Raw genomic sequence first — 72,089 nt, forward strand, 5'->3', positions numbered from 1 at the left:
ATACTCAGACTCCTTTATCCCTGCAATTAAAGATGCTAAAGGTGCCCACCTTAAGTCTACCCCCGACATAGCGAAGGGCTTTAGCACCTTCTATATGGAGCTTTATAACCTCCCACCCCCCTCCGGTCAGTCAATTAACCCTCTTACAGAAACCACGGAAAAATTTCTCTCCTCCCTACAACTCCCTAATGTCACCCCGGCTCAATCCGCTCATCTGGTAGCCCCAATCACAGATTCTGAAGCTTTGAAAGTTCTTGCCTCTATCCCCTCAGGGAAGAGCCCAGGACCTGACGGCTTCTCCATCACCTATTATAAAACCTTTCAAGATATTCTAGTCCCCCACTTCCGCTCCATGTGTAACCATCTTCTTAACGGAGGCCAACTCCCTCCCCAATCGCTCTCGGCCCATATTACCATAATTCATAAAGAAAACAAGAATCCCCTAAATTGTGGCAGTTACCGTCCAATATCCATCCTTAACACGGTTGTAAAATGGTGGGCTAAGATCTTAGCTCAGCGGATCCAACGGATTCTCCCCGACATCATCCATAGGGAGCAGGTTGGGTTTGTCTCTGGCAGACAGGGGAACGAAAACACTGTCCGCCTTCTTCATCTTAGGAATTGGGCAGGGAGCACATCCACTCCGCTAGCTTTGCTCAGCACCGACGCGGAGAAAGCCTTCAACAGAGTTAGCTGGCATTATATGTCTGCGGCCCTGTCGAAATTTGGCTTCCCGGACCAATTTATCTCGGCTATTTTCTCATTGTACTAGTCCCCCTCTGCCAGAGTCAAGGTCAACGGCACTCTTTCACCCGCTTTTGCCATAACTAATAGCACAAGGCAAGGTTGCCCACTATCCCCGTCCCTCTTTGTCATAGTAATGGAGACCCTATTATGTAAGATCAGACAAGATCCAGATATCGAAGGCATCAAGATGGCCTCTCATACCCATCTCACCGCAGCATTTGCGGATGATCTGCTCATTATGACCACTAACCCTTTGATTTCATTTCCACGGCTCCATTTACTATTCAAAGAGTTTGGATGGGTCTCTAACTTCAAGATCAATTACAGCAAGTCTCTTGCTTTAAATGTATCTTGCAAATCCTCTGTAGTCAGGGACCTCAAGCGCACCACCTCTTTTACTTGGGCTTCCCATGATATAACGTTTTTGGGGATCCGCATTTCAGCCTACCAGGATGACTTATTTGGACTTAACTATGTCCCCCCTACTCAAAGAGATTAGAACGCACCTGCAGTCCCTTAAACTCCCATTTATCTCCTGGATAGGTAGAAAGAACTACCTCAAAGCCTTTATAGTACCCAAACTCCTGTATTTATTGCAAACATTACCGATCTGGCTACCTCGCTCCTATTTCGTAGAGATACGAGGTATGTTCTCATTATTTCTGTGGGAGGGCAAATCCCCTAGAATAGCATACTCCATATTGACGAGAGAAAGAAGATTTGGGAGCTTTGGTTTGCCAGATATACATACCTACTACACAGCTTCGCTCTTGAGTAGATGCCTTTCTCTCCTTTCGCGTCATCCCCCGAATCTATGCGTACAATTAGAATGTGCCATGCTCACCTATAAAGAAGAACTTATCCTTTGGGGAATCCGCTCATGCTAACCTAACCTCTCGTATAACTCCCCCATTTGGAAAGGCATGTTAGTTGAATGGGCCAAACTATATAAATCCCGAGACCTGAAGTTCCCGAGCCCTTACCTCCCCCTACATCTACTTCTCCAACTGGGGACTTGGCATGGGACAAGATCCACACTCTACCCAGAGTTAAGGCTCTCTCCTTTCTTTCTTCGTGGGCGTTTAGCCGGGATATCAAGGTTCTTCTACCTCCCATCATTACCGAATTGCTCACTGGGATGGCTAAAAGGCTTTGTGTCTCAGAGACACCGAAAAAAAACCTCTCGACGCTGTACAGAGAATGGCTCTCTTCTGCTCCTCCAGCACTGCATTTTATGTCTGGGAAAAGGAGCTCTCAATCCAGTTCTCCGAGCCAGAGAAAGCATTTATTTTATCTCACTCTCATGGTTTTAATCGATGCATTAAAATTCAGGAGAATTCATTTAAACTTCTTACGCGCTGGTACAAAACACCAGAATTCTTGCACAAACTCAACCCTGATTTTCCAGAGCAGTACTGGAGGTGTGGAACAGAGGTTGGAACTCTGTCGCATCTCTGGTGGTCTTGCAGCAAAATACGCCCCTTCTGGTCCCAAATAGAGACCACAATCAATAAGATTTGCTCTTCTAACGTCCTTCTAGATGCAAAAATGGTCCTCCTTTGGTGTCCTAATGACTCCTTTACCCCATCCAAGACTGACCTCCCAACCATGCTTCTTACTGCTGCCCGGTTGTTGATACCCCTTCTTTGGAAGAACGACTCCCCTCCTTCAATGTTGATGTGGACCGAGAAAACAGATCAGTTGTTCAGATTTGAAGAACTGGCCCATTGGGAAACACACACACGCTCCAAGTTCCTTAAATTGTGGCGTCCTTGGGAAAAGTTTTATAACTTTTAAGAGATGTGGAAGTCTCCCCCTCCCTCCCCCCCACACCCTCCCCCCCTCTTCCCACCCATGTTTGTCCTTTCATTCACAATTTAATGTCTAATTAATGTGTATACTCATGACCTCGATCATATTATTATGGTTTGCAAGAATGTATGTATTTGTTTCATTAGTGCCATTTGCATTATGCCAACTGCCTTTGATCTGACCAATTACATTCTCAATAAAAATAATTTTGGTTAAGAATATAACTACTATAATACTGCTCCTATGTACAAGGATATAACTACTATAATGCTGATCCTATGTACAAGAATATATCTACTATAATACTGCTCCTATGTACAAGAATATAACTACTATAATACTGCTCCTCTGTACAAGAATATAACTACTCTAATACTGATCCTATGTACAAGAATATAACTATTATAATACTGCTCCTATGTACAAGAATATAACTACTATAATACTGCTCCTATGTACAAGAATATAACTGCTATAATACTGCCTCCTATGTACAAGAATATAGCTACTATAATACTGCTCCTATGTACAAGAATATAACTACTATAATACTGCTCCTATGTACAAGGATATAACTACTATAATGCTGATCCTATGCACAAGAATATATCTACTATAATACTGCTCCTATGTACAAGAATATAACTACTATAATACTGCCTCCTATGTACAAGGATATAACTACTATAATACTGCCCCTATGTACAAGAATATAACTACTATAATACTGCTCCTATGTACAAAAATATAACTACTATAATACTGCTCCTATGTACAAGAATATAACTACTATAATACTGCTCCTATGTACAAGAATATGACTACTATAATAGTTCTCCTATGTACAAGAATATAACTACTATAATACTGCTCCTATGTACAAGAATATAACTACTATAATACTGCTCCTATGTACAAGAATATAACTACTATAATACTGCTCCTATGTACAAGAATATAACTACTATAATAGTTCTCCTATGTACAAGAATATAACTTCTATAATACTGCTCCTATGTACAAGAATATAACTACTATAATACTGCTCATATGTACAAGAATATAACTACTATTATACTGCTCCTATGTACAAGAATATAACTACTATAATACTGCTCCTATGTACAAGAATATAACTACTATAATACTGCTCCTATGTACAAGAATATAACTACTATAATACTGCTCCTATGTACAAGAATATAACTACTATAATACTGCTCCTATGTACAAGAATATAACTACTATAATACTGCTCCTATGTACAAGAATATAACTACTATTATACTGCTCCTATGTACAAGAATATAACTGCTATAATACTGCTCCTATGTGCAGGAATATAACTACTATAATACTGCTCCTATGTACAAAAATATAACTACTATAATACTGCTCCTATGTACAAGAATATAACTACTATAATACTGCTCATATGTACAAGAATATAACTACTATAATACTGCTCCTATGTGCAGGAATATAACTACTATAATACTGCTCCTATGTACAAAAATATAACTACTATAATACTGCTCCTATGTACAAGAATATAACTACTATAATACTGCTCATATGTACAAGATCTTGAGTACTTTAATACTCCCCCTGACATGTTAATCTGTTATCTAATATTTCTGCTTTAGTTTTCGCTCTGACATTCAGTATGTTGATAATTGGCTCTGAGGCCAGTTAAGCTGTAAATATAATGGTTGAAGCAATCAGTCTTCGATGTCCTTGGCATACAGCACAGGAGACGTTGAATACTTCTTTAATAAGGACTTGTGAAATCCTCATTACGTCCCGGAATCAAGGCACATTCTTATAGATTACAATAATAGCTACAGGAGACGAAATCAGATACATGTTAAGTAGTGAGAATGGAGGATTAAACAGTTTGATCCCTTGGCAATGAGAGTGTAAAGACTTTAAAGCACAAGGTATTTCTAATTTTATGGTTCTCGGGGATGAAGATTAAAATAACTGGATCATGAAGAAATGGAGAGTGATATATGGCGATAGTATACCTTTTATGTTTGTGATATAAAATGCAGGAACAAGAATATAAATTACAGAAAATAAACCTCTAGGTAGTAAGAAATTAGATGGGACAATATTTTTCCACCCATCGTGATATTACCCCGCTATAAGGCAGAAAGTGCTGTAAAACATTACGTCATGTGTCATTCCAGAAGACATAAACCCCCCATATCAAAGTCTATGTACGACCACAACATATTATATTCCACCTTTACAGCTCCGCAACGAGATTTGACAATTTAAATCTGCGTAAAATATGAAGCAACTTTGTAACTACTTTGCTTTACCTATTCTGTGCTGATTGGCAGCTGTACAGTATTGTGTCTCAAGTCACATCCAGAGCTGCATTCAACATTCTGCAAGTAGTCCTTAGATACGAGCAGTGGTTTACATTCGAGCAGTGGTTTACATTTACTCAGATAAGGGTTGCTTTTGACTATTTGGTCTCAGAATAGGTCATCAGTAGAGATGAGCCAAGTTCTTAAATCTTTGATTCGACTTCTTCGTCGAATTTCACAAAGAAATTAGCTTCACAATCTAAAGGCAGGGAGCGTGAGTTACAGCAGAGGGGCGTCATTATGGAGCACCAGGGGCGTTGCTGGAGCGGTGCTTGAACCATATAAGACCGCCACCTAGTGCTTGAATACGTCATTTGCATATTTTTTTAAGTTTATTTTTCTCCACCACCGGACCGATAGCAGAAAGAAAGGCATTGTTTTTGTCAGCGTCATCAACCCTACCAGGCTATATGCTCTGGGTGACAGAGCCTCTTTAAGTTACACTACTTAGTCACCCCAATTTAAGAATCAAGGCCAAATAGAATTATCAATAAAACAAGGGGGACATCCCTATAACAGTAAAAATAGACAGCTTATTCACCCCATCTTGAGAATCAAGGCCTAATGGGATTGCTTATCTATTTAACAAGGTGGGCACCCCAATAACAGTTAAATACCACAGCTTATTCACCCCATTTTGAGAATTAAGGTGTAATAGATCTACGTACCTATTAACCAAAGGGGGCACCCCAATAACAGTTAAATTACGCTATTTATTCATCCCAATTTGAGAATTACGGCGTAATATTTCTACATCCCTATTAACCAAAGGGGACACCCCACTAACAGTTAAATTACACTATTTATTCATTCCAATTTGAGAATTACGGCGTAATAGATCTACGTACCTATTAACCAAAGGGGACACCCCAATAACAGTTAAATTACACTATTTATTCATCCCAATTTGAGAATCAAGGTATAATAGAATTCCGTCTCTAATAAACAAGGTGGACACTGTTCAGTTGGATAGCTCTGTGCAGGACTGATACAAACTGAGCTGTCTCCTATGGATCCTTTCAGCTTGTGATTACACAGCCTGCACTGTCCCTGCAATCTCCCTATGCTCTCCCTACAGTGTGTAAAAACTCTCCTTATGATCTACCTACACTTTTCCTATACTGTCCCTGCAGTCTCCCTTTTCAAGATTCTGCAATTAAAGCTTTGTTAAACACTGTTCCTAGCACTTGTCACGTCTCTCTCCCTTTGCTCAGTTCACTGTAAAATGGCTAAGACCGGGCGGGATTATGATTCTTATAGGGCTGTGACATAACAGAGGCTGGCTAGCTGCTAATTGGCTGGCTGCATTGCATTATGGGTAATCTCTTGTTCCTGAAGCTTCTTAATTTAATTTTGTAACACGTCACCACCATTTTAGGAAAAAAACTATTCGTTACCACAAAGTGCCAGGAAATTGGCATTTATTTAAAATTTTATTTTTCTTAAACTCGATTTCCATTTTGGATGCTTCGATTTGCTCAACAATACTGATGACCCATGCAGTCAGATGATAGGTCATCAGTTACAGTCAGATAACTAAGCTAAGTTCCATCCTTGCATTCCCACATTGGTTATGAACTGTCTTGGCGTTCTTCCTCCAAACATAGCGCCCGGGCTGCATCTCTCTGATGTCATGCCTTGTAGGACAGAAACAAGTACAAGAAAAAAAAAACTTTGCATAATAAAGCATGTCCTATGGCAACCATACAGGCTGCCAACTCTTTTTCCGCAACTCCTGAGGAAGTGGCACCTCAACCACTTTACAATGCATGCCTTATTAAGGGAGTATTCTCTCATAGACTGCAGTCCATGTGGTCCAATTGAGGGACTCCATATACTGTACATCTTGAAAAAAGCAAATGTACCACAGACAAAGAGCCTTGTGTACAGCCGTCAAGAGGGCTGGCCAATGAGCAAATTGTATCTCTCCATGTCATACTGGTCAGGAGAAGGGTATAAGAGTGACACTTTTGCTGTGTCACTCTTATACCCTTCTCCTGACCAGTATGACATGGAGAGATATAATTAGCTCATTGGCCAGCCCTCTTGACGGCTGTACACAAGGCTCTTTGTCTGTGGTACATTTGCTTTTTTCAAGATGTACGGTATATGGAGTCAAGAGGGCTGGCCAATGAGCTAATTATATCTCTCCATGTCATACTGGTCAGGAGAAGGGTATGAGAGTGACACTTTTGCTGTGTTAAACAATTTCATGAATGACTGCCCAATGTAGGAGGTTGGCATCTTCTGTAATCCTCAAGAGGGATGGGACTCAGTTTCACAGAAAAGAAGTCTTCGAAAACGGGCAACAGAATTGAATGGTTCACACCAGGTAGGAGAAAATTGAAAAAGCATTCCTGCTAGAATTCCAGGTCCATACCTGGCAATGGGCAAACATTTTGAAATGAGTTCCAAAAATGTATCGAAGGCCTAAATTTCAAAGTTCTTACTAAAGCTTGTTAGCCAAAATTTTGTTCACTTCAAGTCCCAAACAAACATTGAACTTGTCAGCATGAACTTACTTCAAGTGTGGTAAAAACAAAGTCTTCTTCGAAAATATTCCAACCCTGCAAAGCTGGGACAAGCTTTGGTTTCAGGATGCCTGGAGTGAACATTTCTGGCATACCCTTGTGTTTCTCACTTCAACTGGGAGCCCAACTTTCCGGCCACCTCGCCAAACGTTTGTTTGGACATCAGCGTCTAATCTGCCAACAGAGAACAATAAAGTGGATGTATTGCGGTTACTAAACTTGGCTCACGAGTGCTGCAGGATTTGGCAGTCACATAATGTCGCGTGCTGACTTTTTTGCTGAGCTGCCTAAATATTTGTTAAACTTAAAATAAAATAACTGTTTTCATAGAAACAAAATTAAAAGGCAATGTTATTCTTAGCTGATCAACTGGTTGACATTAATTTTTTGTGCAGTTACAAATATGTACACTATCAGTAATCTATGGAACAGAAGAAAACTAGGACATATGAACAAAAAAAAAAAAAACAGTGGACACCAAGAACTCAAGAACATTTTCACTGGTAATTTGGTCTATAGCTCTATAATTTTGAAAAGTGAAGAACTCCTTTAATTTTAGAATTAATTAATGTATTTAAGATGATCAGAAGTGTAGCTGGTAGGTTTCAATGGGGGGGGGGGGGGGGGGGGGGCAGCAGCCCTGCATCCATTTGCAAGGTGGCATTCTTCAACTATATCAGCATCAACTCCATCACTCCCATTTTTGCATGTTGCAGGCCACTTTAGGCATCCAGCCTACAGAATGTCAGGATGATGCACAGAAGGTCGATATCCCGGAGCAGGAGCTGTGATTATGTCCTTGTGTTGCGCAACCTGTATCCTGACCCTAGCTATGCAGGGGAGAAAATGCTTTGCCACACTAAACGGAGTGAGGTGTGTTTAAGTTTTATTTTATTTTTTTCTGGGATGCAGAGGTGGTATTTATTCAAGTGTTGGACACACGGATTATTGTTTCGTATTAAGGGGGCATTAACATTTTTTAAGGAGCATTATTACTTTTTAAAGGGGCATTCAGGGGTTTTATTTATTTTTAAGGGGGCATTTAGGTGGACATTATTATTTTTTAGAGGAACTCAGGGGCCATTATTACTTTTTACGGAGAAAAAGGGGCATACAGAGTGCCGCTTAATTAGCATTTAGATGACAAACACGGGACAATGTTACTTGTTAAGGGGCATACATGGGAAATTTTTACTTTCTAGGATAGGGATTTTGTACAGCTTGGTAAAAAGCATTGGGGAAAGTGAGAAGACAGTAATGTCTCTGTTGCAAACTCTGTAGACATAAATTGTGGCTGTAAGAAGTTGTCATGGTGGTCCGGCACAGATAGAAAAGACATAACTTGTTTTTATTCAGTAACAGTATAGTGGTAATATTCATTCACTATGTAATGGTGATGGTGTGGCCTTGTATAGTGGTACTATTGTTAATATTGTTTTTTGCATAGTGTCTTTTGTTCTGTAATAGTATGGTGGTATTTGCAGTGGTCATGTTGTGACCTGCATTCCCTGGACTTTGTGTGGCTGTCATGGCCCATAAACAGGTAGGAACTAGTGTTAGGGACCACTCAAATGAGACGACCTTGACGCGGTGAGTTGCTTATTACGCTTTGGCCAAAATGTACACCAATGCCTCATCCAGCATGGAGGCAGGGCAGAGTGCTGGATGTAGTGTGCGATCACATTTGCATTTTCCATGTTGTGGTGTTACCGAGGTTGGAGGCACAATCAGGCCTTAGATGTGTGTGCCACCCCCTGTGCCTAGCCCATAGTTGCTCCTCTAAAGAAGATGAATCTAGGCTAATTTAGTAAGTTGAGACATATTTACATTTCTAAAGCAGATCTTATTAAGCAAACAGGAAAGGGGAAATTTTTCAGTATATAAAGACCTGTCCTTAAACCCATCTCGCTTTCATTTATTCCCCCGTCAGTTCTAGTTTCTATGTTTACTCAGCTCCTGGTGAAATACATTTTTCTGCTCAGTACTTATTATATTTTTGACATTTTTTATTATTCAGCTGGGGACAATTTTATTTTTTTTCTCTGAAGATTGAATATAATATAAACTGGTTTTTAACATGGCTTTCCAGTTATTTCCTCAAAATGCCCTGTTGGTGCTTCAGGGTGCACTGTTAAATCATTATGGGGTACAATTATTCACCTTTTAAGAACCTGGGCAATTTTGAAAAAACATTTTTCTTTTGTCGTTTTTGTCTTTTGTTTTCCACATTCGGAGGACCATAACTTTTTACATTTTCTTGCCAATTTAGTCATATTTTCTTTTTTTAACAAGATGAGTTGTCATTTTCTGTTGCACCATCTTAAGGTAAATTATATTTTTTATGGCTTTTTGCGGGTTGAGGGAATAAAAAATAAAACAGTTTCTGGCATTCATTTTTATGTTGTTTACTGTTTAATAGAAATAACATTTTAACTTTATTCAATGTACTGTTATAATTTGGAAAAATAAAGAACCTGTTTTTCTTTTTTAAATTTTAATACATAACTTTTTTTGGTAGGTGGCAGCAAATGAGTGTTTTTTATTCCATTCAACATGTGTTATAAAAAATGATAATGTCTTTTCATGCATCATTGCAATTATAACAATACTAAATACACATACGGTAGCTTCTCTGGGACCCAATAAGTTCATGCCGGGCTAGAAAAAAACACATTACTGGGGTCCCAGAAAGCGAAAGGTCATTCATAACACTCCATAATGTTTAAGAGTACATTTTTCAAAGCTCTTGTGGTTATTTAAGAGCCCACAACCTTGATAAGGTGTCTGTCCACCAAAATCAGTTTACAAATAAGCATACCACCATATAGGGTAGGTGCCCAGAAACATAACCATACCTCTCATGTGACAATCTGGCACTCTAATCCCAAAAAATGCTTCTTATTATTTTTATATCAGGTTTTCGGTGCACTGTGGAAAGGGGCTCTCTGGTCAGTGCACATGGCTTTCCCTGCGTCATTGGTACAAGCTCTGAAATCTAAGGGATTGTCAATCAAGCAAGAGGGGGAGGTCTGGGAGGTATCAAAGGAGGAACAATTGTTCACAAAATGGAGTGTCCCTACCCATGATTTACTAATGCATTTCTCAGGATTACAGGACCAGATATTTACAAGAAAGGTATGGTTATATTTTGGGGCACCTACCCTATAGGGTGGTATTGAGGTTTAGTAATGTCAAGAAAAGTACCCAGTGGGATACATAAAATTTACGGGTGCAACATCAAAATTAGGTCCTATTATGGTGCTTTCCATCTTGGACAGAAAGTCCTGATGTTTGTTTCACCCTACATGCCACTTCTATGACCATGCCAGCAATTTCCCACCCTGTTTAGTATCTGGGCTGTCCTCCTTTCTCCAAGGGACCCATAGCATCCTCGTAGTAAGCACAGTCTTGTGGGTGGCATTATGTTGATGCCAAGTCATTGCAGCTTAATCTGTACAGTTTTAATCAAGAAGAACTATTTTCCTGAGTGTTACTGACTCAATGTAATTGCTGCCTCAGTCTAGTTAGCAGAAAGATATTAGGCACCTGCTGATGCCAAGCTGAAATGAGTCTTCATGGCTGAGTGGATTTTGTCAACTACGATCTGATGAGCCCTTTGGACCCATTTTTTTTTATAGTGTCTGAATATGTTTTAATATGCACATTGGCAATTGTTGGGTTGAATGAAACATAATATGAAAACGTTTGTGCGTGCAATGAGAAATATGCAATAAATTATAGGGCAGGTTCACTGAAATGAACTTACAATGAAAATGATTCAGTAATGGAACAAAAGGAAAGTGGAAAGTCATTCTCATTTTTCACTATTTTATTGCCTTGATAATTTTGTATGCTAGGTTTAAAAAAGATCATACAGATTCACTGGGTACTTTTACATTCTCAAATGGACAAGGACTTATGGGTGAAAATCTTGATGGCCCATATGAAGACATCAATGATCCCGTCAAGACTGAATTTTGGGGCAATGACCTAGGAAATGCAGTTATGTTTAAGCACTGTAGTTCCTGCATAGTCTTTCCCTACAGACTGATACTCTCATTAATCTGCTGTGTAGGGAAGTGGAGCACAATCTCATTAAATTTAATGGAGCTGCATTGAAAAAGCACAGGACTTAAACCTTGGTTTCTTTCTCTTGATTGAGATGGGACCCAAAGGTCTAACCTCTGCAATCATAACATTACAGTATTTCTTAGTGATATGAAATAGGGAGGAGAGGGCACCCCCAAGCCCTGAAGACAAAGGTCATTTTGCCCCGCATGTAAACATGAGAACTGCCAGGACAACACCTTTAGGTTTGGCTCAAAGCCAAACCAGTTAGCTGGCACAACCACTACCAATTACAGTGGGAAAAAGGTAGGCAAATTATCTCATGTCAGCCAAATCAGAGACTCCTCCAAAAGAAAAAGTGACCCGTCTGTAGACAGCTGTTTCAGTGGCCATATTGGTTGTCACTCAGGGGTGCACCTAGCCTTTCTGCTACCTGAGGCAAAAACTGAAACTTAACCTAACGCCTTTGCCACATTGCGTATTGCCCATGGCCCTTCTGCTGCTTCCCTCTTGCCCCTAACTGGTGCTGCATGAGGCGATCGCCTCACCTGGCCTCATTGGTGGTGCACCCCTGTTGTCACTTAGTTTATCTAACCTTAGCAGAAAATAAAGATGTATCTGTCACTGATGGGAAACTACTATTGGCAACGTGAACATTTCCATGCTTGGTGGAAGCAGCAATCAATTTCTGGTTGTTATAAGTGTAGTGGTGGTCCAAACACAGTCATTTAAGATGTTTTAGATCACACCATCCATTTCTGAGAGCAGAAGCTTCAATCCAAGTCAGAAAAAGCACAATTGTCTCTTAATAGCAGCATACCTCTTAAAGCTCGCAGCTGGAATTGAGTCTTATCACAAATGTCTCGAAGGTTATCCTCCATCCACAAAGTAAATTACATAAACTGCCAGAAAAATAAAGGATTTTCAATCAGACCGGCAACAAGAGTACAGGTGAAACTCGAAAAATTTGAATATAGTACAAAAGTTCTTTCATTTCAGTAATGCAACACCTGGCACCCCCGACACCTGGCACCCCCGCCGATCAGCTGTTTGAAGAGGAAGCGCACGCCGTGCCAGCGCTGCCTCCTCTTCACTGTTTACCTTCTCGCCGTCGCCTCTGCAGCGGTGAGCAGGTGTAATTACACCCAAGCCGTCCCATTCATTTCAATGGGATGGATCCTTCCCATACACTTGTATTGGAGCGATCAGTCCCATTGAAATGAATAGGACGGCTTGGGTGTAATTACACCTGCTCACCGCTGCAGAGGCGACGGCGAGAAGGTAAACAGTGAAGAGGAGGCAGCGCTGGCACGGTGCGCGCCTCTTCTTCAAACAGCTTATCGGCGGGGGTGTCAGGTGTCGGACCCCCGCCGATCTGATATTGAAGACCTATCCTGAGGATAGGTCATCAATGTTAAAAGCCTGGAGAACCCCTTTAAGTTGCAATACTGAAATAAATGAACTTTGCACGATATTCTAATTTTTCGAGTTTCTTCTGTAAATGTATTAACGCTTTAAAGAAGTCATTCAGCCCTGGGGTACTCTAAAGCACACCCTCCACTGTGGCAGAACATGTGGAGGGAATCATACTTAACTGATCCCAGCCTCCGGGTTCCAGCTTGTTCGCTCTCGCCGGCGGCTGCTGCAGCTCTCAGATGTCCCTGCATCAACATCCGGTTTGAATGGCTGCTGTGATGACATGTTTGTTTTGTATCATGTTGCTAGCTCACGTCATGCACAGTAGACAAATCCCTGCTGCAGCCAGTCATTGGCTGCAGCAGCCATGTGACCCACATCAAAACAAATTTTGATGCAGGGAGACCTAACCGGAGCTGGAACGCAGTGGCGGAGATCACGTAAGTATTATTCCCTCCACAGGTCTGGCCACACTAGGAAGTCTGCCCGAGAGGCCTACAGAGGTGAACAACCATGAGGATCATATGTGTCATTGGCAGAAAGTAGTGTTGATCGAGCATGCTCGGCCGAACACCAGTTCGGCTCGAGCATCTCGATGCTTTGCACATGGCGGTATTCGGCGGAGTACCGCATGTGCTCAAGCGCAATGCTCGAGTCTCCTCCCTGCACGTTTCTTGGCTGCTACACAGCCAATAAATGTGCAGCTAAGTACTGCCCTCACTGTAATGCTGTAGCCATGTTAGTTACTGGCATTACAGTGATTGGATGGCCGAAACGCGTCATCGGGTGCTATATATGACAAGTGTTCTGCTCAGTCTTAGTCAGGGAGAGCTGAGCATAGAAAGGGACAGAGTGTAGGGAGTGTTATTGGAAGATTTTTATTTGAAAAACTTTTCAGAGACCCAAAAGTCCTTTTAAGGACTATTGTGTGTGACAGCAGCAATATAAATTTTTAGCGCAACCTGCGCTAAATACCGTGTAATAGGCTGCTGCGGACAGTTAAATTATCCGCGCCACATCTCCAGTGTAAAGTGTGCGCATCCCTAAAATATCAGTGATATCCAGTGTACTTTTTCCGTAGATGGTGTCCGCTGCGGACAGTTAAATTATCCGCGCCACATCTCCTGTGTAAAGTGTGCGCATCCAAAATATATCTGTGACATCCAGTGTACTTTTCCTATAGGCTGTGTCCGCTGCGGACAGTGACATTAGCTGTGCCACATCTCCAGTGTAAAGTGTGCGCATCTAAAAAATTTCTGTGACATACAGTGTACTTTTTCCGTAGACTGTGTCCATTTTCTGACAGTGACCTTACCTGGGCCACATCTGCAGTATAACGTGTGCGCTTAAAAAATGTATCTGTTACATATAGTGTACTTTGTCAATAGATGGTGTCCGCTTCTTACAGTGACATTACCAGGGCCACATCTGCAGTGTAACATGTGTGCTTCCAAAATTGTAATTATATAAAATAAATTATATAAATTTTGTAAAATTATATAAAAAAATTTTTTTTTAGAGGGTCAGCTCACCAGCAGGCCTTCACCTATAATCTTTTACAGAGTCAGCTCACCTGCAGGCCCTCGCATATAATGTTTTAGAGGGTCAGCTCACCTGCAGGCCCTCACCTAATTATACCTAATAGGTAATTTGCGAGCATGCTGCCTTGCTTGGAAGTGGTAGCCGTAGCTGTTTTTCAGGCTCCCTCTCCGGAATCAAACGTTGATTCCACGTTACCCGTGGTCACCGTGGTTCGCTCTGAAAATAACATCGAAAGTTGATAGGGCAGAAATCCAAATGGATCGTTGCTGTCACGGGAATGTGTGATCGGGCCCAGGTTATCTAGAAACACCAAAGCGGCAGCAGGCCCTCGCCCATAATGTGTTAGATGGTCAGATCAGCAGCCCCTTGCTCCAAATGTTTTGGAAGGTCACCAGCAGGCCATCAATCATAATTTTTCAAGGCTGTGTATGACGTCCTCCTTTATGTGTAACAAAGGGTGTATTGGAGTGCCGGTTCCTTGTAATTTTTGGCAGCCCTTTCACTTAGTGCATAGGCTTTATGAATGTAGGAGTCCCACTACCTGAACACTTGCACCACAATGTGAATGATGCCCTCCTTTATGTGATATACAGGTTGTATCAGAGCGCCTCTTCCTTGTAATTTTTGGCAGCACTTGCACATTATATACAAGTAAATAGACAGGAATTAATGTTTCCTAACAATTTTTCCTCTAAAATCAATTTTATCTTCGGTTTTGTGCGTATTATTGTCAGTCTGTAAAAGTGGCGTACTACTCGGACAACATCGTTCCCAGCAGCGACCTGGGAGTCCAAGATGCATCCAGACATCCTCCTCATGCTGTTCCCGAACCATTTCAGTCGTGTTTCCATCAATTTCTGACCTTTTCAAGTGAACCACACACCATCCCCTCTTCAGAGCAGGAGGTGCCTGGTTTAAATGCTCGGGTTCTCCCATTGACTTCCATTATACTTGGGTGCTCGGTAGAGCACCCGAGCATCCCGATGTGTTCGGCCCAACCCCCCAAGCACACGAGCACTATGGTGCTCGATCAACACTAGTAGGAAATAATTCCTGCTTGATGACATACAGTGGGGGAAATAATTATTTGACCCCTCACTGATTTTGTAAGTTTGTCCAATGACAAAGAAATGAAAAGTCTCAGAACAGTATCATTTCAATGGTAGGTTTATTGTAACAGTGGCAGATAGCACATCAAAAGGAAAATCGAAAAAATAACTTTAAATAAAAGATAGCAACTGATTTGCATTTCATTGAGTGAAATAAGTATTTGAACCCTCTAACAAAAAAAGACTTAATACTTGGTGGAAAAACCCTTGTTTGCAAGCACAGAGGTCAAACGTTTCTTGTAATTGATGACCAAGTTTGCGCACATTTTAGGAGGAATGTTGGTCCACTCCTCTTTGCAGATCATCTCTAAATCCCTAAGGTTTCGAGGCTGTCTCTGTGCAACTCTGAGCTTGAGCTCCCTCCATAGGTTTTCGATTGGATTAAGGTCCGGAGACTGACTAGGCCACTCCATGACCTTAATGTGCTTCTTCTTGAGCCACTCCTTTGTTGCCTTTGCTGTATGTTTTGGGTCATTGTCGTGCTGGAACACCCATCCACGACCCATTTTCAGTTTCCTGGCAGAGGGAAGGAGGTTGTCGCTCAGGATTTCACGATACATGGCTCTGTCCATTTTCCCGTTTATGCGAATAAGTTGTCCTGTGCCCTTAGCAGAAAAACACCCCCAAAGCAAAATGTTTCCACCCCCATGCTTGACGGTGGGGACGGTGTTTTGGGGGTCATAGGCAGCATTTTTCTTCCTCCAAACACAGCGAGTTGAGTTAATGCCAAAGAGCTCTATTTTGGTCTCATCAGACCACAGCACCTTCTCCCAGTCACTCTCTGAATCATTCAGGTGTTCATTGGCAAACTTCAGACGGGCCTGCACATGTGCCTTCCTGAGCAGGGGGACCTTGCGAGCCCTGCAGGATTTTAATCCATTGCGGTGTAATGTGTTTCCAATGGTTTTCTTGGTGACTGTGGTCCCTGCTAATTTGAGGTCATTAACTAACTCCTCCCGTGTAGTTCTAGGATGCTTTTTCACCTTTCTCAGAACCATTGACACCCCACGAGGTGAGATCTTGCGTGGAGCCCCAGAGCGAGGTCGATTGATGGTCATTTTGTGCTCCTTCCATTTTCGAACAATCGCACCAACAGTTGTCACCTTCTCTCCCAGCTTCTTGCTAATGGTTTTGTAGCCCATTCCAGCCTTGTGCAGGTCTACAATTTTGTCTCTGACATCCTTGGACAGCTCTTTGGTCTTTCCCATGTTGGAGAGTTTGGAGTCTGCTTGATTGATTGATTCTGTGGACAGGTGTCTTTTATACAGGTGACTAGTTAAGACAGGTGTCCTTAATGAGGGTGACTAATTGAGTAGAAGTGTCTAACCACTCTGTGGGAGCCAGAACTCTTAATGGTTGGTAGGGGTTCAAATACTTATTTCATTCAATGAAATGCAAATCAGTTGCTATCTTTTATTTAAAGTTATTTTTTCGATTTTCCTTTTGATGTGCTATCTGCCACTGTTACAATAAACCTACCATTGAAATTATACTGTTCTGAGACTTTTCATTTCTTTGTCATTGGACAAACTTACAAAATCAGTGAGGGGTCAAATAATTATTTCCCCCACTGTAAATGCATGTCACGGTGTTCACAGCTGTTGTGGCTGCATAATCACCAGCAGGTATATGTCTGTGATTGACAACCACATTCTCGTGATAATGGCTGGGATCAGAGAAAACTCTGATCCTGGTTGTGCTGTGCCGGCCAATCACAGCCATTCCAATACTAGGCATGACTGTGATGGCTTCCAAGTACCTACAGTTAAAAAGCTTGCTGATTGGCTGCACTGCAGCCTTTCAACAAACTTTATTCAGCATCCGAACCTGAATACGGACTTCTGCAACAATGTTCGGGTTCTGGTGCTTGAACCTTCGATGTTCGGTACGAACCCGAACTTTACAATTCAGGTTTGCTCATTCCTAATAATAATCTATTTTATATTTTCATTTTGGTTGCCCATAAAATGCCATCATTCATATCAGTCTATGTCCCCTATATATTCCTTATCTCAAAACGAACACGCGAGGGTCAATTTTATGTTAAGATAATTTAACCTCTCAGTATAATTTTGGAGCATGAAGGAAACCAGAGTACCTGTACACCCATACAAACTTGGGGAGAACATTACAAAATCTTGCACATGCTACTAGAGATCAGCAAATCAATTCTATAAGAATCAAATTCTTTATAAATTTCCCAAAAGATTCTAATCGTAAGGTATTTTCATTCGTCACACAAATTGCTCAAAATGGTAGCTACTATTTGGCAGATCAGAATAAAGAGATGAAGGCATCTGCCACCAAAAAGAGAGAATTTTTGTACTTTTTTTAAGAAGGCTTTTTGTTACCAGTGGCTATCATCCATTTACACATCATATACACTCACCTAAAGAATTATTAGGAACACCATACTAATACGGTGTTGGACCCCCTTTTGCCTTCAGAACTGCCTTAATTCTACGTGGCATTGATTCCACAAGGTGCTGATAGCATTCTTTAGAAATGTTGGCCCATATTGATAGGATAGCATCTTGCAGTTGATGGAGATTTGAGGGATGCACATCCAGGGCACGAAGCTCCCGTTCCACCACATCCCAAAGATGCTCTATTGAGTTGAGATCTGGTGACTGTGGGGGCCATTTTAGTACAGTGAACTCATTGTCATGTTCAAGAAACCAATTTGAAATGATTCGAGCTTTGTGACATGGTGCATTATCCTGCTGGAAGTAGCCATCAGAGGATGGATACATGTTCTCATTCTGTTTATGCCAAATTCGGACTCTACCATTTGAATGTCTCAACAGAAATCGAGACTCATCAGACCAGGCAACATTTTTCCAGTCTTCAACAGTCCAATTTTGGTGAGCTCGTGCAAATTGTAGCCTCTTTTTCCTATTTGTAGTGGAGATGAGTGGTACCCGGTGGGGTCTTCTGCTGTTGTAGCCCATCCGCCTCAAGGTTGTGCGTGTTGTGGCTTCACAAATGCTTTGCTGCATACCTCGGTTGTAACGAGTGGTTATTTCAGTCAACGTTGCTCTTCTATCAGCTTGAATCAGTCGGCCCATTCTCCTCTGACCTCTAGCATCCACAAGGCATTTTTGCCCACAGGACTGCCGCATACTGGATGTTTTTCCCTTTTCACACCATTCTTTGTAAACCCTAGAAATGGTTGTGCGTGAAAATCCCAGTAACTGAGCAGATTGTTAAATACTCAGACCGGCCTGTCTGGCACCAACAACCATGCCACGCTCAAAATTGCTTAAATCACCTTTCTTTCCCATTCTGACATTCAGTTTGGAGTTCAGGAGATTGTCTTGACCAGGAGCACCCCCCTAAATGCATTGAAGCAACTGCCATGGGATTGGTTGACTAGATAATTGCATTAATGAGAAATAGAACAGGTGTTCCTAATAATTCTTTAGGTGAGTGTATGTCACTAATGCTGTTGGTGTTATAGCAACTTTTCAGGGCAATTGGTGCACTTTTGATTTGGGATGAATCTGACGATTGATTTGACCAAATTTGAGTATAAACAAATTTTGGCAAATTCACTTATCACTTCAAACTGTTTTGGGTTGTAAGAGACCCAAGTACCCCAGGGTTGTAAGGCGACAATGTTAGCCATGACCATGACCGTGAGATTTAGGCATCTAGGCTCAAATCTAGCCATATATATTTGTATTCATCCCCTACATTCGCACCCTATGTTACTTCGTCTTGCCCATGATTTTCCAAAGTTTTAAAACATCCATAGTTGCATGCATACATTTGGCTATGTTGACCCTAATGTGTATTATTCAGTTTTCTATATTGCACCGTAGAATATGTGCCATATATAATAAAAAGCTGTATTTTATTTAATTTTTTTATAATGGACAGCCTTCAAAAGGTTTTCCAGTAGCTGGTATTGGTTTTGAGAGCTAGCTGCTAGCAATTGGCATATGCACCAGTGACTGCTGAGAATAAGACATACCCTGGGGTAGTCAGTGCCATATTACACCAGCATAATTGAAGACAGAAAAAGCCAAGTATAGAGTCAACTAAGGACTTTGGTTAGAACTACAAGACATAGCAACAACCGGAGACATATAAATAAGTAAATCTTTATTATGGCACAATTTTTTTTAAAGCCCACAGGTGGTCGTAGAAAACAAGGGGCAATACGCCCTAGCAGGTCACATGGGTCACTTATAAAGGTATTTTATTCTTAATAGGCAGCATGCATATAGGAACAATACACATAGTATTCAACAATAAAGTGCTTGTGCAAGTAAACTTGCACATACCTTTATAAGTGACCCACGTGACCTGCTAAGGCCTATTGCCCCTTGTTTTCTACGACCACCTGTGAGTTTTAATGCATAAATTAAATAAGCCACTGGCGCTAGATACTCACATAAATGCTGCAGTGGCGCAGCAGTCTCGTATGTCCTGCTGCAGTGGAAGTGCAAATCACTAACTAAAAACAAAACTTGACACCGCGCACAGCCAATCAATCCAGAACCCCCTCCTGCTAATTTTCTCAGATCCGGTAATGCCGATAGGTACAGTATCTCGCATAATACTCAAGATTACCTTGATTTGGATACTGTCACGGAGATTCTCGTTGTCCGAGGTGCAGGTCACATTGTACGAGGTGCAGGTCTTTCAAAGTTCTCTTACGCAGGGGGTCTTTGCAGATGTAAGGCTGCTGTCTGGGAGCTTGCGTTGTCAAGGCTCAGGTTTCTCTGCAACTGTCGTACACGCTGCATTTTGATTGATAAGGCCAGGCCTGACCACATTTACACTGCCTGGCCCTGTCAATCAAAGTGGAGACGGCGCAGCAGTTGCAGAGAGAGCAGAGCCTCTAGGTGTAACGGCAATGTCGTTGTTGCTCCTAGGGCAGGGTTGCTCAACATGTGGCCCTACAGCTGTTGTAAAACTACAACTCCCACCATGCCCTGCTTTAGGCTGATAGCTAAAGGCTGTCCAAGCATGCATGGAGTTGTAGTTTTGCAACAGCTGGAGGGCCGCAGGTTGGGTATCCCTGTCCTAGGGGCTCATATCAAACGTAATTTTTCTCAGCCATGCGGGCACATATGGACATGGGACCAACACAAATGCCTTCAGCTGCCATACAGTGCAAAAATACAAACACATTTTATTTTGCATCTTTTCCTTTTACGTCACTAATCTCTGGATATCTTGAGCCAAGAGGAGACGTAAGAAAGAAGGAAATCACAAATTATTTAAAAAACAAATCACATATTCTTCACATTTCTTTTCTGTCTCCAAGTCATGGCTCTCTAATTTGTCCAATTAGTGGCTGCTGAAGAGGACAGACATAGACTGAAACGCAGCGTCTACCCATTGATGTTAAAAGAAAGAGATACAGTATCTTGGTATGTTCCAGTATACGAGAGTCACAGAAGAAGGAATTAAAGTGTAGATAAGCTTTCAAATTAACTTTATTGAATCTTTTTGTAAATGTGACAAAATAAATTTTTGTAATATGCTTTATTTTTACTTTTCGTGACTAATTAGGTGCCTGAAGTTCAGGTGCGTCTTGTGCTTTAGAATCCGTACTCTCATAAACTTCTAAACTGAGTGCTGTATAAGGAGGACACCTAGCACACTGCTGCTCCTGCCTGTACGGTACTGCTGTCCTAAAGCCTGGCAGAGATGGGTTACGTCATGCTTTAGAAGAGTGGGCATAGGCAGAGGTGTGATGTGCTGTAGAGCTCCTGCTCTGCTCGTTCCGGTCTTCTAATTGCCTGTGTGGTATGCAGGCTCCATAGCACATCTCTCCTCTGCCTGTGCCAACTCTCCTAAATTCTGACATAACCAATCTACAACAGGATTTAGGAGAACAGCACTTACCCATAACACTGTATATTTGGAATGTATAGACCCCTTTTTGTATCTAGTTATCCTGTACCTACTTTAACAGTATAAAACAACCCTCAATTTTTCATTTTGCTATTAAACAGAACATTCAGTTCAAGATTTTCTTGTTTTCTTTACAAGACCTACTACGGTAATAACTTATTAAAGTCATTCAAGAGAAGCCGAAAATTCCACCTCTACGCAAGCTGTTAACTCACCCAAGATGAAACTTCTATGATTGGAGCCGTGTCAGATGCAAGAATTCTTAATTCCGTTAAGGTACAGTATTATTTCAAGTTTTCTTCTTTTTAGATTTTTTTTTGCATTTCCGAGCCACAAAGACTATTTTTCTTAACAACATTTTTGTTGTTTCGCTTCAAGGCCTTTCTCGTGTTCTGCCAGATTGCTAATTCAATTTGTATTTTTTAATAATTGATTACCTTTTTGATACGGCTGTTTTATTCCAACCGTCTTCCACACTTGAAGAAGTACGTAACCCTCCCTAAGTATTCTTCTCACATACATAATCTATTAATTCTCTCTTCTTATCACGTTTTTTTTTCTATGAGCTAAATTACAACAGAGAAAAAAGATTAATGGAAATGAGGCTTAGTTTCTGTATTTCAATAAGCTCAGAAACATTGGAAGGTAAATAAATCCAGACGGCAATTATTTTTATTATTATTATTTTTTTATAATCTTATATATTTCTTTTATGTTTCTGTATTTTTTTGTCTGGATGGAAGTCCATTTTCTTACATCTGAAAAGATCAAATACTCTGGAATCAGTCATACATTTTGTTATTTTTTGATAATGCCTTTTTAATTCCTTCCGTAAAGAGCAGTGAAATCGTACTAATCGTTTATGTCTCAGAGAGAAACAAATGCAATTCAAGGAGCCTGGGATAATGCTGCAGAAAATCCAGGAACTGAAATAAAAGTGAGGTTAATATGAAGAGCAATCAGTTCAGGTTGTATTTTGTAATTACAAAGTTAAAGGCTATGTAACCCTTTGGGTGCATTTTTTCATTTTTGCATTGCACTTATGTTTTCGATTGGTCTTTATTAAAAAATGTTGAGCATCTTTCTCTGTACAGCCTTGAGATTCTCTAGTAGCAAGATTTGTATTTTACTGTGTCCCATCAGGCAGCTCAGCTGATGGCTGCTTATTATCTTACTGATAAGAATTTGGCTTAAATAAGTGTTTATGACATTTTAGTAATTTAGAGAGATTATTAGATTAGAAGCACAAAATGGACCAGCTGACCAATTGAAAAAATGATTTTTAGCCTAAAATGAGTTAAATGCAATCATAAAAACATTGCCTCCAAAGGTATACATAGCCTTTAAAGAGGCTGGTCACTTTCTGAAGGCATTTCTGAAATCACATAATGTGTGGTGGTGATATGGTAAACCTCACTCTATACCACTGCAGCTGCACTGAAGCCCCCCTTCTGCCCATGGGTACAGCATGCAAATACTGGAGACATCATTCACCGCGTGCTGTGTGCACAGCTCTCAATATGGTGGCACGATTGTGATTTTACCCACTTGACCCTGGCTGTGTTCTCTTCTGTGCAGAAGCAGAAAGTGAATGTACAGGTACAGGAGATTCTGCACATGCTCATACACTTTCAGCTCCTCTGCAGAAGAGGACACTGCCAAGTGGATGGCTACATAAATACACATGGGCTGCTGGGAGCTTAAAGGAATGAGGTTTACTATGCCAGATAATAATAATTTTATGTCATTTCAGACCTTTCCTTAAAAAGCCAGACCCCTCAACCCATCAAAGTGTAGACATTTTTTCCGTTAAATGGAATGTCCGGGGTTAGAAAAATATGGCTGCTTTCTTCCAAAAATGCCATTACCCCTGTTCACGGGTTGTGTCTGGTTTTGAAGCTCTGCTCTTTTGTAGTCATTGAGGCAGAGCTGAACACACAACTTGTGGACAGGGTGGTGCTGTTTTTGGAAGGAAGCAGCCATGTCTTTTTAATTCTGGACAAACCCTTTAACTTTTCAGAATAAGCTGTCATGTGTGTATATCTGATCATGTCTTTAATTTTTTGCAGTTTTCTCCTTTGCATACTAAATGCTGGTGGTTGGAGATTAGCTGTTCCTCTTAGATTGCATGTAGAGAAAGCATATTCTGCTTTCTAATTCTCTCTTACTCAGAATCACTCATAAGCTCCATATACGGCATTATGAAGAAGTACTGAGCAATAGTGATATGAATAAAGCACTTGGCATGATATAGAACACTTACTATTAGCTGCTGAATCTGCTGAATCATACATGCATTGTCTCTGCCTCTCTGTTTCTTTCTGCACTTCTTTCCTCCTCCTCTCACTCACCTCTCCACAGACTTCTATGGGTTGATGTAATCCCTTGGTCTTACAAGATTAATTTCTTAGAAATTTCAGAGAAAATTAAATTAGTAAATGAGGTGGGGCTGGGAAAAGCTCACAACACTAGAACAAGGCATTTTTTTCATATATAAAACATAATTTCTTATCAATGACGTAACTAGAAATGACTAGGCCCCACATCACATTTTTGAAAGCCCCCCTCCCCCCAGCAACTTCTTTGCAACCCTCTCCTCCTGTGCAACCTTCACTCCTGTGGCTAGTCAAGATCACTCTCTCAGATGAGGCCCGGCAGCCACTCCATTCATTTCCTACACGCATATCCTGTGTGTCATGTCACTGTATATACTGTCACTGTATATTATATCATTGAATAATACTGTTGAGGGGGCCTTGACAATAAAATCTTTTAGTCCTCCTCCTGAGTTGGTCCCTTATGGGGCTCCAAAGCAGCCGCTTCCTCTATAGTTTCTTAAATTTACCTGTACTGTTCATTTATGTAAAGTTGTCTGAGAGTACAGTGACCTTTAGAGATGTGACCTATTTTGGAATTCGGGATGCAGTGTTTTTTTTTTATATATATATTGCTTTAATATCTTCACATTTCAAAAACCATAATTTTATTTTTTTACTTTTCCATTGGCATAGCTATATGAGAGCTCATTTTTGCAAGATGAGTTGAATTTTTAATTGGTACCTTTTTAGGGTACATCTAATATATTGTATAACTTATGTTTGGGGGACGATGGCATGGAAAAAAAAAAACTCAAAGTTTTTTTTTTTTTTTTTTTTGTGGTGGCATAAGTGCCAAGATATATTTATCTGAGTGTCAGTGCAATTACCGCAATACCAAATTTATATAGTTTTTTTTAATGTTTTTTGTTAGCTTTTGCACCATAAAAACATTTTGATTTAGAAAGTAATTCTTTTGTGTAGCTGCATTCCTAGACCAATACATTTTTTATTTTTCCTTCGACTGAGCCGTGTAAAGGCTTGATTTTTGGGAGATTAGTTTTAGTTTTCATTTGTGCCACACAATTTTTTGATCAATCTTTATTGCATTTTTGCACTTTTTATATTATACATTTTTACAATGTTTACTGTAGGGGATAAAATTTTTATCCTTTTACTGTACAAGTCATTACGGACATCAAGATACCTAATATGTATGATTGTAGTGTCCCACTAGGTAATTGTGGGCACTACACAAGGGTCAATTGGGCCACGTTGTTCTCCACCTCCTGTAAAACAGTGGCATTGTATTTTACCTCACATTTTAATGTGTATTGCTATGCTTTTATGTGCATATTTTCCCTGTTTATCTGTGTATCAGGCCTGTTAGGGTGTAGTACTTCCTCCTAGACAGTAGAGGGAGCTAGGGAACCCCTAATATATATAGTCAGGTCCTGTTCAGGGAGGTGGTCTGTGTGTAGAGTCAGAAGCAAGAAGACACTTTAGCCAGAGAGGAGCTGACGTGCAGGCTCTGACATGCAGCTAGACAGCCCAGGCTTCTAGTTGTTACCAGGGGAAGAGTTACCTCCTGAGAAACCTGCAGTTCCTACAAAGTATAGTACAGAGCAGAGCAGAAGTGTTTCCAGCCAGACAAGAGAGCTGAAGGGCAGAAGATTCTATTCAATGCAAGGAGATATATACCTGAGGAAGTTTCTTTACCAAGGATAAAGCCACCAATAGGGCATACGGGCCTTGGGATCAAGACAGACAGGAGTTCTGAGGAATAGTGCACAGGATTTCTGAGGAAAAGGTGCAGCCTGATCTGTGAGTGTGTTTAACCCTCTGAGTATCTTGCAAGAACATTGTGCCTGCCATTTATAAAAGCCTGCTTGTGATTTACTACTGCCATATGGAACTTTGCTAAAAAAAACTGTATATAGTTAACTGTTCTAGTAAAGAAAGTTTTGGTTCACTACAAACTGTGTTCCTCACTTATTACTATTATCAATCGGTGTGCCACCGTTACCGGCACTGGCGTCACAAACTTAAAGGGATCTTGCCACCAGCACATTAAACCTGCAACACCCAGGGCACCTCACCTACCACCGGCCTGGTCCCTATATACAGAGAGTGCCCCAGAGGACTACTGTGCCAGCCTCTCCATCATTGCTGTACGCCTGCCCAGGGTCATCCTATAAACTGTGAGTAACCAAGAGCAACTCTCGTCTGCCTAAGTAACCGTGACCTCACTATCGCAATACCCTGCAGGGCTGTGTACTGCATGATTTGTTATTTGTACGTCAAACCCATTTTACCTTTTCACTTTTTTTTTGGGTGGGTGTTACTTCTTGTTTGATGCTGTAGGTTTGATGCTGTAAACCTGTAGGTGGGAGAGTTTTTTTTCGAGCATTAGTTAACAAGCAGATATTAAACATTGGTACAATACTCCCATCTTAATAAAGGAAAAACTAAAAAGTTTTTGGGTCCTAGTTCTTTCACCATAAAGTATTTAAGGCACTGAATTGTTTACTCACAAACTGTGGATAGAAACAATCTTCCAAAAAAAGGTAACCTTGTTTCATAATTCCTCCCGAATTTTTCTGTTATATCTGGTGCCTTATTTATACCCTTTCTTTCAAGTGTCAAAAGTGGCCTTAAGAAGCAAGTAAAAAAACAATCAAGCCTATGATAGATCACCACAGTTTGTCTGATCGTCATTGTATTTCAGAAATTCAATAGAACCCTAGAGGGTCAGCCTGTCATCTACTGTGATGAAGAAATGTAATAATTCTTCTACCGTAGCATTATACTGTCAACTATCCCTTATAAAAGTCATTAAGTTGCTTGAATTTGTAAATTTTGAAGGTGCCGAACTATTTGATGTGCTTGGTATGAGCTTTGAAGGAGAGATAAGATAGTATAATTCAAATCAGTCCTTTATATTCGACCTAATGGTAATTTGCTACCCATTATTATGACTTATATTTTAGTCTCAGAAGACTTCATTTTCTAGAGGCTTACTGTCACTAATTTGAATGAAGATGTTAATTAGAATATGTTATAAAAATGTTTGGCTTTCACAAATCCTATCAATGAAAAAATAAATAAATGGATTCAGGCAAAATCGGTAAGATACCATCATTTTTATAGACTTTTTAAATGACCTGAAAAGTTTAATTGTCAGAAGTTCTGAGAAAAATACCTGTCAAGTTCTGTGATGGTTGAAAAGCCAAATGATTGTGTAATGACCTGGAGTGCCATTACCACTCTTTTGCACCTTGCTACCAATTTCTATATGCTAACTTATAACATCCAAATGTATTTTATGTCATCTCCTAATAATGTGCATATTCCTTTTTATGAAACTGTTATATTTCATGTAATGTACATGGTCTACCAGTAGGTGGAAGCAAACACTTGGCAGTGCTAGTTGCAGGGAATGGACTGGATTGTCCATTCTCTTTCTCCCTCTAGAGCAGTGGTTCTTAACCTGGGTTCGATCGAACCCCAGGGGTTCGGTAGGTCAGTCTCGCGGGTTCGGCCGCCGGCCCTGGGGGGCCGCTTTGATAGGTGGCTGCCACAAGACAGGAAAATATTTATTTCCTGTTACTCAGACTCCTTTTGCGCCCGCTGCGGCTCATGATCAGAAGAGCCGAGCAAGCGCAATGATTTTGCTTCCGCCAGCCGCCGGATGTGAGCGGCATATGACAACATGGCGTCATATCCGGCGGCTGCGCGGCGGCGGATCTAGTGACTGCACAGCATGGTGGCGGCGGCGGCATCCTGTCCCTCCTGCACACAGACACCGGCATCACTGAGCTAAGCTGACCTGTTGTACCACAGGTAAGAGTAAAGGGGCTTGGAGGACCTATTGTGTATTGTATTTAAGGGGTCAGCATTGTATTGGAGGGGCCAGCAGTGTATTGGGGGGGGCTGGGAGGGTGGGGGTCAGCAGTGTATTGGGGGGGCTGGGAGGGTGGGGCTCAGCAGTGTATTGAGGTGGCAAGGATGGTGGTCAGCAGTGTATTGGGGTGGCTAGGAGGGGGGTCAGCAGTGAATTAGGGGGGCTGAGAAGGGGGTCATCATTGTATTAGGGGGGCTGGGATTGCTTTGGGAGGGGGTCAGCAGTGTATTGAGGGACTGGGGGGTCAGTAGTGTATTGGGGTGGCTGGGAGGCTGGGGGTCAGTAGTGTATTAGGAGGTTGGGAGGGGGGTCAGCAGTTTATTAGGGGGTGGGAGGGGATAAGCAGTGTATTAGGGGGGTGGGAGGGTGTTCAGCAGTGTATTGGGGGTGGTGGAGAGGGGCAGCAGTGTATTAGATAGTGGATAGGGGGGGGGGGGGCAGTAGTATATTAGGCACAGTGACTTATGGGGCTGACATAGATTTTTTTTCCAGGGCTGCTTTGTATCCCCAGTCCGGCCCTGGAGGTCAAGACACACACCCGACTCGCCCCGCTTGTCCATCATTGGCTGCAGGTGATCACGCAACATCGCTTGGCCTATCCCTTCATACTAACTATGTCGAGCAAAAAAAGAAAGTGGTTGGACGAATATGTACAATATGGATTCACATGTATAACGGAACGTGATGGGAGTCAGCGTCCTAACTGTATGATTTGCAATGCCAAGTTGAGCAATTCTAGTCTAGCACCGGCAAAACTAAGAGAACACTTCCTTAAGCTGCATGGAGATGGAAAATACAAGAACACAACGCTCGCTGAATTCAAGGTGAGGAGAGCCAGATTCGATGAAAAGGCTAGTCTGCCTGTTCTCGGCTTTGTACCCATCAACAAACCGATCCTCATAGCATCGTACGAAGTTGCTTACCTGATCGCAAAGCAGGGCAAACCCCACACCATTGGTGAAACACTCATAAAACCAGCTGTGTTGAAGATGGCGAATATCATGCTGGGAAAAGCGGTTGAAGTTAAGTTATCCCAAATTCCTCTTTCAAATGACACCATCAGCGACAGAATAGAGGACATGAGCAAAGACATCTTGGCTCAAATAGTTGCAGATCTGATTTCAAGCCCGGCAAAATTCAGCCTTCAACTCGACGAGACCACAGACGTCTCCAATCTAAGGCAGCTTGCAGTATTCGTGCGCTATGTGAAAGACGACGTGATAAAGGAAGAGTTTTTATTTTGTAAGCCTCTTACAACAACAACTAAGGCAGCCGATGTGAAGAAACTTTTGGATGACTTCTTCAAAGACAACAATCTTTCGTGGGATATGGTTTCTGCAGTTTGTTCGGATGGAGCTCCAGCCATGCTGGGAAGAAAGTCTGGTTTTGGTGCGCTAGTGAAAGCCGATGCACCACACATCATTGTTACGCATTGTATTCTGCATAGGCATGCATTGGCAACAAAAACCTTGCCTCCAAAACTGGCAGAAGTATTAAAAATTGTAGTGGAATGTGTGAACTATGTGCGAAATAGTGCTCTGAGGCACCGCATCTTCAGGGAGCTGTGTAAAGAAATGGGATCTGAATTTGAGGTACTTCTGTACCATTCCAACGTTCGGTGGTTATCCCGGGGACAGGTGTTGAATCGTGTTTTTGCAGTGCGTGTGGAATTAGCCCTGTTTTTGCAAGAGCACCAACATTGTCATGCAGATTGCTTCAAAGATTCTGAGTTCATTCTCATTTTAGCGTACATGACTGATATCTTTGCAGCTCTAAATCATCTCAATCAACAGATGCAGGGCGGTGGAGTCAACATCATCGAAGCGGAAGAAAACCTGAAGGCTTTTCAAAAAAAGCTACCGTTATGGAAACGACGTATAGAGAACGATAACTTCGCAAACTTTCCCCTGCTAGATGACTGTGTAAGTAAGATCGAAGATGTATCTGGAATCTGAGACATTTCTGTACCCACGGAACTGAAGCAAGCAATTGCCACGCACTTAGATGAGCTTGCAACGTCTCTTGATGGATACTTTCCTACAAGAGAGTCATATCCAGCATGGGTGAGACAGCCGTTCACATTTAGTGTTGAGACAACAGATGTCAATGATGAATACCTTGATGAAATCATTGAACTTCAGCAGAGCCAGGTTCAACAGCAACTCTTCAGAACAACAACGCTCTCAACGTTTTGGTGTCAACCAATTGTAACGTACCCTGTTATTGCTAAGAAAGCTCTGGAGTTTTTCATACCGTTTGTTACAACATATCTTTGCGAGCAATCCTTTTCAAGGATGCTGGACATAAAAACAAAGAAAAGGAACAGACTTTGTTGCGAAAATGACATGAGAGTGGCACTTGCCAAGGTAAAGCCGCGCATTTCTGACCTGGTCTCTGAAAGACAACAGCAGAAGTCACACTGATTTGCAGTAAATATTCACTATTATGTTTTTATTTTTGTGTGAAAATCATGTTTTAATGGTTTTGTTCTTTGTTCTTAATGGTTTTGTTCTTTAATGGTTTTATTCACTTTGTGCACCTATGTATAAATATATACCTATGTTTTGAATTTGAAAAAATCATATTAAATTTTTCCAATTAAGAAGGGTTCGGTGAATGCGCATATGAAACTGGTGGGGTTCAGTACCTCCAACAAGGTTAAGAACCACTGCTCTAGAGGGAGAAGGAGAGGATGAGTTTATAGTCGGTAAGTCAGTCTAGCCTTCCCTCTCCTGGGAAGAGGTTGCAAGAGAGTGTCTAGTCTACCCTCCTAAGGGAGAGGTTGTGTGTAGGCCAGCAGAGCACTGCCTGCTCTGCTGGGCCTGCAGGTACTGCCTACAAAGGGCTACATGGTTGCCTGTCCCCTCCTGGGCTCACATTGCCCAATTCCAAGCTAAAGCTTGAGGTACTAAATGCCAGGACAAGAAGTTCCTAGGATTGCCTACAGTAGGAGACAGACTACTATTATTTACATAGCAGAGCTGAGAGAGCTACACTAAGGAAACAGCAGTGAGGAGTTTGTTTGCAGAGAAAGTATTTGCTTGCCATTTGCCTGCTGAAACCTATTGGAAACCAAGAAAAGTCTGGAAACTGTATGGATTACCATTTATGCAAAGTAAAGCAACTGTTCAACCATTTACCAAGTCTGGACTCAACTTTGTTGTACCCCATCCAAGTTAACTACCCCTTTTGCACTTCTTTGGATGACCACGTCTGGGATCCAACCATATCCAGGTAAGGAGCACCGTGACAAAGTGCTACACAACATCTTCAGGGATATTGTGACTTATTTAACACCACTCTGGCTTTCCTACACTGGGTACCAACACTACCATCTACAAAGGGGACTCCATGTCCTCGTTGCTTAACTGCAACTGGCATCACGTTTGCTTGCTCTATAAGAGGGACATATTTTGTAGAAACCTCCTAAGGGGCAAGGGATACCACAGACGCTGAGCCCATCCGTTGCAAATGATTCGCAAATCTTGGTACAATGAAGTTAAGACTGGAAGTCCCTTTTGTAAGAGATTTTTAAAAATACATTTTGAATCAGCTGCTTGTGATAGATATAGGAAACACTTTATGGATTTATTGTTCTAAGGATCTTATTCCTGAATTACACAGGGAAAGAACCAATCCAGATGAAATTTATAGAGCCTAATTCTATCACTGTGGTTTGGCTGGAGGTGCTTAAGCTAGTTGATGCCATAAATAACAATGAGTGCAGTTAAAATAAGAATAGAATGGAACTATTTGAAGGAAAGCAAGTTGTTGGGGCAACTACACAACTACACAAACCACATCAGGTAATGGAAGTTGTGCTAAACTGATATGTAGTACTAGTAAGTAATCAAAAGCAGAGTCATGTAAGGGGATGAAAGTCTTGCCCCAGTAGTTCCACCTTCCAGGAGCGTCTCCACTTGAAGATATGTCCTCATAGATTGTAAGCTTGTGTGAGCAGCAGCCTCATTCCTCCTGTTTTAATTGTTGACTTGTTTGTTGCTATGTTATATATGTTTCTACATGAACTCCTTGATTTAAAAAATCTGTGGACTATGTTGGCGCTATATAAATAGAGATTATTATTATATGGCTGATGCTGCGGCTTCCACGTTGCCTTGATGAGGCTGCTGACAGCAGAAGAGGGCATGAGGAAATGAGTTGCAGTGATGGCTTCTGGTCACTAAGTGGTGCTGTGTATCAGTGGACTATACACTGCTCCATGCATAGGGTAGGAGGAGATGAAGAATGCTGACCCCTCTTTGATGTCACTGCTGATGGCAGGAGGAAGAGGGAGCCTGGATATAAGTGGTGGAGCAGCCAATTTACAGTATCACAGTTGAGGTCCAAAGGATGGCGAATTCCCCTGTTGAGGGTGCAATTGAGGAGCCTCTGCTTTAGTGGCTGCTGCAACAAAGAGGTCACACAGATTCTTCTCCAGAGCCATGGAGCATCAGGGGCGGACATATCACCGATGCAGCCGGTTCACAGACATCCCAACCTGCAAAAACTCATTTCAGGGAGGTGCACTTCTCATTTCAGGGAGGCGCAACTGACATATGGGGAGGCGCACTATTGGGGCACGATATAGGAGTATTTTATACTGGCGCAAATTATAGGGCACTATGGGGACCTTGTCTCAACTGGGGGCACTAAAAGGTTTTTTGGGCACACAGTAAGGGGCATTGGCACACATTATGAGGGTACTATGGGGACATTGACTCTACAGGGGGCACTAAGAGGAGGTATTTTTTATACTGCCACACAACAGGGCACTTTTATTTTTACTGTAACACATTATAAAGAGAATTATTACTACCAGGGGCATTATGGTGGGCTTTATTACAGTTGAGGGACTATGAGTAACTTGAATACTAGTATGAGCACTATGGGAGCATTATTACTTCTGGGACACAGTGAGAATTTATTACTGTAGGGGCACTATTACTACTACGTGTTGTCTGGTAGATAATTATTTCTATTGGTGGGACTTTGGGGAGCACTGTTACTGTGGGGGGCACCCTGGCATGATATCAGCTTAGCACAATTATTTTTGGGGAACATTATGTTTACACTATTAGTGTCAGGGACACTGTTTCCTGGGCACAGTTATTTTTTAGGACACTGTGTGCCAATAATTATTGAAGGGGAACTATCTGTGTGTAATCTGTATAGGGAGCACAGCGGGCACAGTATTGGGGGTGGCAGGATGGGGTGTTCAGAAGGAGGGAGGATGATGGAAAACTAGGAAACTAAGATGTCTGTCTGTCACAGCCTGCAGAGAGAAGAGATGGCTAAAAAATCATCATGGCGGTCTGGTCTGAAAGGAGAAGATGAGGACATAGAACATCTACATTACAGGAGACGTCACTGGATGTACGAGGTATGTGGACCTGTATTAGGCTACTTTCACATCTGCGTTAGTGATTCTGGCAGAGAACAGCCTGCTGGAATTAACTGGAACAGGCACTGCTGGATGCAGACAGAATGCCCGCAGGCCCCATTAACTATAATGGGGTACGGCAGAGATCCGGCCACAATCTGGCAAAAATGCAGAGAATCAGCGGGACCGCATGCTGCGGTTTGTGTCCGGCCGATTCCTTGCATTTTCAGCCGGATCAGGTGGCCGGAGCGTAGTGTCGCAGGTGTGAAAGTAGCCTTACCCTGTATGTTTTGTATTGCTCTAAGTAATGTTAGGATGGAATAGGTTAGGTTGCAAATTTGGCTTGGGGGGGGGGGAGGGGGCAGGCACATTCTTTGCACAGGGGCCCTCTGCTGTCTGTGTCCGCCCCTGAGGAGCAGTTACTAGAGGTTTCCCCCTCTAGTTTCTGTGAGATGGCCATATTGGCTTTGGTATTCCATGAGTACAGTCCCAGATGACAAGGATGGATGCTAACAAAAGGGACAGACAAGAGAGGAAGCTAATGCCTGAGTCCCTATGTAAACCAGAGGTCACAGAGCTAGTCCCAATGCAGAACAGCTTAGCAGATCTGCAACAGATGTGGTGAGAAACCTCTGGCTGAGTGAGAGTGGTACAGAAACTGAACGAGTCTGGTTGTCACAGTGGGTGGGTGGCCAGGGTGTCCCTGTGCATGAGGGTGGGAGAGACTCGACAGAGCGAATAAGGTGCATCCAGCTGTGAGGCAGAGGTGGATAAGAGCATTTCTAATACCTAGCTCAATGGAAGCAGTCTTTACTTGGAACCCAGAATAGAAGGCATCCATGTTCATTTGGGGAATATTGTGTTGCAGATGTACACAAGACATGTATAAACTTCTGTTGTGATGGTGGAGGATGGCGGGATATAGGACAACTTAATATCAGTGCGATCTTCTAGATGGTTGGGGTGAGAGTTGCTGTCCAGAGTAGTACCCATTAGTTGGATCTTCTATTGGACAATTTGCAAGCCAAAACAGAAAAAATAACTAGAATTAGAAAACAGGCCAGCAGAAAGCCCCTTTAAATGAAGCTCCCTTGACTTTGATTGGCCAGGTGTGTCATTCAGCATCCATGCTCACCAGCCATGATCCTTAGAGCAAAGACAGCTGAGAGGACACTTCACTGGTTAAAAGGGTTGTTCATGATCAGAATAACATGGCTGCTTTCTTCTTGAAATTGTGCCACACCAGTCCACAGGTCCTGTCTTATATTACAGCTGGGCTCCATTGTACTAAATGTATGTGGTGGTGCAGGAAGAAGTCTGTCTTTTAACTTCATGTCATTTTTACGTTAAAATTTCTGTGCAGATTTTCTTAATATGGGGCTGACGTCCTGGTTTTCATACTTTAAATTCCCTGCTTCCCTTCTAACACCCACGGAGTAAAATGATAAGATAACATATACTAAAAAATCTGTGGAAGAAGCCTCTGGGTGAAACGGCTTTGGGAGGAGGGTGCCGCCCACATGGTCAGTATACTACTTGGATTTTTCCTTATCATTTCTTTATATGGCAGAAATAGGTTCAGCCTCCCGGATTTTCAATTTTTGGGTAGGACACCTCACTTTGCATATCGCAAAGCATACTTTCTATTACATACACAGTGGGGCAGATTTACTAAGCACAGACTTAAAACTGACAGTCTAAAGATGCACTAGATGTATTGCTGTGGGTGATGTTGGATGATAAATCTGGGCCACCTTTATACTGTTTAGTCTGGATTTATCACCTATTACTTGACTTTCTTTGCACCAAAATTTTCTTCCAGTATTTTGGCACACATTTTTTAATCTTAAGCTGCGCCCACTTTCTGGTAGGTCATACCCATGAGCTGCAAAACCGTACATCTAGCAAGCCACTAAAAATGTTTTGAAGGTATGGGCTCCATAATTCTGGCCCTTCTCCGTTAGTAAATCTGTCCCAGTGTGCGTAGTGTTACAGGTTATGTGAGATTTAATTGGGATGGTAGTATTGGTAGATCTTGATGTGAACTCCTTGGATTTAAAGGGGGTTCTTGAACCCTTTACAAATAGTCCATCACTATCTGATTGGCGTGGGTCCAACACCTGCACCCTTACTGATCACTCTGAAGCTGCATGGCTGTCTGTTGTGCAGTAAATGGAGCTTGTTACTTTACCCATCAACTACACAACCGATGGCGCTGTGTAGTTCCAGTGCTTTTTTCCAGAGCTACTCCAGGAACAGCTGATCGCATGGATGTGAGGTGTTGGAACCATGCCGGTCCCATTGTTATGTCCTATCCTGAGGATAGGCTGCCACTTATAAAGGGTTGCACAAACCTTTTATGGGTATACCAGCATAGGGCTTGATATTTGTATAACATATGTTTAACCACCTTGTACTCTTAAGCAGACTCTAAATGGAACATTATTGGACTATAAGCTAGATGAGAATGAAGGGCCCACAAGATGCTAGCCACATACAATATCTGACTCCGCAATGGAGCATCTCTTCAAGAATTTCATCCCTATGAAACATGGGCGTGCATTTCCACATAATAACCACATTCAAAATTATAACATTCTGTCTTGATATTAAGAAAATAAAAAGACACAGAGCATTTAGTGAATGATGTGGAATATACACATTAGAGAAGCATTGTCCAGCCTGGAATAAGAAGTGTATTCTCTACCAGATCGAAAACTTCCCTGGGACTTCAGTTTTAGAGGATGAAGCTGTCGAGATAGGGAAATTAATTACTTGGTACAGAAGAAAGGGGCAGATTGCATTTGGAGACACATCCCACGTTAAATTCACAGATGTGAAGGAAGGTATTTGAGGAATTAGAAAACTTGATAATGTATTCGGTTCTCCTCTGAACATCCAGTTCTAACTTCTATTATTTGTACCATAAGATGTGTGAAAACTTATCTTTATTACTTCATTACAGGGAAGGACATGCAACTTTTTTAGCTGGTGGGGGCCCACTCTTGCCACACGGAGTTTTGAAACAAGTACCCTGCTTCTGTAACTCACTTATACAGACTACATAGACATTGTATCTAGAGATGAGCGAATTTCTCAAAATTTTGATCCGGCCGGTTTGAGGCGAATTGCGTTAAAAAATGGCTATTTCCTGGCTGCAGAGAGCCTGTACAGTGGTGTAGAACACTGTGCCTTGCAGTAACACGCATAGGGAGTCTGCTGTGGTAGTGAAACAATACTGTGAGTCCGTATGACATGCTAATGACAGGCGTCACTCTTAGAATCACTGCACAATTCACTTATTTGAGAAGTTACGGCGCCAAAACTGACCAAATAACTCAAGTGTGAACTCAGCCTTACAGGTTCATGTTAGCGCCAGATATAAAGAACTGTGCAGAGGCAAAAGATCCTACTGTAGCGTAAAAGAGCGCACTTCTTTTATACTGTCGTCAGCTGACTCCACATAGATGTCTACAGAACTGTTCTATTAAACGCTTACACAAGTAGAGCCCCCATGACAGAGTGGAGATGGTGTCAGCAGTAAGTTTGTTTTGAAGTCACTGATTATTTTTCCCTTCCTCTGATATGTCAGAGCAATAACCCCTCAAAAAACGGATCCTGTCTGTTGAGCATCCACCATTACTCGGTCAGCATTTGGTCAGTAATCCATCAGTATTGCTAAAGCCAAAAAAAACAGGAGTGGATCCAAAACAGAGATGACACGTGAATGGAATATTTGCATGTATTCTGTGTTTTGTACCCACTCCTGCTTTTGGCTACCAACTCATAAGCCAGTTTTTAGACCACAGGAGTGGCCCAATGACATAGTGGGGAGGTGGCAGAAGCAGCAGCATGAGGAGACCACAGAGTGGCCCATTTACATAGTGTTGAGGTGGCAGCTGCATGAGGAAACCATAGAGTGGCCCAGTGACATAGTGTTGAGTTAGCAGCAGCATGAGGAGGCCACAAAATGGCAAGGTGACATAGTGTGGAGGTGGCAGCAGCAGCAACATGAGGAGGCCACAGAGTGGCACAATGACAGAGTGTGGAGGTGGCAGCAGCAGCATGAGAAGACCTGAGCGGTGAGGTGGCAGCAGCATCAGGAGACCACAGAGTGACCCGCTGACAGAGTGGGTAGGTGGGTGGCACTAACAGTACCCGTTGACAATGGTAGGTGTAAGAAGGAGCACTTGGCATCAGATGTATGGCATCAGACGGGTGGCAGCATCAGAATAGTAGCTGAGGCAGGTAGTCAGAAGAAACCAGTCTCTTTTGTCAAGGTTTGGGTGAAGCAGCATGGATGATCTAATCTGATGCATCAGGCATTGGTGAGTGGAATTCCTGGCTGATCCAAGCCTGATTCATCTTGACAAAGGTCAGTTTCTCCACATTTTGGGTGGACAGGCGAGTTTCCCCTTGGGGTAACTATAGCCCCCACCACACTAAACACCCCCTCTGATGCCACACTACTGGCCGGGCAGGACAGCTTTTTCAGGGCAAACTCAGCCAGTTCCGGACACAAATCCAGTTTGGCTGCCCAGTAGTCCAGCAGATCTTCAATGTGGGGTGGCAGGGTGCTGTCCAAGTATGCCACCACCTGCTGGTGAAGGTTCTGCTTCAGGTCTAGCTCCTGCTACTGGTGAGTAGTTTCTTCACTAGGCGGGTTAAGAAAGCTGCTCATCATTGACTCTAGACTCAAGCTGCTGCTGATGGAGCTGGTACTGCTCCTACCCCCCCACCCCGCCACAGCAGCCATGGAAGTGGAATGAGAGCGCAATGCCCCCCCCCCCCGGTCAGACCGGCGAGAGGATGGACAATGGCGCAGATAGGCAGCGGCCAACTGACTACACTGGATGTCTCGATAGTAGTTAAGTTTGTCCTCTCTCTCAGCGGGTGTAAAAAAAGGCCCCCATTTTTGACTGGTAGCATGGGTCCAACAAGGTGAAGAGCCAGTAGTCATCCCTCTGCTGAATGGTGACAATTCGGCTGTCACTACGCAAGCAACTGAGCATGCATGGGGCTATTTGCGCAAGTGACTCTGAGGGACTCCCTGCCTCTATCTCTACTGCATGCCATGGTGTGCCTGGGTCATCTGCCTCACCTCGCTCTTGCTCCTCCGGCTGCTACTGCTCCTCCTCTCATGTCACCTGTGTAGAAAGCCCACTTATTTCACCGCACATTGCTTGTGCTCCAATGTCCTCCTCCAGTTTAGTCCCCACAGGGCTCATGCAGCCGTGGGATGTAGGCGCCACGTCTCCAGTCCCCTGACCAGCCAGATGTACCAGCATCTGTTCCAGGATATGAAGCAGTGGAATGACGTTGTTCATCCCGTAGTCCTGGCGACTGACAAATAACGTGGCCTCCTCAAAGGGCCTGAGCAAACGGCAGGTGTCATATGAGCTGCCACTGGCTATCATCAAATTTACACAGGGGAGTACTCCTGTCTGCTTGGATCATCAAGTAATGGTTTATGGCCTTTCAATGTTCGGATAGTCAATCCAACATATGGAGAATGGATGGAACGGGTGGAAACGTCACATATCAGCCTATGTTGGGGGACCCCGTTCTGCCGCTGCAGCTCAAGGATGGTGTGCTTGGCAGTGTACGAGTGGCTGAAGTGCATGCAAAGTTTCCTGGCCATTTTTAGGATGTCTTGCAGATGGGTGGAAGACTTCAGGAACCGCTTGACAACTAGATTGAACACGTGCGCTATGCAGGGTGCATGGCTCAGCCTTCCTTGACGCAGCACTGACGCCATGTTATTCACATTGTTGGTCACCATGATTCCGATTTTGAGTTGTCATGGAGAAAGACAGGATTCGATTTCTTGATGAAGGACACGGAGCAGTTCCTCCCTTGTGTGACTCCGTTCGCCCAGGCAAACGAGGTATAGAACAGCGTGACACCGCCGTGTCCTGCACATGTGGTGTGCTGGGGGAGCACTGTGAATTGTCTCTGCAGTGGAGTCTGAGGACACGGTGAAAGATGAGGAGGCGGAGGTGGATTGTTGCAGAACCAACAGCATGAGAATGTGGAGGCGGAAGCAGCGTCATCTGGCCAAGTTGCTGGTTTGGCTGGACAGGAACCACATTTACCCAGTGGGCCGTAACGTACATATATTGTCCTTGACCATAGTTATAGCTGCACACGTCGGCGCTGCCATGCACTTTGGCAGACACCAACAGGCTCAAGGACTGTCCCACCTTCTGTTCTACATATTTGTGCAGGGCTGGTGCTGCCTTTTTGGCAAAGGAATGACGGCTTGGGACTCTCCACCTCGGCTCGGCACAAGTTATCAGTTCTCTGAAAGGTGCAGAGTCAACCACTTGGAAAGGGAGGAACTGCAGCACCAGCAACTTTGCCAGGAGCACATTCAGCTTTTGCTCGTTGGAGGAGTGCATGCATACTGTTGACTCTTGGAAATCGCTTTGGTGATCAATTGCTGACGGAATGACTGATGAGGAGTAAGAGGGCGAGGAGCAGGAGCATCAGGACCGGTAGATGATGGGAAGGACAGACAGCTCCCTTCGGCTGAGGTGGTGGAGCCTTCACTGCCGTAAATCAGGTGTGTGCCACTAGGTGATGCAGCGGTTGCTGCGGCAGGCTGGACTACCACATTGGAGCCATGGTTCTCCCAGGCCACTTTATGGTAATGCTGCATATGTTGATGCCGGGCTGTGGTGCCAGCATTGGCGCCCTGCCCATGCTTCACCTTCTGCCCACAGATTCGACAAATTGCCATGTTCACCTCCTCCGGCGGCTAAACAAAATACTGCCACACCGCCGAGTAGGTGATTTTACCCCCAACACTCCGTACTGACTGACTACTACCGCCACTGCCTCCGTGAAACCCTGCACCACTACTTTCCAAGCAGGTAGGCTCCTGCGAAGCGGATGGTCTACCCCAGGCATGTTTGGCTGCCGACCTCCCACTGCTGCCACCCTGCTGACTCCCGGCCACGCTACAGACTTGCTGGCTCTACCGCTGCCTCACGTGCAAGCTGCCGCCATCTTCTCCCGATGATGATGAAGCCCCTAAGTCACCCGGCTCCCAATTGTGATCGGCTACATCATCATCGAGTACTGTCTGCATGTCACTTATAACCTCCTCAAGCATCTCTGAGCCAGGAGCTTTACCGCTCCCAAAACCAGCTCCCACGCCACTCTCCTCATCAATACTTGCCCGCCTACCGGAGGAAGCGGCGGATGTCTCCTCCATATCTTGGCTGGGCAGTAGCTGCTGACTGTCCTCTAGTAGCTCTTCCTCGCTGTATAGTGGAGCTGAGCCCACAGCATATAATACTTCTCTGACTGAAGGAACAGAAAAGGACAGAGGCAGGTTGAGGACAGGTGAGGGCACAGGGCCTGCTCCCGGGCCATGCCAACTAAGGGTTGTGTCTGACGAACCCACCGACTCTTGACTGGGGGTGTCTGATGTCACTTGGGATGAAGTGGATGACTGAGTCAACCATTCAAGAACCGCTGGGTTGCTAGTGAAGACACGACCGCTAGCTGACACTGGGAGCTCAGGCCTCTGGAAATGACCCCTGCTGCGAACTGTGCCTGCGCCAGAAACATTTAGGCCTCTGCCACTCGCCTGTGTAGGGCCTGGCACTTTTCTGTCTGACATACTGTTAGATCAAATAAATAAATAAAAAGGAAATTAAAACACTCCAAAAAAGTCTGTAATTTTATCACTTCACCACACAAGGGCAATAATATATATTTTTTGTGGGGGGGGTTCAGTCAGCACAACCCTGTATGCAGGTGCACATTGCTATGGCGAAATACACATACAAACGCAAAAACACAAATGCAATAGCACTCTGCAACCAGGACTTGAATGAGGCATTGGTGTACATTTTGGCCAAAGCGTAATAAGCCACTCACCACGTCAAGGTCGCCTCTATGAGTGGTCCCTAACACTAGTACCTACCTGCTATGGGCCATGATAGCCACACAAAGTCCAGGGAGCGCAGGTACAGCATGCACGCCAGGCACATTCTGCTTTTAACCCTGTCCGGTGCCGTGACAGCTTTCATCGGATCCAGGGATGCAAGTACCAACATGCATGCTGAGCCCACTATATACTTCTCCTGGAGCCAAATGGCTACTGGTAGGCGCTGTAAAAGCAGACTCAGTTTTATACTGACTTTAAAACCAGCCTCCAGGGCAGACTAACTGGTCAGGTGTGCATGACTGCATGGAGATCGCCACGCCTCCAATATATACTACAAAGAAAAAATGTCGGGGGTTCAGTCAGCACAACCCTGTATGCAGGTGCACATCGCTATGGCGAAATACACATACAAACGCAAAAACACAAATGCAATAGCACTCTGAAACCAGCACTCTGCCCTGCCTCTATGTTGGATGTTGAATGAGGCATTGGTGTACATTTTGGCCAAAGCGTAATAAGCCACTCACCACGTCAAGGTCGCCTCTATGAGTGGTCCCTAACACTAGTACCTACCTGTTATGGGCCATGATAGCCACACAAAGTCCAGGGAGCACAGGTACAGCATGCACGCCAGGCACACTCTGCTTTTAACCCCGTCCGGTGCCGTGACAGCTTTCATCGGATCCAGGGATGCAAGTACCAACATGCATGCTGAGCCCACTATATACTTCTCCTGGAGCCAAATGGCTACTGGTAGGCGCCAAAAAAGGCTTTAGAACATATAACTGCACCCCTGAACGGCAAATAATACTTTTTTTTGCCACTAATACACGCTAAAAAGGCTTTTGAACATATAACTGCACAGCTGAACGGCAAATAATACTTTTTTTTTGCCACTAATACACCCCAAAAAGGTCTGCAATGTTTTCACCTCACTTAGCTAACAGCTAATAAGCATTTCTTTTACCACTTATACATGCCAAAAAAGGCTTTGGAACATATAACTGCACTGCACAAAGGCAAATAAGACATATAAATATTTCCTAGTAATACATCCTGTTAATGGCTGTATCACACAGCACTTGCACCTCAATAACAAGAACGGTTTGCTGGAATTACAGAGGTATCATCTATTGCAAACCTGAAAGCAGCAGTATGATGGTAATTTGGATCCGCAGACAGTGCAGCAAGGTGTAATAGGATTGTTCCTATTACTCAGACTGTACACTCCTCTATTGGACCCTGTTCTTCTTTTATACTGTGGAATATTTCCTCCCTATCCTTTCCCTACACTTATAATGATCTTTCGCTGAACTTCTATTCAGCAAAATAAAAGTTTAAAAGGGAACCGGTCACCTAAAAACGCCTCCCAAACCACCAGCATTACCTAAATTTAGCCAGCAGTATGTTCCTAAAGATCCTTTTCTTCCTCCGGCCAGATGCACCAAAATCTTGAAAAATGAACTTTAATCCCCTGCACGCGCTATGGAACAGCAGAGTTTGAAGTCAAGGGGGCAGCGGCCTCCTCGCTTCAGGTCAAGATAACCACGCGTCCTTTCCCTGCCCCTTCGCTTTTAACTGACAGCCGATAGCTTTCGGCTGTTCAGCAAAGCCAGCCGAGTGTGAGTGTGCGTCAGACGTTCACGTGCGCGGTGTCAATCAGAGGCGAAGGGGCAGGGAAAGGGGACGTGGTTATCTTGACTTGAATCGAGGAGCCTCCTTGACTTCAAACTCTGCTGTTACATAGCGCGTGCAGGAGATTAAAGTTTGTTTTTTAAGATCTTGGTGCATCTGGCCGGAGGAAGAAAAGGATCTTTAGGAACATACTGCTGGCTACTTTAGGTAATGCTGGTGGTTTAGGAGGTGTTTTTTAGGTGACAGGTTCCCTTCAAAGTTATTCCTAGCACTGTCCCTAGCACCTGCTGACATCTCTCCCTGCACTAAGTACACTGGAAAATGGCTGAATCCAAGATGGCAGAGGCTATTTGTAGAGCTGTGACATCACAGGGCTGGCTGCTGATAGGCTGCATGCCTGGCATTATCGGTGATCCTGCATTCCCAGAGTTCTTTACTCCATGTCCTAACATGTGCATCAGCCATTTTATTGCAAAAAATGCAATTCGTTACCACGAAGCGTGTGGAAATTCGGATTTGGTGCGAATTGAATTTTTCCTAAAATTCGGATCGAATTCCACTTCGTCAACTTCGATTCGCTCATCTCTAATTGTATCTTCCCAGTCAGCCAGTCACATATACTCATTGAACTGCTGATTGGGTCATGATTCCGTATATGTATGAGCATGGATGCTATTATTAATGCCTTCACTGCTCTAGACCAACAGGGATGTTATAATTGACTCCTTCACTTTTCTAGCCCACCAGGAAAGTTCACTTATCCACTACACTGTCCTAGACCAGCAGGAATGTTATCACTAACCTCTTTTCCACCCTAGATCAGCAGGTACAGTATGTTAACACTCACCCACTCTTCATCCTAGACCAGCAGGAATTTTACCAACCCCTCTCAGCAGAGATGATACCACTAAACGTTTCTCTACCCTAGACCACCAATCCGTCAATAATTAGGCCTCGGCTAGTTTCTACTTTTTTGGTACTGTGCAGGAAATGCCTGGAGATGCCTATTTGGTCAGTAGCTGGCTTAGGCAGGTCAACACAGTGGGTTGGTCATGCCTCTCCTGCCATTTCCATTAGCCAACTGGACAGCACCTTTAACATCTGCTAATAACGTCCTATCACTCCCTCAATTATTCATGGGGTTTTAATAAAAATAGGGCCAGTCAGCTCCGCAAAAATGGCAAATGATCCCAGCACCATGGGCTTACATAAAGAGTGTCGAGGCTGCAGGAGCACCAAGGCTCCGGTGATTTGGAGGACCAATGGTCTCTGTGCCACATAAATATTTTTCACTCGCGCCTACTGCGCATCGCAGTAGCTTATGCGCATGCGCCGGCTAACGGATCAAAGAGATGTACCTCTGTTGGCTCTCTGTGTCTGCAGTGACAGCTGCTCGCTCGGCTTTCCTCCTCTTCTCCTGCGCCGATGGACCGCCTCCTTTCTGCAGTTGTTGCGCCGTTAGCCGGCGCATGCGCATAAGCTACTGCGATGCCGTGCCATCGCAGTGCGCATGCCCCAGCCAAGGAAGTCAGCGCGCAGGCGCGGGATCTCGCTGAGGGGGAGAGAAAACAGATGGGCGGGCAGAGGAAGAGGCTGGGCAGGGATAAGAGCCGAAGAGGCAGAGCTGCCTGGGCACCAACGCGGTGGACGCCGCCCCTGGGCACTTGCGAGCCCTCATTTACATATGCATCAAAGTTCGTTTTTGGCAGTTTTACAAGTCCACAAAAGCATATAAAGGTACCGTTTTAATCATCTGTGTTGCGGCTACAGCGCTATGGGAACTGTTAAAAAGGGGGAAATGTGCTGACAGACTCCCTTTAATGACTTGAATATATTAGTAAATATTTGCTTTTGTTCCATCTAGATTTTACTATTTTGCATTTTGAATTTTATGTAACAGAAGAATAAAACTCATAATGAGCCGAGAAATCCAACTGAACATTTCTTACTTTTTTTTTCTCCTCAGAGATTTTGAGAAAATTTGTGGGGAAATCTCGGGTGATTCTAAATACAGTCCGATACTGTAGAATATTAATCTAAACTGCATGTAGCTCTGGTCTTTAGAGAACCAGCTTATAATGAGAAAATTGGAATCAGGACACTTACATTTAGAGGAGCAGGTTATAATTAATGAACCTTTTTTACAAAAAAAACTTGTATAGTCAAGAAGTAAAAAAGACATTACTTTGTAATATAAACCTTAAAGGGGTATACTCACCAGGGGTGTGCCTAGTACTTGTAAACTCCCTATGAAAAGCTGGGTGAAAAGATAAAATTGTTTCTTCTGCCACTGGGGGGAAGTTGGGGTCACTGCATTTTAGAGCTGTAAAAATCCCTATGCAATGAGCTCCCTCTAGTGGTGGTGGCAAGCAGACCAAAGTTTACTTTTTATTGCTGTATAAAGGGAAGGATTTGGAGCTCTGACTAATAAAAAATGTGGACCTAATTAGATTAAATAGAATAACATTTAAGGCACCTACCCTAAATCATCTCCATTAGTTTCTTCACTGTACTTGAAGGGGTAGTCTTTTAAAAAAAAAAACTTGTTTAGATTCTTACCCCATAGCTTCATTGCAGCAGTTTTATAAAGTTACATAAACCCTTATGCGCAAATTAGGGTAAATGGTACCTTTTCAGGCCCATTTCAGATTAGGAATGGCCTCAGGAAAGGTTACCCTCTTCCCTGACATTGTTTATTTTGGTTAAAGAGATGCTTATTTAAAAAATAGTCAAGACTCTTGACATTCAGGGCCTGGAGGTTGGAGATTTCCATCATAAAACAGCAGCATTTGCAGATTGGTTAGTTGTCAATCCCTTTTCATGTCCAATCCAGTTACAGCTATCCATCTGTTCTACAGGTTTTTGAGCTTTTTTGTCAATATGTCACAAACGTATCTGTCCGGGCTCCAATAGTGAGATCTCTAGCTTTGGCGCAACTGCGTTGGGAGAGACGCGCTGCTAAGCCATGCCCCCTGGTGATGAGACAGCATCATTAGCAACTGGACAAAATTCTCTTTCTCCCCACAGCGGGCTTGTGCTGGAGTCATGGACCTATCAGGTTCTGTTTCAGTGATTTGGTGCTCTATTCAAACCCCTGCTGGCAATACACCCTTGCCAGTTATAGGTTTTCCTTGCTGTACTTCAGTTGCTATTTTGATGTTTGGGTTGTTACTATTGGATTTGACTTTGGCTTGACTTAGACCTCTCGCTCTGCTCTGTGATTTGGTAATGTATTGACCTCCCGGCTTTGACCTTTTCCTGCACGACCTTGCTCTGTGTGTTTATCTGTTTCTGGTCCCTGCAGTTTTAAACGTTGGTGCTTGGTTTGACTGCCTGCACTTACCAGCATAGGGACAGTCAACAAGTTGTGGACTTGCTGCTTAGGGCTTGCTCTGCAAGTAGGCAAAAACAGCGGGTTGGGTGCAAGTTAGGGCTCACCGTGTAAATGTGATTACCCTAGACACAGTCTCGGGAAATCAGAGATATTGAATGTGTCAGCATCCCAAGTGATGGATTAGAGGATTTGAACCTATACTCCATTTGTCCAGCATCAGCATTTCATTAACGTTTTAGGAGTCCAACCTCCAGCAGACGCTGGCTCTCTCTCTGCCTTGAATTACTCCTTATTATTTACTAAGCACCCCATGTCGATGAGCTGTTTCACTTGAATGGAGGGCAGAAGAGGTTAAGTGAGTCCCAACCACTGGAACAACAGAAGAAGCATCTGGATAAGTCAAGCTGTGCCCATGCCCACCCGGAACAGCAGGGCAGGCAAGGATCTCTGACATGGCACAATATCTGTGCACTTTACAACCCCTTTAAGACTGAAATAGCTAAGACGCAGCTCCCATTTACCTCATGGATGAGGAGAAAGAATATCCTGCCATAAATCCTATATGTTTTATAGGCTACCCACATTGCACTTTAAGAAATTCCACAGTCTGGTCATCTTATTTCTTTGGGGAGTTAGGAGAACTATGTTAGCTTTTTCATTGTTAGTACGAAAAACGCATAGGGAAGGTTTTGTCCTGTAGCTACTATAAGGTGGTCCATCTGGATTGCTGGATTGACCTAACCTCAACTTCAATGTTTAAAATCCACTCAGAATAGCAGAAACATCTACTGACCCTTCAGTATTTTCAACTACACTTGTCTCCACATGGCCGACCACTTGAGTTTTTGATTCTTAATGATATTACCAGAGTTACTATTAGGGTTTAGCAAAAATTCAACTCTGGTTTGGACCATGGTGCAGAGCCCTTGCCTCTAATACATATACTCACCAAGAGTCATTAGATTTTCTTGGTCCAATCTAATCTTGGTGAGTGGTCCGATCTCTCTTTTCCTCTGCACACAAAGTCTTTCTGTTTGTCTTCTAGGTCCTTTTTCCAAACTACTTCATGGCTACTGAAGAAATGAAGTTTCCTACAAATTGAATCAGATCAGTTTTGGTTATTTATTCTCATCTCCTTTTACAATTCTCAATGGCAAGACCGTAATATGTGAGGGACTAGGAGAATGTGCTACACATTTAGTTCTCTGATGCTGACATTAAAATCTTGCTCTCTAACTCTCATGGTTTCTCCAAATGTGTAAAGATTCAGGAGAATTTATCCATGTTAGTCATGTGTTAGGTTTAGGACTCCCATTTTCTTACAAAGAGCAAACCTCTGTAGTTCAGACAGATGTTGGAGATGCAAGGAATCTCCCGATTAGGCTGAAATGTTCTAAAATAACTCCCTTGTTTCATGAAGACTGTAATGAAATGAAATAAATCTGTGGGTTCGAGTAAAAAGTGGAAACTATACTTTTATGGGTTCTGTCTTGAGAAGTAAAGCTTGACTTACTCAAGCTGTCAAATTATGTACCCTTTAAAATTGTGAGATACAGATCCCCTGTTTATTAAGCAATGATGTGAAAGGGAACCACCTACTTAACAAATTTGAGGAGCCCGATATTTAGTTCAACTCTAGGTGAAGCTTCCTAAAAACATAGCATTTTTGGGTTAAAGTTATAGTTTTGGGATGCAATACTTCATTCTCTCATATTTGGCTCCTTGCCCTTAGAGTATTGAATGGTATTGAACATTATTGTATTGCTTTATGTAATTCAAAATGCCCCCTTACATGTGTACTAGTGATGAGCAAGCACCAAAGTATTTGTGTGCTTGGCCGAGCACCTGAATATAATGGAAGTCATTGGGAGAAAACCAGGCACCCCCTGCTCGGAAGAGAAGAGGGTGTCTGGTTGATAAAAAAGAAGAAACCCTATCAAAATGGTTTAGAAACAGCATTAAGAGGATAGCTGGATGCGTCTTAGGCTCCTATTATGTACGACATACAATAGACAACCACACAAAGGCTATATGCCAAAAGCCAGGTATGTGCAAGCCATCCATCTATCCAGGAGACAGATAACAGCCATCATACCTTACAAGTGCAACCTTGTGCAGTATGAGATATTCCAAACCAGCTCTCATCTGACTGAGAACCAGTAAACCTCAAAGTTATTTTACATCTATTGGATGGCTTGGGTGGACCTGCACACCTAGATCACTATCATTAGTGTGACAAAAAGTTTTCCGATTGTCCTAACATAATATTCAATAACCTTTGTATACAGTTTTGTCATGTAAAAACTCATTTGCATAAACATGGGCTTATGAGAAAGACATGCAAATGAGCAGGATCTGCCTTGTTTTTCAGCTGTCATAAGACTATGAAAACCAATAGATGGCGCTATTGAGTTATGAACAGCTCCCTCTATTGGTTTCACAGTCTTATGACAAGTCTAATATTCTTGTCAGATAGCGCCATCTATTGGTTTTATAGTCTTCTGACAAGAATATTAGACTGAGTCTTATGACAAGCTTATCAGTGTAGCTTTTTGCATGGATAATTCGCGATAAAAATTTGCGATTAGAATATTCACGATCTACACTAGGATGATATATGACACTGGGAAAGCTGGGTAATAACTCAGTGATAAAATCTGACACTGGGAAAGCTGGATAATAACTCAGTGATAAAATCTGACACTGGGAAAGCTGGGTAATAACTCGCGATCTATTACCCAGCTTTTCCAGTGTCAGATATTATCACTGATTTACTACATAATTATTACATAATATTCGCTATATTGCTATATATTTGTTTTTTAGAATATTATGAATATTCAAAAAAACGAATATAGAGCAATATAGCGAATATGATCTCAGCGAATAGTCTTGTCATAACACTATGCAACTAATAGAGGGCGCTGTTCATGAGTCATGATTCATGACTAATGAATCATCATGAACAGCGCCCTCTATTAGATGTATAGTGTTATGACAAGACTATTCGCTGTTGTGAGTAATTAGTCTTGTCATAACACTATGCAACTAATAGAGGTTGCTGTAATCATGACTCATGAATCATGACTCATGAACAGTTCCCTCTATTAGTTGCATAGTGTTATGACAAGAATTATTCGCTGTTGTGAGTAAATAGTCTTGTCATAACACTATGCAACTAATAGAGGGCGCTGTTCATGACAGATTCTGCTCATTTGCATGTCTTTATGCAAATGAGTTTTTACATGACAAAACTGTATAGAAAGGTTATTATGAAAAGAATATTATGTTAGGACAATCGGAAAACTTTATTTGCCCTAATGATATTGATCTAGGTGTGCAGGTCCACCCAAGCCATCCAACAGATGCTAAAAAAAACTTTGAGGTTTTGTCACGGGGTGCCAAAGGCGCACTTGGTCTCCCATCTGCCACAGACCTGCTGCTTAGCTTCGGGAGCGAGGATCTGTGTTTGGACTCCTTCCCAGGGTGGCTTTGCTAGCTGGGAGGCTCCCCGCTCCTAGGTCTGCCTTGAGCGCCGAGCTGATCACTCGGTGCTCGACTTGTCTGTCTGTCGGTCATGTGACGCTGGCCACGACACATGACCCTCAGACCCCACTATAAATACAGGCAGCCTGCTGGCCACAGATTGCCTGTTAATTCTAGGTTCCTGGCTATTTGTTGGACTACTGATTACTCACCTGATCCTGTTCCCTGACGATCCTTTGCCTGCTCCTCCTGTACTGCGCATCCCTCCTCGTATTGTGACCCCGGCTCCCACCTGACTACTCTTTGCAGACTCCTCTGGTACTTCTCTACTCTCCTGGTATTTGACCCCGGCTTATCCTGACCATTCTTTGCTTAACCATTTGTACTATGTAGCTCTCTTGGTTCTGACCCGGTTCGTTCACATTCTGTTATTTGTCTTGTCTGTCTTCCCATCACGTATCCTAAGTTAGGGACTGCCGTCTAGTTGTCCCCTGTCATTAGGACTTGCGAGGCAAGTAGGCAGGGCCAGGGGTGAGGGTGGAGCGCAGTGGTCACTATCCTCCCCCCTGTGTGTTGCAGATTAACAGGCCGTAACCTAACCACTGTATCATGAATCCTCTGGTGACCCTGACTGACCATGTCTCTAACATGACGCAGATGGTGCAGGAGCTAGGGGAGAAACTCTATTCTTTTAAGCTAGGACAAGGTACTTCCATCCCTCAGACTTCCAGTCCACATTTAGAGCCCCAGGTTAAGCTTCCTGAGCCCTTTTCTGGAGATCGGAAGAAGTTTCTTTCCTTTAAAGAAAAATGTAAACTTTTTTTCTGTTTGCGCCTCGTATCCTCTGGCCCCGAGAGTCAACGCGTGGGCATTGTCATTTCCCGGTTACAGGTTGATCCCCAGGATTGGGCATTTTCTTTACTTGCTGACGCCAGTTGTTTAACATCAGTGGAGGTTTTTTTCAGGCCCTGGGTACCCTGTATGAGGAACCAGACAGGACACTGGTAGCTGAGACTGCTTTAAAGGTTCTGGTTCAGAGTGATCTACCTGCGGAGGAATATTGCACCCAATTCAGAAAGTGGTGTGTTCCCTCAGGATGGAATGAACCAGCACTTAAGAGTCAGTTCAGGTCAGGTCTTTCTGATAACTTAAAGGATCTTCTAGTGAGTTATCAGCTTCCAGAGACTCTAGAGGAGATGATGACCCTTGTAGTCCGACTTGACCGACGAGTTAGAGAGAGACGACAGGAACGACAGTTCTCTTCTCAGATGGTGGTCCAGCCTGAGGTCTATCCCAGAAACAACGCTGAGGTCTCTACCGAAGAACCCATGCAGGTCAGCATGACTCAAGGGAATCCGCAGACGTGGAGTGTGTTTTTACTGCGGAGATCCTGACCATTGGATCAACCAGTGTCCTAAAAAGGCCCTCTCCGTTAAGTCTCCCAAGGCAAAGCAACCTAAAGACCAGGTACACCCTGATATTATGAAATGTAAGCTTTTGGTACCTATAACAATATCTCTGGGGGTTAATAAATGGCCGGGTAAGGCCTTTATTGACTCTGGTTCTGCGGCCAGCTTTATTGACTCTGAGTATGCCATTAGACTGGGTATTCCAATTTTTTCTCTTCCTACACCTATCCATGTCATGGCTATTGATGCCACTCCCCTGGTAGGTGGTATGGTGAGGTCATGTACCTCAGAAATTTCTTTAACTGTGGGGGTGTGCCACTCTGAGAAATGTTCCCTCTTAGTCCTGGAGAACTTACCGGTCGAGGTGGTACTAGGGTTGCCTTGGCTCCGATTACACAACCCCACTATTGATTGGACTAGGGGGGAGTTGGTGAAATGGGGACCTAAGTGTGACTCGTGCTTGTCTGTGGTACAAGCTGGGGTCTCAGTAGAATCTGATATATTACCCACGGTCATTAGGGGATATTCTGATGTGTTTTCATCACCTACCCCGGAGGTTCTACCACCCCATAGACCTTATGATTGCGCCATAGAGTTAGTAGAAGGTGCCAGGTTTCCTAAGGGGCGTATTTATAATCTCTCTAAGCCCGAACGCAAGGCCATGGAGGATTATATTAAGGAAAGCCTCGGTAAGGGGCACATTAGACCTTCTGTCTCTCCTATGGGAGCAGGGTTTTTCTTTGTTAAAAAGAAGGATGGTGGTCTTAGGCCTTGTATCGATTACCGGAAATTGAATAAGATCACTATCCAGAATAGATACTCTCTCCCATTGATTCCGGATTTATTTAACCAGGTTCTGGGGCAACCTGGTTTTCTAAGATTGACCTGAAAGGGCCATATAATCTAATCCGAATCAAGGAGGGAGACGAATGGAAGACGGCGTTCAATACTCCGGCAGGACACTTTGAATATCAGGTCATGCCTTTTGGACTCAGCAATGCCCCAGCTGTGTTCCAAAACTTTATGAATGATATTCTTAGAGAGTTTTTAGGTAAATTTGTCATTCTCTATCTTGACGACATTTTGATATTTTCTCCTGATTTCAAATCTCATGTGTCTCATGTTAGACAAGTATTAGAGGTATTGAGGGAGAATCAGTTGTCCGCTAAACAAGAGAAATGTGTCTTTGGTGTACAGGAGATACTGTTTCTAGGGCATGTCCTGACCCCTCACGCCTTCAAGATGGATCCTGGTAAGGTACTAGCTATTAAGGAATGGGTAAGGCCTTCATCCTTAAAGGCCTTACAACGGTTCTTAGGTTTTGCCAATTACTACCGTAAATTTATTAAGAATTTTTCAGTAATTGCTAAACCGTTGACCGACCTTACTAAGAAAGGGGCAGATTTGGAGAACTGGTCTACTGAGGCCACTACTTCGTTTGAAACACTAAAAAAGGCATTCAGTAGCGCTCCCATTCTGATCCAGCCAGATCAGGAGAGACCTTTTATTGTAGAAGTGGATGCGTCTGAGGACGGCGCAGGAGCTGTCCTTTCACAAGGTCCTGCTAGTCTAACTAACCTGAGACCGTGTGCATTCTTTTCCAGAAAATTTTCTTCCACCAAGAGAAACTACGACATAGGGAATCGGGAGTTGCTGGCCATTAAGTGGGCATTTGAGGAGTGGAGGCATTTTCTGGAGGGGGCAAGGCATTGTGTAACTGTTGTCACTGACCATAAGAACCTTATGTTTCTCGAATTTGCTAAGAGGTTGAATCCCCGTCAGGCTAGATGGGCACAGTTTTTTACTCATTTTGAATTCTCCATTACTTGCAGGCCTGGAAGTAAAAACATGAAGGCTGATGCATTATCTCAGAGCTTCCATGCTTTTCAGCCTACAGAGGCACCGCCTGAATCCATCCTACCAGAAAATATCTTCGTAGCAGCCTTAACCCAAGATATCTCGGCTCTCATTAAGGCTGAACAACATCTGGCACCGGCAACCACCCCAACAGATAAGTTGTTTGTCCCCATACAATTTTGTCTCCAGCTGTTGGGTGAGTGTCATGATTCTGACTTTTGTGGACATCCTGGTTTTGAGGGCACTAGAGAGCTGGTTTCTAGATCTTATTGGTGACCCACTCTATTTAGGGATGTCAAGTCCTACGTGTCAGCCTGTGAGGTTTGTGCTAAGTCTAAGACACCTAGGACTCGCCCTGCTGGTAACCTACGACCCCTACCCATTCCCAGTAGACCCTGGTCCCATATCTCAATGGACTTTATTACTGACCTGCCGCCGGCGGAGGGTAAGACTGTGGTTTGGGTAGTGGTCGATAGGTTTTGCAAGATGGTTAATTTCATTCCTCTGTCTAAACTCCCAAATGCCAAGACCCTGGCGTCTATTTTTGTGAAAGAAATTGTACGGTTACATGGTATCCCGGAAATATTGTATCTGACAGGGGTGTGCAGTTTGTGTCCAAATTTTGGAGGGCTTTCTGTCAAAGATGTCAGATTTCGTTGTCTTTTTCCTCCGCCTACCACCCTGAGAGTAATGGGCAGACTGAACGCCTTAATCAGTCTGTGGAACAATTCCTGAGGTCGTATGTTGCTGATGACCAGCAATTATGGGTTAAATACCTTCCGTTGGCAGAATTTGCTTTGAATAACCGTGTTAATTCTTCTGCTGGGGTCTCCCCTTTCTTTTGTAACCATGGTTTTCATCCCCGTTTTCATTCTGGGTCGTCCGTCTCCTCCTCTAACCCTGAAGCGGATAAACTCTTCTCCGAACTGTGCACAGTTTGGGCCCGGGTTCAATCGAACCTAGAAAAGGCTCAAAGTTCCCAAAAACTCAAGGCCAATAGGAGACATTCCAAGGGAGTGAACTTTCAGGTTGGGGATAAAGTATAGTTGTCCTCCAAGAATCTATCTCTCAAGGTAGCTTCTAGAAAATTTGCTCCTCGTTTTATTGGACCGTATAAGATCACAGAGGTGATTAATCCGGTATCTTTTAAGTTTGAGCTGCCAGAGTCGTTCCACATTCATAATGTATTTCATAAATCTCTACTTAAATTTATTTTTGAACCTGTTGTACAGTCGAAAGCCTCGCCTCCGCCGGTTCTTGTTAATGATGCTGTCGAGTATGTGGTGTATAAGATAGTGGATGTCAGGAGAGTGCATAATTCCTTACAGTACCTGATTCACTGGAAAGGGTATGGACCCGAAGAGAGATCTTGGGTACCCGCCAGGGAGGTTCATGCTCCTAGACTTGTTCGAAAATTTCATTTAGAACACCCTGAAAGGCCATCGCCTGAAGTCTTGGGTCCGGTGGCCCCTCGTAAAAGGGGGGGTACTGTCACGGGGCACCAAAGGCGCACTCGGTCTCCCATCGGCCGCAGACCTGCTGCTTAGCTTCGGGAGCGAGGATCTGTGTTTGGCCTCCTTCCCAGGGCAGCTTTGCTAGCTGGGAGGCTCCCTGCTCCTAGGTATGCCTTGAGCGCCGAGCTGATCACTCGGTGCTCAACTTGTCTGTCTGTCGGTCATGTGACGCTGGCCATGTCACATGACCCTCAGACCCCACTATAAATACAGGCAGCCTGCTGGCCACAGATTGCCTGTTAATTCTAGGTTCCTGGCTATTTGTTGGACTACTGTTTACTCACCTGATCCTGTTCCCTGACCATCCTTTGCCTGCTCCTCCTGTACTGTGCATCCCTCCTCGTATTGTGACCTCGGCTCCCACCTGACTACTCTTTGCGGACTCCTCTGGTACTTCTCTACTCTCCTGGTATTTGACCCCGGCTTTTCCTGACCATTCTTTGCTTAACCCTTTGTACTGCGTAGCTCTCTTGGTTCTGACCCGGTCCGTTCACATTCCGTTATTTGTCTTGTCTGTTTTCCCAGCACGTATCCGAAGTTAGGGACTGCTGTCTAGTTGTCCCCTGACATTAGGACTTGTGAGGCAAGTAGGCAGGGCCAGGGGTGAGGGTAGAACTCAGTGGTCACTATCCTCCCCTCTGTGTGTAGTGTACAAGATCAAAAAACAATCAGAGGAGACCCGCGCTGCCTTACAGAGTATAATGTGAAGTGCACTGAATAACACTCCAAGGAGTGTGTCGCTGCTGGTCTATAGTAGGGAATAAATTGCCTAAACCCTAGAAGGAGTGAATCAAATCAAAGAACAACGTAATAAATAGACCGCGCTGACTATACAGTGTGAAATGATAGTTGAAATCTTAATATGTAGCACATTAGATGATATCCGCTACTGTGTCCACCGTTACTGGATAAAGCAACGTCCGGAGTCAGTACAAGTTGGTAAGCTAATAAATGGTAAACCTGTATAGATTAGGAAAGTATATGTGTATATAGTGACTTGCCTGTAATGGGATGACTTTCGGAATCCTTCCTAATCTTCCTGGTGCTTGTACTGTAGGATAGCTGTGACAGTTCAATCTTCAGGTTTCCTCTACAAGCGCGCGCGGTCCCGGCCGGTGACTCGGAGACCATGGAGATGGAAGCCTATTTACTCGCAGAGAGAACAACCAATACTCATCCCTGATGATGAAATTCGGTAATTTTGAAACGCGTTGGAGGTGTTTTGGTCCGAGAAGGCATCCATCCCTAGTGTGACGTCACACGGAAGCAGCGTCTTCGTGGATCACCAGCCAGGGTTTCCCTCGCGCGCACGAGTCACCGGCCAGGACCGCGCGCGCTTGTAGAGCAAACCTGAAGATTGAACTGTCACAGCTATCCTACAGTACAAGCACCAGGAAGATTAGGAAGGATTCCGAAAGTCATCCCATTACAGGCAAGTCACTATATACACATATACTTTCCTAATCTATACAGGTTTACCATTTATTAGCTTACCAACTTGTACTGACTCCGGACGTTGTTTTAACCAGTAACGGTGGACACAGTGTACAAGACCGTTACAGGTTTACAGTCAGATGAGAGCTGGTTTGGAATATCTCATAGTGCAAAAGGCTGCCATTGTAAGGTATGATCGCTGTTATCTATCTCATGGATAGATGGATGGCTTGTACATACCTGGCTTTTGGCATATAGCCTTTGTGTGGTTGTCTATCTTATGTCATACATAATAGGAGTTTAAGATGAATCCAGCTATTCTCCTAATGCTGTTTCCAAACCATTTTGATGAGTTTTCCATCAAATTCTAACCTTTTTTTATGAACCAGACACCCTCTTCACTTCCGAGCAGGGGGTGCCTGGGGTTCTCTCATTGACTTCCATTGTATTAAATTGTATTTGAGCACCCGAAATATTCGGCCGAGCACTCGGATCTGCCGAGCATAGCGATGCTCAAGCCAAACAGCAGTTCGGCTGAGCATGCTCACTCATCACTAATGTGCACGTGATTTTGATGTATCCTTTTGACTGAACAGTTTAATCCTACTTTCCTAAAAGTAAAAAAAAAAACGTTACAGAGTAGTTCACATTTGAATTTATTAGATCCAACAGGCTGTTCCTGGCTTATCTTGGCCTAGCCGAATACTGATGTTCACTGCTAGTTCTGTATCGATATACAGTTGCAAAAAAAAGTATGTGAACCCTTTGGAATGATATGGATTTCTGCACAAATTGGTCATAAAATGTGATCTGATCTTCATCTAAGTCACAACAATAGACAATCACAGTCTGCTTAAACTAATAAACACGCAAATAATTAAATGTTACCATGTTTTTATTGATCACACCATGTAAACATTCACAGTGCAGGTGGAAAAAGTATGTGAACCCCCTAGACTAATGACTTCTCCAAGAGCTAATTGGAGTGAGGTATCAGCCAACAGGAGTCCAATCAATGAGATGAGATTGGAGGTGTTGGTTACAGCTAACCTGCTCTATAAAAAACACACACCAGTTCTGGGTTTGCTTTTTACAAGAAGCATTGCCTTATGTGAATGATGCCTCGCACAAAAGAGCTCTCAGAAGACCTACGATTAAGAATTGTTGACTTGCATAAAGCTGGAAAGGGTTATAAAAGTATCTCCAAAAGCCTTGCTGTTTATCAGTCCACGGTAAGACAAATTGTCTATAAATGGAGAAAGTTCAGCACTGCTGCTACTCTCCCTAGGAGTGGCCATCCTGTAAAGATGACTGCAAGAGCACAGCGCAGACTGCTCAATGAGGTGAAGAAGAATCCTAGAGTGTCAGCTAAAGACTTACAAAAGTCTCTGACATATGCTAACATCCCTGTTAGCGAATCTACGATACGTAAAACACTAAACAAGAATGGATTTCATGGGAGGATACCACAGTGGAAGCCACTGCTGTCCAAAAAAAACATTGCTGCATTTTTACAGTTTGCACAAGAGCACCTGGAAGTTCCACAGCAGTACTGGTAAAATATTCTGTGGACAGATGAAACCAAAGTTGAGTTGTTTGGAAGAAACACACAACACTATGTGTGGAGAAAGAGGCACAGCACACCAACATCAAAACCTCATCCCAACTGTGAAGTATGGTGGTGGGGGTTCATGGTTTGGGGCTGCTTTGCTGTGTCAGGGCCTGGACGGATTGCTATCATCGAAGGAAAAATGAATTCCCAAGTTTATCAAGACATTTTGCAGGAGAACTTAAGGCCATCTGTCCACCAGCTGAACCTCAACAGAAGATGGGTGTTGCAATAGGACAACGACCCAAAGCATAGAAGTAAATCAACAACAGAATGGCTTAAACAGAAGAAAATCCGCCTTCTGGAGTGGCCCAGTCCGAGTCCTGACCTCAACCCGATTGAGATGCTGTGGCATGACCTCAAGAAAGTGATTCACACCAGACATCCCAAGAATATTGCTGAACTGAAACAGTTCTGTAAAGAGGAATGGTGAAGAATTACTCCTGACCGTTGTGCGCGTCTGATCTGCAACTACAGGAAACGTTTTGTTGAAGTTATTGCTGCCAAAGGAGGTTCAACTAGTTATTAAATCCAAGGGTTCACATACTTTTTCCACCTGCACTGTGAATGTTTACATGGTGTGTTCAATAAAAACATGGTAACATTTAATTCTTTGTGTGTTTATTAGTTTAAGCAGACTGTGATTGTCTATTGTTGTGACTTAGATGAAGATCAGATCACATTTTATGACCAATTTGTGCAGAAATCCATATCATTCCAAAGGGTTCACATACTTTTTATTGCAACTGTATATATATATATATATATATATATATATATAATACACTAGCTGAAGGCCTCGGATTTGCATGGGTATATTTAATCTATTTAATTTAATGTTTGTGTCCCGTTTAAAAGATATCGACAGTATCCACTATAACAGTAACCTCCACCCCCCCCACCCCTTAACACTGACTCCCCCTCCCACAGCCCCACAGTGTCCCGCCTCCTTAAAATCGGACCTCCACAGCAGCCCACCTCCTTAACTTTGAACTTTAAAGAAGCCTGCCCCTTTAACAGTGAGTTCCACAGCACCCAACCCCTTGATAGTGACCTCCACAGGGGCCCTCCCCCATAACAGTGACCTTTACAGCACCCACTAAAAAAAACTAACCATAGGTTACAGTCCTCTTAACTGACCTCCACCATTCCCGGCCCCCTTAAGAGACCTCCACAGCGACTGTCCCTTTAACATTGACTGCCACAGTACCCCGATCCCTTAACAGTGACCTCCACTGTACCCTGCACCGTTAACAGTGACCTCACAGTACCCCGCTGCCCATTTAATAGTGGCCCCCACAGTCCCCTCCTCCCTTAACAGTGACCTCCACAGCGGCCTACCCCCTTAACAGTAACATCCACAGTGACCTCCCCTTTAACAGTGACCTCCACAGTGGCCACCCCTTTATTAGTGACCTCCACAGTACCCCGTCTCGTTAACATTGTTTACCACAATAACCCACCCCTTTTACAGTGACCTCCACAGAGCTCCGTTCCCTTAAAGGGGTTATCTGAGTTATATACATTTATGCTAATAACTATTATATCATTATATTAAACTGTTTTGTAAATTACTTACTTTAGAGATTTTGCTCTGTTTAGCCAGTTCCGATTTGGGTCATGTGACCCCCGACGTCATCAACCCTGCTTAGGCTCTGATGTCTCGTTTACAAGCTTCTCCCTGCTTGAGGGAGTGGTCCGGCTCTGTAAATGAGATGTCAGAGCCTTTGGTGCCTGCCCCTCTCTCGCTCTCCTCACACAGCCTCGGCAATGGTAAGCAATCGCGCATGCGCGATACTTACCAGAGCCGAGGTGATACATTTTCTCCAGCAGCACCAGCAGCACCAGCAGCAGCAGCAGCAGGGTATGTGTCTGGCTCCTTCCCTCATATGGGCCAGTTTACCCGTTCCCCTCCCGCGTCTGGGGATCGTTATTACAGCCCTGGCCCCCTCAACAAGTCCCCATTACACTGTTAATACCACCCTCTGAAAACAAAAAAGGAAATAATTGTCCATCATATGGATATAGCTATATCTAAGCTATATCTGAACGATACAGCTACAGCTTAGATACAGCTACATCTCAGATACAGCTACAGCTTAGATACAGCTTTATGTCCATCTTATAGATAGAGCTGTAGCTGTATCTGAGCTGTAGCTGTATCTGCACTGTGACAGGAAGATCTGTCTGTGTGAGCTAGGAAATGATCATGTGACATGTTTTTTTATGCAAAGTTAGGATATGCAGAGCAGGGTGAGGGGAAGGTCAGATTGTTCACGCCCACAAATATTTATGAGGGAGAGCTCAGGCATTGCTGTTATACGCCTCCTCAGCATGTAAACACAGCAATAACAGAACCATGAAAAGTTGTAATTATGGGTTTCTCTCTTAAGAAATCAAGCTTAACCAATGTGTATGTCCTGATGAGTTTTATGAGGTTTTATTTTTTTTTACCATAACTCAGATAACCCCTTTAAAATGTGACTTCCACAACACCTCACCCCCTAAACAGTGACCTCTACAGCAACCCGCCTCTTAACACTGACCTCCATAGCGGACCTTCCCCTTAACTGTGACCTCCACCATTCCCTGCCCCCTTAACAGAGACCTTCACAGTGCCTGCCCCTTTAATAGTGACCTTCACAGCATCCCACTCCCTTAACAGTGACCTCCACAGCGGCCGCCCCTTTATTATTGACCTCCACAGTACCCCATCTCCTTAACAGTGATTTCCACAACACCCCGTCGCCTTAACAATGGCCTCTATAGCAATCTGCCCCTTAACACTGACCTCCATAACGGACCGTCCCCTTAACTGTAACCTCCACAGCAGCCTGCTCCTAGGGTAGCCAGAGGTCCGATTTTAGGCCGGTCAGTCCGGCTTTCAGACTCCCTGGGGCCTGGCTGTACGCAGGGATGTCCTTTTGAACAGCTCACTCTCAGACAACAGAACTGTGATGTCTGAGTGTGAGCTGGGGCATGGTTTAGCAGTACCTGGGGTGTTTTTTTTTAGTTTGTCTTTTGAGGGTGGCCTAAATAGCCACCCTACCTGCCCCCTGAACTGTGACCTCCACAGCACTCCCCTCCCTTGACAGTGTCATCCACAGTGCCCTGCCCCTTTAAAGCTGACCTGCAGCAGTGAAGAAAAATGGCTGAGTTGTTATGAAAACCTGGTGTAAAACTGTGTGTATGTGGAGACTAAGGGCCAGTGAGCTTCTATTGGCTTATAAGGGACATGTGACTGTGTGTATGGCAGTTGGGATATGAAGAGAAAGACCTGCAGGCTAATGCATTTTTGGGAATATCCCAGGAAGGGTATGTGCTAGAGAGCTGAGACCCGGTCTAAAACCTTTCCCAACACTTGATGTACCTGTGTGCCAAATTTCGTGATTGTAAATACGACGGTGCGGATTTCTTTAGTGGACATACACACATACATACATACACTCAGCTTTATATATTATATATATATATATATATATATATATTGTGACATAGTAAAGGGAATTGTATGTGGAGGCAGGTATTTTGCTGCTGGACTGATTAGCAGTCAGGTAAGGTCAAACACCGGACTGGATCGCAGGTGCCGGTCCGGGTTTTTGTTAACACCTAGCTGCCTTTAAAAGACAGCTGGGTTCATGCAGAGGGGATCTCTGTATTGGGATCTGAGGTTTGTGCCGGGGTGGAGGGCTGAGACCCATGTGAGGGGAAACAGGCCAACTAAAGCCTGCTGATGGACTCTTGTTGGCAGAACAGGCCGCATGGGGTGAACTGACACCAATATTGCAAGGTGACTTTTTTGCTTGAAAGTGTTTTTTTGTTCTGGGAACTTTCTAACGTGTGAATAAACACTGAACTTTTGGTTTACAAACTGGTTGGTGCCTCTATACTGCGTCCGCTTATCCTGTTTACCAGAGCGAATCCCCACATTTGAACCCTGCCCTGCGGTCTCTTCCTCCTCTGACCTCTACACTGTCAGCAGTTTAGCATGATCTAAACTACTGGTCCTTTGCATGTTCATCTGGTGGCTGACTGAATGGCTGAGTATTAGCAAACGGGCAGGGGTTAATTATCTTTCCCCCTACTTTGGACAAGGCAGATGGGAGATGTTCCTGCTGTAGCCAGAGAGGAGGAGGAAGGGGCATGATAGAGCTCCTGGAATATAGAAAGAAGATTTCTATTCTTCAAACAAAATAGGGAAAAAGGGAGAAAACATTTTTTGTTCTTTTTCTGTTTTTAGTGTTCCTTTAAATGTCTCTGAGATGTCCATGAACAAAATGTTCTCCTAAGAATCATAACCCATAAACTTATGACATTCAAGAATTACTTCTTACACATTTTATTTAATTGGCTAATACATTCTCTAAAACTTTTAGGAAAGAATAAAATTACTGTATTTCGACAAGCTGAAGATTTATTTTCTTTAAAGCGGACCTTTCACTGGTCCTGAGCTTACAATATTAGTACCTGGCAGTGTAGGGCATGATCAGTAGATGTCCTTGCACACATTTTTTTTTTCAGATTGGCTGATCCGTTGGGGCGCTGTGCCCTTTTTTCTCTTTTGTTGCCCTGTATGCTAATTAATAGTATCGGTACAGAGAGGAGGAGAAAACAAATTCACCTTCTCCTTGGCTGTGACGTGGTGACGTGGTCCACTGCGATTGGGCAGCTCATAGCCAGGGAGAAGGAGACGCCCCTTTGGAAACACAGGCGTCTCCTCCTCCCTGTACCGATGCTATTAATTAGCATACAGGATTGCAAAATAGAACAAGGGGCATAGCGCCCCAATGGAGCAGCCAATCTGAAAAAAATTAACACACGAACATCTACTGATCATGGCCTACACTGCCAGGCACTAATATTGTTATGTAGGAGGGGGGGGGGGGGGGAAGGGGAAGAGTCATTTGAGGGAACATGATAAGACTATCTAAAAATATGTGGTCTTAAGAACATTTAAAGCTATAGAAATTCACCTGATTGTCCAGGGCAGTGCATTCCAGAGTGCTGGTTCAGCTTGAGAAAAGTCTTGAAGACAGGAGTGAGAGCTACGAATTATGTAGGATATTAGTCTTAGATTATTTGCAGAGCAGAGAGCGTGAGTAGGTTGGTAGACAGAAACCAGAGAGGATGTGTAGGAAGGTGCAGAACTGTGGAAAGCTTTGTGAGGGTGAGAAGTTTAAACTGTATTCTGTGGTGGATTGGCAATCAGTGAAGTGACTGGTACAGGCTAGAGACATTGGTGTAGTGGCTGGGCAAAAAGATAACCCTGGCTTCTGCATTTTGAACAGACTAAAATGAGGAGAGTTTAGTGAGAGGAAGACTGATTAGTAATGATTTAAAGTAGTCAATTAGTGTTGATCACGAATATTCGAATTTTGAATTTTTATCGCGAATATAGGTACTTCGAAAATTCGCGAAAATTTCGAATATAGTTATATATATTCGAAATTTCGAATATTCAAATTTTTTCAGAATTTTTTTTTTTTATTTATTTATTTTTTATTTTTTTATCAGTACACATGATCCCTCACTGCTTCTAGCTTGTGGGCCAATAAGAAGGCTGCAATATACTTGACTTTAGGAGTAGTAGTGTTTGCGAATTTTGCTCTATATTGGTTTTTTTTAATATTCGCTATATTGCTATATATTCTTGTTTTAGAATATTACGAATATTCGAAAAAACGAAGTTATAGCAATATAGAGAATATTCTAAAAAAATCGAATAGAGCAATTTAGCTAATATAGTGATATAATCTTCTTTGTCTAATAGTTGTAAGTTGAAAAATTCGCAATAAAAAATTCGAATCCGAAAATTCGAATTCCGAAAATTCGCATATTACACAATCATTACCTTTCCGATTTTTTGAGTAAATTTTTTTTTAGAATTTGCGAATTTTCGAATATTCGCGAACTATTGCGAATTCGAATATGACCCCTGCCGCTCATCACTATAGTCAATATGAGAATGAATGAAAGTGACAACAAGAGTTTTGCCCATTTCCACAGTGAGAAAAGGGCAGATTCTGGAGATGTTCATGAGCTGCAGATGACAAGAGTATGCCAGTGACTGAATATAGAAATCAAAGTAAGCATGCTGCCGAGTAGTTGTATCACAGACTGAAAATTAAAGGTTTAGAAAAGTTCAGTTTTTGAGAGATTCAGTTTCAGATAGAGAGAGAGAGGCCATGATGTTAGAGACAGGTCTCAGACAGTGACTGATGTTTTGTGGTACTGCTGGAGGGATGTCATGAGATGAGGTGTATAGCTGGGTGTCATCAACATAGAGATGGTACTGAAAACCAAATCTGCTGATGGTCTGTCCAATAGGGGCATGTGTTGAGAGAAAAGACGAAAGGACCTAGGATTGAAACCCGAAGAACTTGATCACCAAGAAAGAGAGGAGAAGAAGTAGGGCTGGAAAATGATACGCTGGAAGAGCGTCCAATAGCAAAAAACCAACATAGAGCATGGTCCTTGAGGCCAATAGAGTAATACACTAAGGAGAAGTTTGTGGTCTACAGTGTCAAATGATGCAAATAGATCTAGAAGAATGAGAAGAGAGTAGTTGCCATTCCTTTTCAACATTAGGTGATAATTTCTGTCAAGTGTAGAGTGCGAAAGCAAGATTGTAAGGGGTCAATCAGAGAGTTAGCAGAGAGGTAACTTGTAAGACAAGAATAGACCAGACGATCATGGAATTTAAAGATGAAGGGGATTACAGACAGATTGGTTAAGAGCACAGGTCAAGGTCAAGAGATTTTTTTTTTAGTAATGGAGTTATAACAAAATGTTTAAAAGAGGACGGACAGCTGCCAGAAGAGAGAGAGAGGGGTTAAATATTGTAGTTACAGTAGGTGAATTCAATCATACAATTTTACCAGGGTAGTTTCAAGGTTAGAGATAATTTAATCGTATGTTAGTATATAATAGTATATAATAGATAATAATCATATTTTTGACTGCTGGCAGTCTAGAGTGGTTTAATGGTTAATGACCTATATCTCTGGTGGTCTAGGATAAAGAAGGGATATTTATATACATTATACTTGGTGCTCATGGGTTAATATTTATTGTGCTTTAGTACTTAACTCTTAACCATTTACTGTAATTACATTATTATAATAGTATCATATCGTTTGGGGACAAGATATTGGCAGTGGACTGGAGCAGGAACGTGTACCTATAATTTTATTTTATGAAACCAATTGCCCATCCATCAAGTGTAGCTAATATGTGATAATTGATGTGGATGGTTATTTAAATCAGTGCAACATCCTGACAACAAGGAATAGCACAGAAAGTGTTTTTCATGAAGTGCCACTGTTTCAATCATTGATGGAGGATAAGTTGGTGAGGTGACCCTGAGTAGCCAGGGTAGAGAATATGCGTGGTAGTGGCCCTGATGAAACATTGTGTCACTGTTTACTCCCTTAGGCTATATGCACACAACAATGAAAAACTGACATGTGATCCGTCTTAAATTTTCTAGCAGTGCTCCCCACATATAACAGGTTACATTCTGTGCATTTAATTACATAGATAACATTTTCAGAGTTGCAGTTGATATACTGCTGTATATTAAATGTAGTAATGCTAGCAGAATCCTGAAAAGTTTTAGTAGGGAAAGCAGATACACATTTGAAAAAACCAGAATCTTGCAACCATGTTTTTTTTATGATTTTTACCCTTAGAGTAAAAAAAAAAATGAGGGCGATAGTATATTTCCCAAAGTACATCAGCGGCGTGATACAACTCTGCAGCCATGTTGTAAAATACAAGCTAGCTCCTCATCATTAGAGTTGAGCGAACCCGAACTGTAAAGTTCGGGTTCGTACCGAACTTTAGGTTTTTTTCGGCACCCGGACCCGAACGTTTACGTAAAAGTTTGGGTTGGGGTTCCGTGTTCGGCGCTTTCTTGGCGCTTTTTGAAAGGCTGCACAGCAGCCAATCAACAAGCGTCATACTACTTGCCCCAAAAGGCCATCACAGCCATGCCTACTATTGGCATCAGTGGCGTTGCTAGGGCTGGTGTCACCCGGTGCGGTAGAAAATGGTGTCACCCCAACCTGCCCCGCAGCTCACCTGGTGTCACCCCAACCTGCCAACCGCAGCTCACCTGGTCCTGGTTCTGTCTGCAGCAGCTGGCTTCTCCTCTGTGTGGTCCTGATATCTTCGCTCTGCTTCAATCTGGTTTGAGGACTGTACTTTTCGCCCTATAAGATGCACATAGGTTTTAGAGGAGTATAATAAGAAACAATATTTTCCATTATACCTCAGGTCAGACCCCCATATCAGCCGTCAGCACCCCATCCATCATGCCCATGTCAGCCGTCAGCACCCCATCATGCCCATGTCAGCCTCCATCCATCATTACCCCCCATGTCAGCCATCAGCCCCCCATGTCAGCCATCATGCCCCTATGTCAGCCATCATGCCCTCATGTCCGCCGTCAGCACCCCATCATGCCCATGTCAGCCCCCATCCATCATTACCCCCCATGTCAGCCATCAGCCCCCCATGTCAGCCATCATGCCCCCATGTCAGCCGTCAGCACCCCATCCATCATGCCCATGTCAGCCGTCAGCCCCCATCCATCATGCCCCCCATGTCAGCCATCATGACCTTATGTCAGCCGTCAGCCATCAGCCCCCCATGTCAGCCATCATGCCCCCATGTCAGCCGTCAGCACCCCATCCATCATGCCCATGTCAGCCCCCATCCATCATGCCCCCCATGTCAGCCATCATGACCTTATGTCAGCAGTCAGCCATCAGCCCTCCATGTCAGCACCCCATCCATCATGCCCATGTCAGCCGTCAGCACCCATCCATCATTACTCCCATGTCAGCCATCAGCCCCCCATGTCAGCCATCATGCCCCCCATGTCAGCCATCATGCCCCCCATGTCAGCCATCATGCCCCCCATGACAGCCGTCAGCCCCCATCCATTATGCTCCCTAATGGGGGACAATGTTGGAGTCTGCACCATCAGGGGGGGTGACATGATGAAGGACAATGTTGGAGTCGGTGGCACAGACATTTCTTCTCTTCCCCTCCAGGCTCCATGGCACAGACATGTTTGTACATTTTGTCCCCCATCTCCCCCTCTCTGTTACAATTACAATACATTTACAGTGTCAGTACCTGATATATCACTGGGGTCTGTCTGGAGTGGGGTCGGTCTGGTCCTGGCTCCAATCTCAGCTGGCTCTGCCTTAAGGTGTCTTCTCCAACAGTCGTGCCACTGTGTTCTTCTGCTGCCAGCCTGGAGGGGCAGCTTTTACAGGCCACAGCAGACAGAGGCAGAGCAGCTCCGCCTCCTCTCCTCCCTCCGCCGCGGCCCCACTGACAGTCAGTGACGCCTCCTTTGGCCTGAGCCGGCACACATGTAGGCAGGACAGCCGCAGGCCCGCTGCCGCTGCCCGCACTGTAAGTAAAATTTAAATAGTATGTAAGGCCCCCGGACTTACTGCCGAAGTGCAATTTCAATGTGTTACACAAGCATGTCAAACTCAAAGGCTAACATGGGCCAAAAAAACAAAATTTTAGTTTATGTGGGCCGCATCAAAAAAAAATAATTTTTTTTTACAATATAATGCAGACGGATCCGTTCTGAACGGATCCACCGTCTGCATTATATGAGCGGATCCGTCTCAGACGGATCCGCTTTGAACGCAAGTGTGAAAGTAGCCTTAGGGGCGAGAACCTGGGATCTTTCATCCCTTGTCCTATTCAGCTCTATCAGGGTGAATAGGACTTCACACTGTCCCTGCTGCTCTGTGCCTTGTGCACACAGCATCAGGGATGTTACCATGGCAACCAGGGCTTCTGTAGCGTCCTGGCTGCCATGGTAACTGATCGGAGCCCCAGGCTTACACAGCTGGGGCTCCGATCAGAAGCGGCCACTGCACCACCAATGAGGGGGAGGGGAGAGGTCCCTGTGGCCACTGCCACCAATGATTTTAATACTGGGGGGGGGGGGTTGAGAGGGGCTGGCGCACTGTGCCACCAATGATTTTAATGGGATGGGGGGTTGAGGGGGGCACACTGCACCACCAATGATAAATTACACCTTTATACAGGAGGCTGGTACTGGCAGATCAGCAGTTAACCCCTCAGGTGCGGCACCTAAGGGGTTAACTGCCTCTGATCGCAGCTCCCTGTCAGCGGCAGGGTGCCGGCAATGCGATTCTGCTGCCGGCACCCGCCTCCTGTATTGTGTTAAAGACTGACTCTTACTATCAGGCCACACAGAGCGGCGCCCAGCGATGTCTCAGCACTCACCATTAGTTCTGTTCGCCGCTCCGTTCGCCCGCAGTGCTCCATTACTGTCTCCTCTCCTGCTCCACATGCTGCTGATGACTATCGGAGCGATGGGAGCAGACATCAGCTTCACTAGTGGGCGTTCCTTCTTCCTGGCTGTAGCGCTGTCCAATCGCAGCGCAGGGAGAAGGAACGCCCACTAGTGAAGCTGATGTCTCCTCCCATCGCTCCGATAGTAATCAGCAGCATGTGGAGCAGGAGAGGAGACAGTAATGGGGCACTGCGGGCGAACGGAGCGGCGCCCAGGACTAATGGTGAGTGCTGAGACATCGCTGGGCGCCGCTCTGTGTGGGAAATGGGAATAGTCCTATCATTGGTGGCTCAGTGCGCCCGCCCCTCCTCCGCCCCTCTCTCCTCATTGGTGGCGCAGTGCGCCCGCCCCTCCTCCCCCCCTCTCTTCTCATTGGTGGCAGCGGCAGCAGCACAGGGGGAGGGAGGACAGCTTCCTTCTCCCCGTGCTGCTGAGAGAACATGAGCGCGCCGATAGCAGCGCTCATGTTCAGAGATACTAGACTGCCGGGCCGCAAAGATATTCATTGCGGGCCGCATATGTTTGACACCCATGGCAGCCAGACCTACCAAGGTGATTAATGAAATGATGTAACACATTGAAATTGCACTTCGGCAGGAAGTCAGTCCGGGCCTCCGGCGGCCGGGTGACACCCCATCAGACTGGTGTCACCCGGTGCGGCCCGCACCCCCCGCACCCCCCTTGCAACGCCACTGATTGGCATGGCTGTGATTGGCCAGTGCAGCATGTGACCCAGCCTCTATTTAAGCTGGAGTCACGTAGCGCCGCACGTCACTCTGCTCTGATCAGTGTAGGGAGAGGCTGCAGCTGCTGTGAGGGAGAGATCAGGGAGGAATCTTATCAAGAACTGGTTTATGTACTCAGCGATCTACAGCAAATGTGTTTTGTGGGTGCAGTGCACAATTTCTTAAGCCTGCCCTGAGCCAACTCAGTGGCGGATGCAGGGAGGGGGCAACGGGGCAATTCCCCCACCCGAATTGGCGGCGGCGGGGCACAGGGAGATGAGCGCTTCCATTGTGGAAGCGCTCATCTCCAGTCATCTGTATCGCCGTCCTCAGGACAGCGATACAGATACCTGTGCTGCGGCTGGGGAGGGAGAAGCGTGTCCCTTTCCCTTCCTCTAATAGGCTGTCGGCCTAGTGCCTGCAGCCTATCAGAGGCCGGCGCAGACGGCGCGATGACGTCATCGCGCCGCCTGAGCCATACAGCGCAGGACACAGGCCGGAAGAGGCCTGCATCGCATCGCTGACATGGAGTTTTTTTTTTTTTTTTTTATATATACAATGCTGTTATTACTGGCACAGCGGGGCTATTACTGGCAGGGGGGCTGTTACTGGCAGGGGGGCTGTTATTACTGGCGGGGGGCTGTTATTACTGGTGGGGGGGCTGTTATTACTGGCGGGGGGCTGTTATTACTGGCAGGGGGGCTGTTATTACTGGCGGGGGGCTGTTATTACTGGCGGGGGGGCTGTTATTACTGGCAGGGGGCTGTTATTACTGGCGGGGGGGCTGTTATTACTGGCGAGGGGCTGTTATTACTGGCGGGGGGCTGTTATTACTGGCGGGGGCTGTTATTACTGCCGGAGGGGCTGTTATTACTGGCAGGGGGGTGTTATTACTGGTGGGGGGGCTGTTATTACTGGCGGGGGGGCTGTTATTACTGGTGGGGGGGCTGTTATTACTGGCACAGGGGGGCTGTTATTATTGGCAGGGGGGCTGTTATTACTGGCACAGGGGTGCTGTTATTACTGGCATGGGGGGGCTGTTATTACTGGCACAGGGGGGGGGGCTGTTATTGCTGGCACAGGGGGGCTGTTATTGCTAGAACAGGGGGGGGCTGTTATTGCTGGCACATGGGGGCTGTTATTAATACTGGCACATGGGGGGCTGTTATTAATACTGGCACATGATTGGGGGCTGTTATTAATACTGGCACATGATTGGGGGCACTATAGGGGCATCTACTGAGGCCACAAAGAAGGGGTATTTTATATAGGCGCTCTGTACAGTACAGTTTTATACTGGGACACATTATGGTGGGTACTATGGGGAAGGGTGGAGAGGAGTACTATGGGATCATCTACGGGGGGCACTAAGAAGGGGTATTTTATACTTGCAAATTATGGGGGACACTGAGGGCATCTACTGGAGCATTTTATACTGGTACATTATGGGGGACACTAGGAGGAAGGAGGGTGTGGAGCACTATGGGGGCATTTACTAGGGGCACTATAGAGGGGTATTTTATACTGGGACATTATGGGGGCACTATGGGGACATTAGCTCAACTGGAGGCATTACAAGGGGGTATTTTTTGCACGGTCACATTATAAGGAGAATTATTTCTACTGGGGGGGCATTATGGTGGGCTTTATTACTCCCACATGGTATGACCCCCTAGTAGCAGCACCAGCCTCTCCCTACTCTGCTATCCCTCTGCCCCTTCTCCAAATCCTTATTATGAAATCTTTCTCCTTAGGATAAAACACAACATCAGCTCCACCGAGCCCCCGGCCAAAGTGTTGAAGTGGCGTCCGAGATTCCCAAGGGCTGAGCCAAGTAATTGTAAGTTTTCATGTGAAATATGTTATACACATATAGCATACACTGTGTAGTCTGTTCTATAAGCACCATTGTTTTGTGGCGGCGGACAGAAAAAAATCTGAAAGTGCCCCTCCCGAGACCAGGCTCTGGATCCGCCACTGAGCCAACTATTGCTGAAAACAAACTTTTTTTACTTCAGTTAGTCAATATCAATACATAATCGGCAGCCATTTTATGCAATGATAGTGCACCAGCACAGGCTATCTGCATGTCTGCAAGTCCAGAAATACATCTTTTTGCTTACTAGGGTGAAAAAACCCTCTAATATACTGCACATCTGGGATTACACGTGCATAAGTGAGTGTCACATTTAGGCCAGAAATACGGCTTTTTGGTTACTGGGGTGAAAAAAACCTCTGATATACTGCACATCTGGGATTAGACGTGTATAAGTTACTGTGAAATTTAGGCCACAAACACCGCTGTCATATAGAGTTTAAAAAAAAAATATTTGTGCAATTCCCTACATCAGGGTTTTTATTGGCGGTTAATTATTTTTAACAGACTTAACCACTTTTTACTTTGCTTTGTGAACGCTAACTATGAGGCAAACATCTAATAAGGGACGCGGTCGTGGTGGTGGTGTCGGTGGAGCCTCTGGTGCAAGGAGAGGACGTGGCCCTTCTGCCACAGCTTCACGTCCTACTGAACCTACTACCTCAGGTCCCAGTAGTCGCCAGAATCTACAGCGATATTTGGTCGGGTCTAATGCCGTTCTAAGGATGGTAAGGCCTGAGCAAGTACAGGCGCTAGTCAATTAGGTGGTCGACAGTGGATCCAGCACGTTCACATTATCAGTCTGTCACAACACCCCCGTGCATATCGGGGAACCTGTCTGAGCTTCAAGTCATGCAGCAGTCTCTTATGCTGTTTGAAGACTCTGCTGGCAGAGTTTCCCAAGGGAATCCACCTAGCCCTTCCCCAGGGGTGGAAGACATAGAATGCACTGACGCACAACCACTTATGTTTCCTGATGAGGACATGGGAATACAGGTGGTATTGCACATCCTCTCTGATGATGACGAAACACAGGTAACAACTGCTGCGTCTTTCTGCAGTGTGCAGACCGAAAAGGAGGTCAGGGAGGAAGACTGGGTGGAAGACGATGCAGGGGACGATGAGGTCCTAGACCCCACATGGAATGAAGGTCGTGCCACTGACTTTCAGAGTTTGGAGGAAGAGGCGGTGGTGAGACCGAGCCAACAGCCTAGCAAAAGCGGGAGCAGGGTGCAAAAGCAGAGCAGCCGTCGCCAAAACAGTTTGCCTGCTACTGGCCACCGTCACCAAGGACCGAGCACACCAAAGGCAGCTTCAAGGAGTTCCCTGGCATGGCACTTCTTCACACAATGTGCTGACTAGTAATGAGCGGCAGGGGTCATATTCGAATTCGCGATATTTTGCGAATATTTTGTAGAATATTCGTCAAAAATTCGCAAATTCACGTTTTTTGTTTTTACTCAAAAAATCGGAAAGGTAATGATTGTGCAATATGCGAATTTTAGGAATTCGAATTTTCGGATTCAAATTTTTTATTGCGAATTTTTCAACTTACAACTATTAGACAAAGAAGATTATATCACTATATTAGCTAAATTGCTCTATTAAATTTTTTTAGAATATTCTCTATATTGCTATAACTTCGTTTTTTCGAATATTCGTAATATTCTAAAACAAGAATATATAGCAATATAGCAAATATTCCAAAAAAACGAATATAGAGCAAAATTCGCAAACACTACTACTCCTAAAGTCAAGTATATTGCAGCCTTCTTACTGGCCCACAAGCTAGAAGCAGTGAGGGATCATGTGTACTGAAAAAAAAAAAAAAAAAAATCCCAAAAAAAAAAATCCGCGAAAATTCGAATATTCGAAATTTC

At 43.9% G+C, this 72,089-nt stretch overlaps 1 protein-coding gene across 1 annotated transcript; it reads left to right on the forward strand.

The window, feature by feature from the left end:
• The first annotated feature begins 28,400 nt into the window (after positions 1 to 28,400).
• Positions 28,401 to 29,648, forward strand: LOC120991074 (protein ZBED8-like). Its single transcript, XM_040419964.1, has one exon. The coding sequence runs from the start codon at positions 28,401 to 28,403 to the stop codon at positions 29,646 to 29,648; it is 1,248 nt and encodes a 415-aa protein (XP_040275898.1).
• Positions 29,649 to 72,089: the final 42,441 nt, after the last annotated feature.

Source organism: Bufo bufo, chromosome 2 (assembly GCF_905171765.1).
Source record: "Bufo bufo chromosome 2, aBufBuf1.1, whole genome shotgun sequence".
In the NCBI taxonomy this organism is placed as follows: Eukaryota; Metazoa; Chordata; class Amphibia; order Anura; family Bufonidae; genus Bufo; species Bufo bufo.

Excerpts from the sequence above, each read along its gene's own strand:
- LOC120991074 (XM_040419964.1), top strand. The coding sequence starts at position 28,401 with ATGATTTGCAATGCCAAGTTGAGCAATTCTAGTCTAGCACCGGCAAAA.